Source organism: Opisthocomus hoazin, chromosome 22 (genome assembly GCF_030867145.1).
Source record: "Opisthocomus hoazin isolate bOpiHoa1 chromosome 22, bOpiHoa1.hap1, whole genome shotgun sequence".
NCBI classification, from domain to species: domain Eukaryota; kingdom Metazoa; phylum Chordata; class Aves; order Opisthocomiformes; family Opisthocomidae; genus Opisthocomus; species Opisthocomus hoazin.
In genome coordinates this window covers 7173426-7245514 of record NC_134435.1, presented here as the reverse complement: position 1 = coordinate 7245514, position 72089 = coordinate 7173426, and the positions used below count along the sequence as shown (strand labels likewise).

Here is a 72089-nt window from a genome sequence, read left to right as displayed (position 1 = left end):
TTGAAGGTAAAACCTTGTATTTGGGATCGGGGGTAGATAGAATAACATAGCTGTTGTGATTTAGCTAAAAATATATTGACTCAAAAGGTATAAGCTTGGTATTCCTCCTTCAAAAGTTACATATTCTTGTCCCAGAAAAAAAAAAAATTGAAAAAAATCTAAGAACATCTTGATTCCAAAGGTAGTTCTAATTTCTTTTGCAATTAAAGAGTCACATAATGGAAGTAAATTTCCGATGCTGGAAAGTTTCTATAAATGGAAACTTTAAATACGACTAAGTTTCCCATCACCTGACCTCAGGCAGTCCAGTCTTTCTTCTTGACAGTGTGGCTTATCCACTTATATCAGTCATGCCCGCTTCCACATTCAGTGCAGATCTCCCGCATCCGTCTCCTGATGGAGAAGTGAAACCAACTATCTACTGAATTTGCAGCTGCTTCTGACTGCTCTGTAAGCTCTACCTTCCACACCACCACTGATGATTGACAGGCAGAGTTTCATTTGGGTACACTGTGTTCAACTTAATGGGAGTAATCTTGCTCCCAAGTTTGAATAAGAGATGGGAGACTCCTTAATTTCCTGAGCTCTGCTGCTGTTCAGGGCTTCTGCACCACTTTGAGCCTTCATAGTTTCATGAATCTGCATTATAGGGCTGGACTATACACGTCTGAATAACACAGAAACCTGGCACAAAAAAGGCTTCAAAAACATCAGATCAAGCTGATTTAGTTGGGAGGCAAAGGGGGCACCACTGAGTGGAGAAAATTTAGGCACAGAAACTTACTGTGTTGCCAATCACTGAGCAAGGATAAAGCAAGCAGAGTGATTAATTGATGTTTCACAGAATTCAGGGAAAGTGCCATTATCTGGCAGATCATGCCCTGGGATAGCCCTTTCACAGCCCTGCTCTATGCCTACACGCTAAATCGCACAGACAAATTTAACTGTTCTAAGAGTTTTGGGATGTCCTGAAAAGGTTGCATGGTACCAAATGTCAGTAAAAGAACTACTCAGCACATCCACACATCACAGATTCGCACAGCAAAATGCCCAGCTGAACTACAGGCAAGCAAAGAAATCTTAGTATATTTTTGCATTGTCATGGGTGCATAAATATCATGCAAATTTACACGCAGACTTGGACATTGTCTATTCCAGTTAGATTTCTTCCATCCAAGTTTAGGAGAACTATCGCGTTGTCCATCTGTAGTTTGCTTGTAACTCAAGGTGTGTTTGTGATGTGCCTGTGATTGAAAAGCAGAAACAAAAATCCCCTCCACTGAGCAACTCAGCTGAGATGAAATCTGAACCAAGCCAAAATACAGGCACTCCACAGAGCACCACAAAGCTAAGGACAGTATTTACCTGTATACAAAGGATTAATGCTGAAGCAAATAAAGAAGTCTATTTTAGCTATGTAATGTTGAAATATTAATATTGTTGGTAGAGAGCGTACATGAACCTATAATTTTGCAAAATGTGGCTAAATATAGCGAAGGCAAACATTGAATAAGTAAGTAGAAAATCCAGTTCTTTAACTGAATTTTCTAATGCCTGTAGTCAGACACACAGATAGTTTATTCTGTTCTGCTTCTATAGCGGAACAGGTTTTGCATAAACAACCTGTTAGGCAGTTTTTAAGTGTAAGGAAAATGTATTTTTAAAACGTAGATAATTTGATTTACAACTATGAAGGCATATCTACTGAGCTGAGAACTGGAGGACACGACTGGTTTCATCAACAACAGATGTTTGACTCTAGGATCTACAGAGGGTAAAATATGGCATAATTCTTCTGAATTAACTTCTTACAACAGTAACGTCAAGAGAGTTTGACTAGAGACCCCCAACCTAAACTAGTATAAAACAGAGTAGCTCCACAAAGCTACTGCTACTGGTACTATTTCCTGGGTACATCTTCCTGCCTGTATTGCTTTCATATGAAGTCTAGCATGAAGGGATCTCTGCAGAGTATCCTAGAAATAAGATGTATTTGTCATTCCATTCCCACGTTTATTGTTATTCTAAATTCCTTTCGATAAGGGAAAATATCAATTGCAGAACAAGTAGAAAGTCAAATCTCATTATACAGTCAGTGAATAATGCCTTGATCAGTGCAATGGAGCCTTAATAATTGTATAGAGTTAAATACTTCTCCACATCTCAGCAAGTGCAAATACTAAATTCATTGAGCACGCCCTTGAATGTCAAAGGAATTCGTGAAAGATAAGAACTAACACAACAGTGGACACAGCCTATCAGATTATCAGTGATTCGAGCCATATGCTTTTGATAGGCATTAAAGACTGCATACATCAGACAATAAGATAACAGCACTGTTTTCTTTCATGTCCTAGACTGTAAGCAAAGGACTGGGATTCAGTTCCTTCTTCAACCAAATGGTATCCAAATTCACATTTCTCAATAACACGTCAAACCACCGAGCAAGCTACGAATTCCCCAGGGCTCTTGCTCACCAGATGTGGTATCTGGGCTGCCCAGAATATGCAGGACTGCCCCACACAGGGTAGAGACATGCTCTTTCCCTTGCTGAATATTCAAGTTTTTGCACATGAAGTACGACTACTGAAGCAGGAGTTGTCGCCTGCATTCACACACAGAAAAACCCTTCCTAGAACCTCAATGGTAGGGAAGTCTTCTGTGAAACAATTAAAGCAGGTTTGAACCCATTCAGCCAGAGGAAAGGATTGGACCAGAGACTTTCAAGCCACAGGCAGGGGGGCTGTAAGGAAAAACTGCTTTTTAAAGTGATCTTCCACAACCACGAAGATAAATTCTCAAGTAATTACATAATGACCAAAGATGCATTTAATTGTTTTCCTTTTTTTTTTCCCTTTTTCTTACAATTACAGTGAATAGGAGAGGATTTTGTCAAAAGTGGAATTTTGTAAATTTGCATAACCCTGTAAAAGTACACAGCTGTTTGGCCACAAGGATTTGGCATTTGATTCTACAGAACAGAAGAAAGCTCACTATGTATATATCCAGTTTCATACATACATTTATATTATTTATTTATTGTTGACTGTTGACCACAGACAATACTCAGTATGGATGGAAATTATGTTCTTATGTCAGCAGCAAACATTACAGGGTAAAAAATACCAGGGAATTAATATTCACTTCACCTGGAAGATGGAGCTCATAGACCATGATCCTGCAACATACTTGCAGGGTCATTTCTGCTGCTTACCCTTAATCAGGCTAGAAACCCTCAAAGCAATGTGGGCTAGTTTGAAGTCTCAGTAAGCAACGCAAAATGGCCATATGCAATTTTAAGAAGTACACAGAGGATCTGTGACTGCTGCCGCTTGAATGCAAGCCACCTACATTCCCCATTTGCCCTGTGACAGAGGGGTAAATGGAGTTCCTCCCTCCCTCTCATGGGGGAATATAAAGCAGAAGATTATAGTTATTACAATCACCTCTTGTTTGAAACAAAGTTCAAAGGCTTGTCTTCTTTAATCAATCTTCCAGCAGACTAACAGAGCTGTAAAATTCACTTTCATGGAAACAAAGCACTAGGGCTATATTAGAGTTTTTCCGTCTGTTCCCCATCTCAAAGCAAAGCACAAGTGAAGAAACTTAACTGAACTGATGATAGAAGCCACACTGCTTTCTCTGAGGAAAGCAAAAGGCAAGAGGTAATAAAACATCTTGACTCCAATACCATATGCTGGCAAAGCACTTTCAGTAGTCAGATATAATGAATATTCAGCAATCTCTGGGTATTGTGGTACAGCAAAGTGCCTCTGTCAGGGGAGTCATTTCTGTGGCTGAGGTGAGAAAATAATAGATGTCCACTTGGCAGAGGTAGCCACAGACATGTTAACTTAGAGCAAATAGATCTCCCTGGGTAGTGTCCGGACGGAGATTATTAATGAGTCCATTAACGAGTCTGCTTCCACTGCAATGGAGTGGGAAGGATCTTGCAAGTAACCCTCAGATTTAAAGGTTCAAGCAAAGAGAAAAAGGAAAAAATAAAAAACACAAGAATAAGAGCAGAAACTTGGCTAAATATATTGTGCTACTGAACAGCATCCACAAATATGCACAGAAATGCTTTTTGTTTTTTCCCCACAGAGAAAGTCACAGACAGCAAAGAGCTCAGAAATGCAAAAACAGAAAGATAATTTTAGAAGCATTGCTAGCTTGAAGTCATCTGAAAAGCCTAATTTATTTCACGTTCTTCATAATAGTCTAGACATAGTTTAGTCTGGATTTCTTACAGTCCAGATTCACTAATGATACCATGGGCTTTAAATGGCCCCTCGAACACCAAGATTAATGGATAGCACAAAACCTGGTCAAAGGGAACAGTCTGCAAACAATCTGGGGTTCGATGTCAAACTTCAAGGCATATTGTAACAATTTTGTGCATTCACTAAAGTTTATTTTAAAAGCACTGATCTCTACAAATTTTAAAAACTAAATTCATTCTATAGGTTGTCATGATTTAACTCTACACACCCATTTACCCTTACTTTTATTATGCACAGAAGTGTCCCCCTCCTGCAAAAACCCCTTCTCTAGTTGTTGAATTCCCAGAAGTACAAGGTAATGGCTCATATGTGGATGGAGACTGAAGAGATTCTGTGTTTATTAGTCTCTGATGGGCTGCAGTAGGAACTTGATTAGAAAATAACAACTGTCACACAGTATCTGGCAGAAGTTTCTAACTCAGGGTCCTGTCTCTGGCAGTCAATAAAGATGAGGTATGTCTGATCCTACAGAAAACCAAAACTTTCAGAACTCAACCACCTTCTCCCACTCTACGCTATCACATCATTACTATGCATTTCCCACTGTCCTCCTCCGTCCCTTACGATTCCTGTCATATGGTGGCTGCATGGCAACCTGGCTCTTTGCTGCAATAATCCAGGTGTTGGTTCACCCTCTCTCATTTCTGGCTTGCTGTTTTGGGCTGCAAAACCTGTGCTTTCCAGAGGGTGAACAAGCCTCTTGACTACTGTGACATGTCCTTTCTGGATGCTTGGCCCAGCAGATAAGAGAACAAAAATTACGGCTGCCTGGTAGACATTCAGCTCTACAGAAGTTTAGTACCAAATTTATTTTGTCCTCTACCCCACCAGTTTGTGAAACCATCTCATAACGTGAGATCTTTAGCCTTGTTCATACTGCACTGGCCTTTTCTTCTTCCTTTCTTTCTCTTTGTATAAATGAGGTCTTAACCCCGTTTTCCCTGAAGGAAATACAAGAAAGCACTGAGTCATGCTCTGCTTTCCTGAAGAAGAAAGACATTTTCTGCATTACTCTCCTGCCAATTTTAAAGCATTGCACAGGAACTGGACCAACATAAACCATCCTTCCATCAGCTCAGGCACATCCCCAGAGGTGGGGATATTTGTAGAGTTAAAGATAGCTATTATCAGTAGAAACTTGTTTCCCTTCCCCCTCACTGTTCTCTCAGAGCATCTCTGGAAACAGCTCACTGCTGCAGAGAGACATGACTTCGGAAAGCAAAACTGATCAGGAGTTGTGTGTTAAATCAAGGATAGAGATGAGGGACAGGGAGAGGCTAGACGCAGCTGCAGGATTCTCCTGGGACCACGCAAGGGGACATCTGAGCTAGTGCTGCACCCAGCCCCTGCAGCAGTGCCTCTGCAAAGGGCCAGGTGAGTTCCACAATGTAGCAATCCACCCTGCCAAACCTCCTGCCCAGCAGCTCCCTGCAGCACAGACACCTCTCCAAAAGGAAAGATGCATCCACAACCGCGTAAACTAGATGTCACCAAGCCCTCTTAACATTAAATGGTTGAGAGGCAGAGACAGAAAGCTTATCCTTGTTTATACATTTGCAGAGCTACAGGACATTCTGAGAAAAAAGAGGACTGAACTGCAAGCTCAAGGTGCTGGACTAATGCTAGCGTTAACCAATACACTAGAGAAGGGTTCCCAACTCTGAAGCCTGGAAGTACCAGGGATATTCAAAGTGAGAGACCTTCTCCACCCCAGCACCACCCGGTTAGCATAGAGACTGTTCCACAGAAGCATCCTGGAGAGTGACATACTTCATTGGCAACTGCCAGGCTGCAGGTACAACCTTTTCTGTCCTACACACCAGAGGATTAAACCCACCTGAGGACAGGGAAGGCACTGTTTCTGGCACACGCAGGGCCTCTCTGAAAGGACCCTGGTATACCTTTTCATGATGTATGAGAGGTCCTCATTGCTACCATTACCTGTAATAGCTATGTAGACCTGCAAGAATTCAGGTAACATCTGCACAGCTGTGTCACGCAGTCCTGCCTACCACAGGGCTTCTGCTCTGGCAGGCAGTGAGTCTGTGCTACAGCCCCATCGTCTGCCATAGGGCAGAGGCACTTCGAAAGGCACCAAAACACCCAAGCTTGCATGCAGCAGTCCTGTTAATGCAGCAGCATGGAGACCAGTGCCAAACTGCTGCAAAATATCTGACAGCTACAAAGATCCAAGCAAGTTAATTTAAAGCTCTCTATGCCGCAGCACAGACATATCCAGAGAAATAGCACCATAGGGAAATGTACGCAGCATTCACACCATCTAGGAGGACACTGAAGGGTGCAGTGGTTATCCCATTTCCGCGCAGGACTGATCCTCAAGTGCAGAATCACACGCTCAGCAAACAACTATAAAAAGGCAACAAAGCATCGGACTGCATGTTGCTGATTTATCTACAGCCTGAACATTAACAGCATCATCTTTAGGGCCTTTTTGACCTACGAGATGGTTCTGGCCTAAATACAACCTCCTCTTTCCTCCAAACAGACAAGGAGGGAGGAGTAAAAAGAAACATCTGTGGCCAAGCCAGGTTTTTACATGTGCAACTAAGACAGGGAAATAAGGCCAATGCTGGCGGTGTGTAAAAGGCAGCATCGAATCTGTGGTGCAGACTCTTTCACAGTGGACAAAAAGGGAACAAGCCAATGCAAAGCTGTCAAATCAACACCCTACATCCCTGTTCTAAAGTTATGAGGAATATTACGCGCCCCCAAGCCATACCAAGAACAAGCATCTAACAGGGTAACAGAAGTGAACAAGAGCTCTCAATTCACTCGCTAAGACTCTGTCACTTGTGAAATCAAACACTGTAGACCTAGGATGATGAAGAACAAAACGGTTTTGTGTGACAGGTTGCAGACAGTATCTCAGATGGTCTATAAAGGTGCCTGGGTACTCAGGTGCCATGAATATGCTTTTCAACTATGGTAGAAAAAGCATGCCTTCAAACATGGGAGTTCAGCAAGATTACACCGTGGGAAATTTCACTAAACATCTCTTCCATATGCACACTTCTATTCCTCTTTGAAACACGTCAGAGCCACTGAGGTTTCTGTGAACCACTTGCTTCTTACCAGTCCTGCTGAGAGGCCATATTCTGCAGCAGTTTCAGTTCACACTTGAGGTTGAACTGACAGAACCACTTCCTCCAAATCCACTTTCATGGAGACAGGGTGGTGTCTCCAAGCACAATACGCAATAGAAGCAGCAATGGGCTGTATATGCTGCCATACAGTCAGGTTCAGTGGATGTGACACCAGGAAGCCAGATTCACTAGAAAGAGTAATAAGGTTTATGAACCCTTTATTCCCATTACATATATTGCTTAATTAAGCAGGGTTTTTGTCAGCCAATTTGAAGCTGTGCTACTCTTCAGCAGAGTCTTGCTACAAATTCTAGCACTTATCAGCTAAGGAAATCTGGTATTTCTGTAGCACTGAGGGAGCCCAGCTGCATACCAACATCTCTGTTGAAGCTGACACCTGCCGCCATAGTGTTTCTTTATCGCTATGAGGAGCGCCTCCATCACATGGACCTGTCAAAGGCTGGTCTTTGGGAGGCTTGATGCTCCCGGAGAACTGAGGTAGAAGACAGTATGTCTTCTACACCATGAGCATATTCCCAACTCTGGAAAAATATTGTGTGAAAAAGATAACTTCTGCCAAACCCTGCTGCACCTCTAGTTGTACCAGCCACTCTTAGCCGCAGGCTCCAGGCCCCTGTGCGGCTCCTCTGACCGATGCGAGTAATGCAGGGGGCTGTGTCAGATGCTGCTGTGGGATACTGTGGAAAGCTTTCAGCTGTGACAGCAATGGGAGCTGTACAAGTAGAAGACATAGAGCCAACTGAGTAGACTCACAGATATTTATGTTATCCATAAAGGCCCTCAAGCCTTAGTGTCTGTATCAAATCAGGTCATCACAGTGCCAAGGAGAGCAGCATGAGAACTTTGCTCCTTTTCAGACATCTAACACTAGTGAGTGACTGAACAAGTCCATACCTGTGTCTGGCACTTCATGGGAAAATGAGCTTTAATGAGTTGGGAGAGAACTCTCTTTGTCCTGCTGAATGGAGGCATGCTCTTCCCTCCCCTCCATGCAGATCAGTGTGATATCTGGATGGAAATTATCTCTATTCCTTCCGACTACTCCATCAGGGCCGGTTACCGCCACACAGGCTCTCTGCAGCTCAGACAGCAGCTGCCTCCTGGTGAGGGGGCCCAAGAAGAAAAGGAAGCATAAGATAATTAAACTCCCAGCTAGCCTGTACAGAACTTTATACCCTGGCTCTGGTCAAGCGCTGTTTTCCAATCCACTTACTGCAACCTTACTAAGTCCCCTAAGCCTCTGCATAAGAAATACCTAAGCAGCCTAGCACTCCAGAGCAGAAAAGTGACAGCTGAGGAGGAGTATGGAATTTACAATATTGAACAACGTAAAGAAGGAAACTATTCACCATCTCTCCCAGCATACAAAGTGGCATCAAATGGACTAGTAACTGGCAGGCTCAAAAAAGACCAGAGGAGAAGCTTCGCATAGCACTTTGTTAAGCTATGAAACTTCTTGCCACAGAAGGTTCAGGGTGTCAAATGCTTACCAGGATTCAGAAGGCAGCTGGACAAGTTCAGGGGAAAAAAGCCCCATCAAGACAAAGATATTATGTCTGGTTTAAGCAGCTGCTGACCTGCAAACTGGAAACCCCTGCCCTGTTCTTCCAACTGTCCCACAAACTTCCTTTTCTGACACTGTTGGAGACCAACGTTTCATACCCAGACCTTTCTCTAGCTCAGATCAGCCAAGGAACAGAAAGCACCAGAGCTCTGCAGGGGACTTCAAACCAGTCTCAGGAGAGCTACTGATGTTCAAATGAGCCAGGAGAGCTCGCAAATCTTTCAAACTGCAGTACCCACGGCTGGCCGTTGGGCTGAGGCTCCACAGAGAATTAAACGTGAACGGGATGGTTAGAAATTTCCATGGAAGCACAGCGTGAGCTGAAGAATACAACTGAATACTGATGGGAGGCGAAGGAGAAGAGGAATGATACCAGCTTAAGTTTTATTACCTTATTTGCTTTAGATACATTTTAAACAGACACCGCTAAACTCAAGAAGACTTAAACTAAGCCGATTATACTGTGATCAATAACTTACATTAAAAAAAGTCACTTTAAAGCCAGCTTTTACTCTTCAGAGAGGTTTATACTCCTTTGACGAAAGCCGTTTAAATTTGCACTGCGGTTTCGAAGTCGCGGCCACATCCCGGCATAGATAAGCGTTAAATGGCTCTGATGTTTCCTCTCTGCTCAGGGAGTTTCAGATTGCCCAGCCTCTACAAACACGCTCCGCTCAGACTCCAAGCTGGCCACCTGCGGCTCAAACACACAGCTCCTGCCACTTGAAACACTCCAAAAAGCCGCTTTCAAAGAAAACCCTCCAGGCGGCTGTTTTTGAAGAGGCAGAGACAAAAGCCTTTGCAACTAGTGCAGTCTTCAGACACTCTCTTGGGCATGTGACTAAACGGTCGTTTTCCCTGAAGAACCTATTTTTTCTCCCTTTTTGCATCAGTTTCTGCAAAGGATGACTTTGTTGGCAGCTCAGCCAGGAGTCCTCCGCTCGGGCAAAGAAAGCCCAAAATCATGTTCCCTGCTCCGGGAGGTTCTGCTCCTCTCCTTGCTGCTCTGTTACCAGGGCACTGACCACAGGGCACCAGGCATTTGACTGAAATCCAACAGAGAAGAACCTCCCTGGAAAGCAATGTGATGTCCAAATAGTAGCTGCTACTCTGGCTTGGGATCACTTCCACACAAGGCTTTTTTTTTTTTTTTTTCCCACCGAGTAATTAATGTCCAACTCTGACCTCTGCCAGCCTGTAGACTGTTCCCAGAGCTAATGCTGCTGCCAGGTCTATGATTTGCTGCAGATATGTATGCACCTCACCAGTGTAGGTCCAGGTCAGGTGTCCTACCTCTCATCTGCCCTGCTCAAATCCCTTTAAACCTTCTCCCTCCTCTCCCCAGCATCTCAGTGTTTCTGACCTACAGACAGCCTGCAAGCAAAGCACAGGCTCTTTAGGTGAGGTAATAGCATTGCGATGTTATTCCCCCTTTGGTGCAAATGCCACTTCTCAACTTGAGTAATTAGGCTTTGAATAGACCACTTTTTCTCTCTCAACCCCTGCTTGTACCACACTCCATCCTATTTTGGCCCTAATTACAGAGAATAATAAATCCATCTAGACAGTGCTTTGCTTAAGAGCAATTTGGTTTGACTTTTCCCAGCACTAATGAGTTTGTTAACAGAGGGATTTTCCCTCTCCCTCCCCTCTTCTAATCTGTGTTTCCGTAAATAGCATCACACAGCCCGGTAGCTTTTGCCTGCCGCAGCAGGTGACACCTCTCCCTGACCCAGCTTCTACCCTCCTCTGAGGGAAAGAAGCAGGAGTACTGCACCTCCCAATCTTTTCCTTCTGTCAAAGGAGATGGAAAGCAAGCATGATTAATAACTCTTTGCTATCTAGCACCAGGAGGATCACTCATCAGTTCACAAGCGTGGCAGGCAGAAATACTGGGCTACTATTAGCCTGTCAGGTCAGAACCGGCACTGGGGCTTGGAAAGATCAGTGCTGCGGAACTAGTCTAGCTGATGGCCCAAACAGGAAAAAGACAACACAAGTCTTATCAAAACTTGGCTTTTCTGTTCACCAAAGCAAAACTTCAGAGCCTCTCATTTATCTGCCATATGAAATCTTTGAAGTGGCCTACAGCAAAATTGTTCCATCTCAGTCTCTCCTGAGAGCAGCAAAGTACTTGAAGGGGTTGATCTTCTGATGTTCTCAAAAGATCAACAGCTTCTGCCTGTTCCCTGTTCAACAAAAGCCCTGCCAGAAGAGGGGGAATGAAGATTCTTTTTTTTCCTTCTGCCCTCCATACAGAGAAATAAGAACTCTATCTTCACACCTAAGTGAAATTTTCTAACATTGAGGACTTTCTGAAAGTCTTCCCTCTATTTTTGTCCCCAGCAAAGTTAATCAGCATTTTTGTGGACAGATGTTAAAGTTGACAAGTTACTCTTAATTAGAGTCTAAGAAGAATCCCTTTTCAGGGACATAGAGGGAAATCGCTACATAGGTGACTTTGCCTGCACTCTCTGCGAAGTGGATGCCAGACACTGGAATTCCAGATTCCATTTTCTATATGAAAAAATAAGTATTTTGTATTTTTCAACTCATAGTTAGAAGTTTTGTCAGGTATAATTCCATAAATTCAACCCAAATTCATAGATGGTTTCAGTTCCCCACACTCAAAATATTCCTAGAATATTTTCATGCCTGTTCAGGATCTGGAGACTTGTCCACTGACACGAAAAGCATCCAGGGGATCCCTAGGTATTTCTCTTCTTGGATCATTTACAGCATAAATCTAACCTAAAGTAGCAAGTCTGAGACAAGGAGAGAAGGTCCTTGTGGTGATATGTGGGGTACAATAACAATGCTCCTGAAGATTTAAATTCTGACTTCAAGCTCTGCATTCCCCCCCCAGTCCCTTCTTTGACAAAACTATTTTCTCATATCCCTCTGCAGACCATTTATTATTCTTTTTTAATAAACTCTCCTTCCCTAATGAATCACTGCATTTTATCATTAAATTAGAAGATTAATTTAAAAAAAACACACAAGGATATTAACTACTATCAACAACGTATTTCTCCATTTTAAAACTCCATCTTCCTCACCAAATGCAGGAGTAGCATTGTTTAAAAGCACCTCTACGGCATCCAAGGTGGGAGGGACAATCAGAGAGGTGATATCCTGCTATATACATATATGGATCAATCTAAAAATGACTGTGAAAGAAACACACGGCATTATACCATGATTCACTCCTGAGTTTTCTAGTAGTACAATTTAAAAAAAGTTTAGCTTTTACAGAGATAAGGCTGCCAGGAACTGATATAACAAATCACAGTCTAGACAACAAAAAACATCTCTCCACGCGTACACCAGTGATTAATCTCACAAGAAAAACTCAGTCAGGAAAAACATTCAACTAAATACGAAGCAACTTTCTGCTGAAAACCCATGCCAGCCTCTCATATGCTTTGGTATCATACAGGTCCCAAGACCTGTCCCTTGTGAGACCACTGAAATTTAACACCAGCACAAGCATAAAACATATCTTCTGCTCCACTGTGTGCAGGCAAGCAGGATCCTTGCAGACTCCTCTGCATTATTTTATTCCCCTGGACGCCATCTCTCTGTGAAGTTAAAATTGCATTTACCACCATGGCTTGGATCTGAATAGCTCTGAGGGCAGTGGCAAAGCCTCAATGTTTCCTGGGGGTTGTTTATGCCCCAGAAATGCTGCCAATAAGAGGCAGATCAGAGTTTGAGGAGAGAGCCCTTGCACCCCTCCTGCTTCTCTCCACGAAACCACTTCACTGCAAGGACTACACTTGGCTGCTTGCCCTTCCTCCATTTCCAACCACCTTCACTGCAGAAGTCAGCCTTGGTAGGGTGTCACAGAAGAGTCAGCCCTAGGCACCACAGAAAACAAAAACCTCCAGGATCTTTCTTTACCAATCCCCAAAGCCAATCTCTACGCACACCTAGTTATTTGATTTTGATAACTGTGAATGTAACAAACATAACCTGTAGAGGATGTTATCACTTCAGGTAGTCAGGATCATTGCACAGCCAAAACAAGCCTCGGTTCTTTGTGAATAACTGGGATGCCCGTAAGATACGGGACTCCTGAATAATCCCTTTAGGCCTTGGGAGAACAAGTGTGCAAACTACAGAGATAAGGAGGCTGCAAGATGATCTCAAGACCCCCCAACTATGGAAGGACATTAACACCTACCAATGAGTTCTCCATTACTATGATAAACATTTCTTGGAAATGTAATTAATATCTATGTTAACATAGCATAAATACCTAGTAACCGTGTCTCTTCAGTGCACACCTCTGGAGGAGAGATCCCCCATGTGCCTGGTGCTGCAATAAAGAATACCTGCTTAATAGTCTGCCAACTATTGAGTCTTCAATTCCAGCTTTTCACAACATCGATTCCTATCTCCAGTATTTAAGAAGTTATTTTCTTTAATTCTTGGATACTAAGGAGATAGACTGTCTTCTGCTCCCACAGCTCTGCTGTACAGAGAGAAGAAATAATTAGGATTTTAAGCCACTGTTTTCGTTTGCCTGTGATGAACTTTCTTGTATAAGGAACATGAGCAAAATCAGGGCAAAAGCAACCCTACTAAGCACCCTTCCTACATGTCAGTGTACTCCTCTGCTCCAGATGTGATTTCTTCTAGAAAAACACATTCTGGCTTAGCTATTCACAGGCCTGTGTCAGATTACTTTTGGCAAAGGAATTAATTAATTTTAAGTAAGACTTACTCTCTAAAGAGCTGCAGATAAAATGGAACTGATAAAATGGAGGTAATTTGAAGGTCAGATGAAATCCAGCTCATGTTCATCCTGCTTATAATTGAACATCACCAAGATGCTTCATCAGTAAAGAGGCATTTATATGTATTTTTTTTAAGAAAAATTGCTTATCTGTAGCAGAGACTCTAAACATCTGATAGGAAGCCTTCTCACATTAATCTACCCAACAGCTGGTATTCAGCTGCCTGCCTGGGTGTCCCTTTCTGGAAATTAAATCTCATATCATCTCTTTATCGCACTTTAGAGAAAAGAAATGGGAACCAAATGTAGTGTTTACACGAGCAACAAGAGCAAGAGCTGAAACTGATAGGGCTGTAGTAATTCAAGCATGCGAGAGCTGAGCATGAGACAAGTTATTGTTACTCTCGGACACATTCCTCGCCCTTTGTTCTGTGCCTGTGATGCTCTTTGCCAGCCCAGTTCAGCTGCCCACGCTATCCCTTTTCTTGACATTGGGCCCACAAGCCACTTAGGTTGGCCTTGGAATCAAGCATCAGGTCTCTTTTACACTTGTGTTGTATTAGGTTACTAAATAAAAGAAAAAAAAATTCTTCTCCCTTTTTACAATGGGAGAAGCTATATCAAAGTAGAGCTATGTTTGCACTGCAGCAGAAACAAGCTTTTCGTGGTAGGCATGAGCGAATGCCACCAAGGGATCCAAGCTCAAAGAAGAAACTCCAGGGTATTGAATATGTTGGACTAGAGAGTTTTCTCCCCCTCAGTGCCCCATTTTCAGATCAGAACTCAACGAAGTGGCTGTTGGAAGGCAGCCACTTCCAGGGTGTTTGGCTACCATTATCAACTAGCCCATTGAAACCCTGAGGTAGCAATGTGCTGAAGAATGCTGTTTCCACTCAGAAAAATGTGGCAGCCTAAACTCCAGATGTACTGTTAAACCTAGTTTTGCTCCCACCATTTACACTTTTTTGAACATCTAGAGGCAGTCAGTGTGCGATGTCAGGTTCCCTGGGTGTTTGGTCATCTGGACAAGCCAGCTGATCCCCTTCCTTCCGCCTTTCCTTTTCTCATTTAGAGGTCAGTGAGGTTCTGTGCACTCATCTTGCCCCAGGGCACAGCAACGGAATGTCGCCTGTTGACCATAACCTAAGAAAATCCTCAACTGTCATGCAAAGGCTTGAATGGCTGACAGCAATTAAATGCACCTTGGTGTGTTTGTGTGGGAATTGGGCCTAAATGCAATTCAGATTCTTGGAAGCATTCAAACAGACAAAGCACTTTGACTCGGACAAAGAATAAACCACAAAGACAAGCAGTAGTAGCTGGAAATCAATTCCTCCCAATTCGGATCGTCCCAATGCAAACAAATGGCAGGGGGAAGCAGCACAACAAAAGGGGCAAGGGACAACAGCAGGTATCCCTCTGAGCACTGGGATAACTGGGACTTTTTCTGCCTTATGCCCTTTGGCTTGTCACACATGTTCCTCCTGAAATCCTGCAGGAGATTTCAGGCAGTACCTTTGTCACCGAAAATCCGGGAATAAAACCTCGTAACACCAATGTAGTGTTAAAAGGCAGGCATTCTTTATTGAGGCGCTGGATGCACGGGGGATAATTCCACCGAACGTGCATACACCATACCCTTTCCGTGCAGTTTATATAGATCAAAATATACATATTCATCTGATTACATAAACCCTTCCTTTCATAGCCAAATAAGCTCATTTTCATACACTCCTCCCACCCGCGCTTGTGCAGTGCCTCCTAGTGGTGGTCGTCGCGGGTCCCAAGATGAAGGCTTATCCTCTTCATCACAGTTTCTGCGCAAACTCAGTCCTCTTCTGGCTCTTGTCCCTGTGGCACAGGTCGTCTTGACCAGTTCTAGGCACCTGCTAGTTTTAATTAAAACTAACTTCTTTGGGGGGATATGTATGACTTTTTGCTTCAGTTAATTCACACAATAGATAGGTACCACAAATACAGCTGCAACCATTTGGTAACGCTATTTCTATTAAAAATCCCCCTTCACCATTATTGTTTAACATTAACGATTACCTAGGGACTAAACCCTCTGTTCGCAGACCTAATGTCCAGATGGGCAGGGCCGTAGAAGGGACATAGCAGCATTGTTCATGCTTTATGATTAACTAATTCCATCACCTTGGTTACACCTTGACTCGTTTGCCCTCTTCAAACTCCCCTGCCTTGGCATCCACTATTTGCACCTTTTTGAGACAGAATTCTAGGCTAAAGCTGGAGTTACTACAGGGCTTCCAATGTGCTGAGGTTGTCTGCGTTGAGATACTCTACAGCCTAAGTAAACAGGGATTTCCGTGCCATGAAACCCAATTCACATACTTCTCATCTTTTACATGCCCTACTGTTTGCTGGCTGAACTCAGCAACCTCTGACATCCCTGTTAGGAATGTACATAGAAACTTGGTCTGTCTGCAACACATGAAGCTTCTCAGTGGCCAGAATTCAACTGGTATGAGGTCCAGACAAACTTCCCCCTTCTGACTGAAGAGGCAGGGCTCATCTGGCTGCTCTGTTTCCTACTGCAGCAACAGACTGCTGCCATCAGATCTCTCCTCCAGACTGTCCTCTGCCTTCCATCCTTCACATGCCCCTCCCCAAATCCCTATAATTAATTAATATTAAATGTTACAGTTTTGTCCTATTAAACACAAATTACCCTTTCCAGAGGCAGATTAAAGAGTTTCCACTAGGGATTTCTCTCCTTTACAATTTTGCTTCTGTGATCAGTGCTGTCTGTGTCTCTCACTAGCTCCTAGGGGAAAGGAGTGGGAGGGAAAAAAGACAAACACTTATTAGCAACTCCTTTGAAAAGCTGTAGATTGCAAATTAAACTGATTAACTCCCATCTCACCAACAAGGCAGGTTCCCCTTTTCTCCCTCCTCCTGCTCCTCCTATGGGAGTGGTAATTGGGAATCACAAGAGTCACATGCATAAAGGTTCACCTAAGTAATTTACTGGGTAGCATAAATTAACATTCGTTCTTCCTCTACATTTCTTTTGGGTGGGTGTGGGGATGTTGTTGCTCAGTGAGAAATACATGCATGTAAAATACTAGAGCACATAGACATGCCAACACAGGGGAGCACATACATTCCCATTTGCATGACCTTTCCAGTTTTGTTCTTGGAACAGGGAAGAAATACACATGTCGGCCTTAAGGCAGCTCTAGTTCCCTTCCCTGCTAGGTCCTTTGTGATATTTTAGCCCTGAATTCGTAAGGGCACTTACGGACAGACCTGACACTTCAGACATGCTACCTGCATTCAGCATCACAAGGGCTGGCAGCAAGTACCCATATTACCATCACCAGCACCCATACCACCATTCAAAAGCCCATGCACCACCACAGCCAAACTCCAAGTCCTCACTCTGATGCCTCATTAATGGCAGTGTCCTAAGGTGCCACTAGTCCAAAGGACGAAGAAGTGCTGGTCCCTATTAAAAACCCCCCCTTCACCACCAAAACCTTTGGCCACCTAAAAATTTGGTAACCTGTCAAACACACTCCACACCCACATCACTTGTGCTTTCCCCAGAGAGAACTGTGAGACTGCTGAGATTCTCCTTCCAAAAAGCACCAGTCCCACGGGAGAGTCTGACCAGCTGGTGTCACTGAGGGCATTGGACAGAAACTAAAACAATTCTGAGCCTGTCAAGCCAAGTGAAAAGGAGCGTGTACATCATATGGTTTATTAAAACACTCCATAAGTAAATTACTATTTCTGGGGCTTTGATGGCAAATGGGTAACTGAATTTTGACACTCACAACATCGTCAAGAAAATCTAGCCAATGACAATTGACTGTAACATCTCATCATACTAATTAAAAAGCAGTATTATCACGAGATTTTTGAATCTATGAAGATACACATTTACAGTGAAGAAGCTATTTATAATCAACGTGCGTTGTTTAGTGTACAGCAAGCCTCTTATAAAATCTGTATTAAATGCAGGACTACACGTACACACATAGCATTTATTTAAAATTTTTCTGGATGCAGCAGCTTTTTCAGCAAAGAGAACTTAATCAGTCCCTTGAGCTTTTGCTTCTTCTGCTAGGACAAGGAAAGTGCAGCTGTATTGATTTCTAATATACATCTCTGCCATGTGAGCCTTTTTATTGGGCCAACAAGCCGTTTAACAGAAAAGGTCCCAGAGGTCTCAGGTTTTATACAGGAGCATAGGCACACCCTTTATAGATAACTAATGTAATGTTAACTGGGATTTACAAGACAATACATCCTGTTACCCAGTGCTAGGAGCAGAGGTGTACTTCAAACTGAGTCCATTGTACGATCCCATTTCGTTTGTTAAGTATTTTGTCTGCCTTCTGCTGTTAGGGTATTTTCTATAGATCTTTCCTTAGCATTCCACTAAAATAGTGCAGACTTTGAGGAAAATATGATGGTTTACCAATGCTAAAAAGCATCTCCCTGTATAATTTATATATGCACTAACCTTTTCCCAGCAATTCTGAATGAAGATCTAGATTCAGTGGAGCTGGAGGATGTGCCTCTTACACTTCCCAGGGAGACCTCTCCAATTTCAGCCAAGTTATGAGCCTTTGAAAGCCTTGGTTCCCATAGCCTCATATAAGTTGTCCCAAATTTCTGCTCAATTCTTATTAGACAACGGCTTAGGCACATTCTTAGGACAGCAAAGACACACCCAGATGCAGTCATTCCTGCACAGTCTTCAAGTTATCAAGTCCAAGATCTCTAGGGCTTTCGGGAAGGCTGAGACCTGCAAGAGACTTTTCTGGAATTCTCTGGATTTGCCAGGAACATCAGTTAAATAAGAAGCAGCCTATCTGCAGGACCTGAAGACTATCTGCATGTGGGATAAAGTACTGTGACAGCTCACCTTTAGAAGCCGTCAAGTAGTTCAAATCCAAAAATCAGTTCTTTATCCCAGCAGCTGCCCAGAGGAATTTGGCAGTAGGACATCTGCGATCTAACAGCCACAGACTTTAGAACAGGAGTGTTTTCTAGTTTAAAAGCCCAGAAGTGATAAAGGTCTTCTGAAGAGATGGATGGCACTTATGTGGGAGAAAGAGGCCTGGGAAGTTCTTGAATATCTCTGGGAATGAATATGCATATCTTTGAGATGGGACACATGACACAGCCAGACTTGCAAGCACTTTCCCTGCGAGTGACTCCAACTTTGAGGTACAACATAACACCTTTCCAGAAAGAAAGAAATGTCCTCCCATTTTTGGTGGATGGTTAGAGGCAGAAACTTCTACCAAACCTGTAGGAATGTTCCTACATATGTAATTGTTCTCTGGGTTACATATAACACTACATGTAGTGTTACATGTAGTGCGATGATATATAGGGATTACATACCATGCTACCAAGGGTTTGGGAGCTATGACATTATGTCAGGTTTCCACAACACATGTCAAAGACAAAAGAAGTTATGGTTTCAGCTTATATTTTCTATCCAGAAAGCCCATGCAGGTGTTATTGGTTATTATATACATATATACACACACAGTCTCAAATATATTATGTTCTTATATTAGGTTATTTGTGTGTGTGTATATATAGATACACACATTACAATATTTTGGTTATTCCTTCACAGACAATTCAGCCAATTCTCAAATACAAAGAAAAGTGCATTAGAATAGTTCGTGTCCATACAATAGAGCTCTCAAAAAATTAATTCAGTACCGTAGTTCTGGCCCTTTGACAGAGTTCTTCCACTTAAATAATATGAATACAAGGAGTATGACATCAGAAACATCTCCAATGTTTTTGTCCAGACAGGAGTCAGGTGATAGTCACCACAGTTGTTTCTTCATAACAGTGAATTAGGCTGCTTCAAACCAGCACTACTCCTAACTTTACCATCCCTATCACAGCCCAAGAGGGTTTAAGCAATTGGGGAGGGGGAGGAAAACAAAAACAAAAAAAAGATGCTGTCAAGTAAAATTGCCCACCAGCTGAAGAGGTTGATTTTCCCATGGATAAGTTACCTGGAAACAGGGCAGAAATTTCTTTTCATGGAGAGGATTCTCTCCTAGACCATGACACGTTACAGGAAGAGTTAAAAAGTTGAGTTATATCTGCACTTCCATGTGCAAGCAGAAGCATGCATGGACACGTTTTAGTGTCTGCTACATTCAGACAATGAGCCAAAGGAGAATACAACATCACAAGCTTCTTAGGCTCCCATTGAAAGATGCTCATTGATTTGATTTACTGCCTTTTGTTTCCAGACGACAGCTTCATAGATTCGTTAATCAAGCAGCAAATGCAAAGCGAGGCCATGCCTGGTCACAGGCATGGAGATTTAATGAGCGGATTGTGATTCCCCATGTCTCAGCCAAGCTGTTTCTCACCCTCAGTGTTCCATGTCTTCCCTAAAATCTAACAAAGCCTTTTCTCTTTGCACAGCCTACATAAATCACTTCTGTCCAGTTCAATTGCCTTGGTAGAGAACTGTTTTCATGGGGAGAGAAAGCTATATAAAAGAAAAATGCTGGCATGGTCGAACATCATGAATGGACTGCAATTTCTTTTTTCTGACTTGTCCAAAGGAAACGCATGATAACACTCCAATTTTTTTCCATAATGAATTGTATTGATATTTGGAAAAAAAAAATCAGAGCTAGCATATTTTTACAAAAAAAATCCATTCTGTTTACATCCTCAGTTTTGTGCTTCCATTCCTTTTAATAAATACAGGTCACTGATGCTTAGCAGGAATTTGCAAAGGCTTCGCAACTTTCGTCTTTGCCAGGCATGCAGCAGACAACAGCAGCAACAGAATACTGTAAAACTTGTAACCAGTAGCATTTTAGTGTCTTTATACTAGGTGAACTGTAGACATATAAGCTATTTGCCTTGAGAGCCATTAGAACCCACCATTATTTAAACATTTTAAAGAGGTAAGAGAATTTTGGTTCTGGTAGAAAAAGCAATCTCTCAGTTAAGGCAAAAAGAATTGTGATTTAGGAGATTCAGCGTCCTTCCCCGACATATACCTTTAGGAGTACTCACTGTGCAACAGAAAAGCCATTAATCATTAGTATCTTAGGAAAATCAAGATATTCTGTTCATTAATGGTGGCAGTCATTTAGATAAGGAGCCTCATCAAATGCTACGATCAAATAGAACATGTATAAGCTTGCATCAAAGGAGCATTTCCTCCATTCAGATTTGGCAGAGGACAAGTCAGCAAAGATGACTATACCAAATTCCTTTTGCCAAATCCAATGAGCAGTCTAATATCCTTCTCCAACCAGTGAGTCAATAGTATCACACAAAATATGGAAAATAGAGCACACTGAACAAGCTTCACAGCCTGTGGGGGAAATTTTGCCCAAGCCCTGGGTAAACAAGAGGCTGAGGGATGGCATGAAAGAGGACTTGTACCCATCACAGGGTTTAACACAGCAAGCTGCAAAGAAATATATAGCCTGAGGCAAGAACAAGCTACTTAGCAAATGTGTCAAAATCCCTGTTCCTCTGTTGTTCACCCGAGGCATGAGATACTGCACCTGAGGCAAGGATTTTAGGTGAAGCACGCATCTCTACTTGCACACAACCCAGCTGAGATTTTTTCAAATGGCACCTTTTGCCTCCTCTAGAATTTCCAGAAACAGTTATCAGTAAACCTACTGCAGAAACACCCTTAGTAATCCAACCCTACATCAGCTATCCTCCTGAAACAGAGGGGTAAAAGCAAGATGTTTTTATGAAGACCAAACAAGTAACTCAAGTCAGTGGCGTTCCAGTAAATACCTGCAAGTCCACAGGGCTACAGTTTCCAACAATAAAGTAAAATACAGCTAGGTAATAAGTCTTTTGCCTAATGACCTCTCAAAATCATTGCTTACCCCACTAAGGAATGACTGCTTTGGATGGCTGCCACTCCTCATGAGTAAAATAACCTCATATTGCATCCAGCTTGGACAACTCAAGAGGTCTGTGATACCGAAGCAAGAAACACCTTCTAGCAGAGGGAGGCCCCTACTGATATATTACTTCTCAGCAGTGCTATCAAACAGAATCACAGAATGGTAGGGGTTGGAAGGGATCTCTGTGGGTCATCTAGTCCAACCCTCCTGCCGAAGCAGGGTCACCTACAGCAGGCTGCACAGGACCTTGTCCAGGCTGGTCTTGAATATCTCGTGAGAAGGAGACTCCACAACCTCCCTGGGCAGCCTGTTCCAGTGCTCCGTCACCCTCAGAGGGAAGAAATTCCTCCTCATGTTCAGCTGGAACTTCCTGAAGGCATCTCAGCTGGGTGAAAAGCCCTTTCTTCTGCTAATGCAATGTGAAAACCTACCCTATTATCAGCACTTTCTGGTGCATTGGAAACAGAGATCATTAACAAGAGCAGTTCCATACCTCCCTTCAGAGTCAAAAAGCTTCATTAATGTGGATAGAGGATCAGAACCTTTTTATTCATTGAAAGAGGAGGGATCCTATAGGGCTTCTTTTTATCCTTTACATGTTTGACATGCAAATCTTTCCATTGCTCCAAGCTTAAGAAAAAAAAAGCTGCATCTTATTTCTTTCACTCCAGAAGATAAATTATGCTACTTGGTCCTATGTGTGAATTGGAGCATGTAAGAGGATGTTTCAGTATCTAAATACTTGGACACTGAGGGGCCACTTCAGCATCACCGGCTGTCATCCCCTGATTTCCTTTCCAATTCTGCTCTTTGCACTCCAAACTTTCTTCTGAAGAGTTCCACTTCTTGGTGTCTCCCACGCACACTCTATTGAATTCACAAGATAAATGAAGCAGGGAAAGTATGCAACATATTTGTCTCCCTCTCTCATCTTTTTTTTTTTTGAAATCCATGTCAACAGGAATGAAGAGGGTGATGTGTGTAGCTCTAGGTCTGCCCTGTATGCTTCTACTTCTGTGTAAGCATCTCTCAAAAACTGGTGCCTGGTCAACTCAAAATAAATAGATGGTTTCTTCCATCTAGAAGCAAGGTACAGGGTAAAAAGGTTCCACTTCCCACAGCACTTCAGTGCTCTTAAGCCAGGTGCAGTATTCTTCACAAAACTAAAAGCTAAAATAATATTTCCAACAACTGCACAATATTCAGTACCTGACAAGTTCTGGCAAGACTGGCTGTAAAAGCACCCTTGACTTACTTTTCATTCACACAGTAATGTAACCAAATAAGTTTTATTGGCCAAGATCTTTGAAAGAATAAGTATTTCTGGGTTCTCTGGGATTGCCTGGTAATTATTCTGTACAGGTCACAAAATAATTAACTTACGACCAGCAAATCAAGCTTCTAATGGAAGTAGCAGTGGTTTGGGGTTTTTTTTTTAGGGCTACAAGGTCCATGCTGCTTTCTTACTACATAACACTACATAAATTATAACAGTGACAAGCCTATGATGTGCAGCAAGACTACTCACAGCTCAAGTGTCATTACATGACATATGACACATCAAGATTTATTAATAAATCAGTTCTTCTAGGGGAAAAACAATCATCCATTCTTCTTCATTTCCTCTTCTTCAGGTATTACTGCTTTAACACAATTCATGCACCTGACACAGGAGGCAAACACATATTCAGGTCAGGAAGACCCAAATGTTGCACTCGGCAAGCACTTCACTTGGCGTTCTGCAAACATAGTCTGTCATGAAGTCACCCTAGCACAGGGCTTCACACCACTTCCAAAAAGTCTATGATCAGAGATTGGATATCACTAGACTCATGGGGGCTGTGTGTGCAGTGATGAGAAATCAATATGGTCCCTAATCTACTTGTCAAGAAATATATTGCCCAGGAGTGCGAAGGTCAAGGACAATCTATATAACTGCTCTTTTTGCAGCGAACAATGTAGGGCAGGAACTTTCATATTTAAGACATTCAGCATACAGTGTATATACACCTTTACATGGAAGGAAAGTTTGTGTGTGCTGGTGGAAATATGACAATAAACGTAGATACACCATGTGGGCACTTCAGATGCGTACCTGCACAGCCTGCAGGGAAGAAGGATGATATGGAGGCCTCAGCAGTTCTGTACAGGACGCTTCTACTTGACTATTATACACATTTATGAGAACATAAATATTGTACATAGCAGTAACACAGCTTGTGTGGATGTATGTGAGTGTGCATGGCTGTAAAAACCTTCCCTGGTGCACCTAAATATCAAGGTAAGTTTTCCTCCATCTTAAAAAAAAAAGTTAAAAAGTCATTACTAGATTGTTGTCTGGCCCCTGGTTCCTGCAAGTTGCTGTTCATCTGCTCTGTATCTTCAGTTTTGAGTCATCCCATCAAGAGCTCAGACTGCCAGTAACATACCTAGGACTTACGCCTGTCAGCATTTCTCATCCTGGGTGCAGCTCCTAAGGAAAGGTCATTATGAAACCAGGACACAGTTCTATAAGGAAAAGCCATGCATGATGGAGTACTTCATAACCAATAAGCTCCAGCAAATTGACCAAATTCAGTTTTGTTACTTTGTCACAGGCAAGCTCTATTTCTATAGTTAGACATATGATTTCTTAAACAGATAGGTCAAAAGACTGTTAGCTGTGATACTTGATCTGAATTTCATCCAAAAATAGCAATCACCTACACCACAAATCCCTAAGCTCCATCCCTTGTGGCCTTCTAACAACCGTCTGCAAGTTCTATTGAATTTCCTATACAAAACTCTCCAGTAGTTGTTTTCCACAGATCCACTGCATATTAAATGAGAATTCAAACTTTTCACCACAGTTCAATTTTAAACACATTTTTTGAAATATGGATAAAAAGAACCTTTGCATTAGTTCCGATGAATACTTTCACCTTGCATAACTTTTCAGCCAAAAATCTTGACTAAATGCTTAACTTTACAAAACATTACAGGAACATTTTATGGTGTTATTTTACCAGCAATTATTAAAAATAAAGAAATAGCGTCCCAGGTTCTCAGGTTCCCAAGAAAGGTGTATTTAGTTGAGCTATCTTGCACAGAAATAGCTTACTACACATTGAAATTAACAAAATAGGATTTTGCTTTATAGAATCCTTTGTAAAAATCCCTGAACTTTAAATTAAAATTTGTTTTTCATTTGTTCAGTGTCAAAAGGCAAGTAGTGCTGCTGTAGCAATTTGAATCTCTGTCTTGGGAATCACAACCCAAGTTCTGGGGGCACTGTTCCCTCATTAGCCATTCTCCAAAGAACAAACTGACAATAATGGATTTAGTATTCCCAAGATACACTGAGTGTACTTTACTGCTATATTAGTGAGTTCTTCACTGTAGTTTATTTGGAGAAGGAAGGCCGTGTGTGCGCATTTTCAGCTTGAAGGAGTTTATCCCCATATTTTATTATGAGAATTTTAATTTTAAAAAAGGCAAGCAAAAGAAACTAAAACCTGCTCTACCTACCATAAAATCTAGAAATGAAAAACAGATCAAGAATGAAATCAGCTTGTGGTTGTGAATGAGCCTTTAGGTTAATTCTCAGCACAGGGTGCATGTTCATCTCGCCACAGAGCGATTTCCAAGGCCTTCTGGGTTCTCCTTGTCTTTAAGTGATACTATCAGCTATCAAGCAGAAAATGAACCCACAGACTACCAGGAACATTGAAAGATTCCTGTTCTTCACAGAGAAGAAATTCACTTGTGTTCTTCAAGGGGAAAGGATCAGGGAGCAACCACGTGAAGGAAACTAGGGTAGCAGAATTTCCCTGACTTTCATAGCTAGAAAGAGAATGAAGAAAGAATAAGTCATAGTTAGAAAGTATATTTTTTCAGCCACAAAAGACTTGTACCTACTGACGAACATGTCATCCGAGTATATATTATTTCTAACACACACCCTTGTCTGCTGGTGTCCCCAAATCTCAGTTGAATGCTGAAGAGAAATTAAAAGCATTATGCTTTTTCTTCTAAGCATTACTTTTCTCATGGGTCCTGTTGTATTCTGAGAAGTCTGATTTGATCCTTCCTACCAAAAGGCCTGATCTGTTCCTGCTGGACAAGGAATCAAGCGAAGACATACTGAAACAGACATGGTTATAGGTGCATTTCAGTAACTCCGCTCTGGATCAGTCCCATCCTTTCACTGGTAATTAATAAGTAAACATCACTAAATTATTCTTTGTTATGTATTACCTGGCACTCCAGGAAGAATGCAATTTGGAAAGCCTCAGACACGGTAAGCTTTTAGGGGTGGAGATAGGCCAGGAGATGATATCTTGTAAAATCACCTTATAAAATTAACCATGGCTTCAGCTCACCCCTTTGTTCAGTCTACGTGTCTTTGTCTTCCAGGGGATCTTGTGGCAGTTCCATGTTTCAGCACTGGGGGTACAATGTCCACCCAACAATGTATAAGCAACATATAACAGCAGGTCCTTCTTCTTGACCAGTCATAGCTTGCAGGTACCCTTCAAAGTTGTAATTCTCACTGTCTTAGCAAGACTCACTTCTAACTTTACTTTGTCGGGCTCTCTGGGCAAGGGCTAAGACAAGAGTGTTATTTCACAAATTCTTTGTCATATCCCTGACTTCATCTCCCTCCGTAGCTGCATCTCATCCCACCAGCCATCTAATGGCCCATTCTTGATTACAGTCATATCCTATTTCTGGTAATCAGCGTTTGTAGAATAGCAAACCATGACATCACTGAAGATTAAGATCTCATAGAAAGCCAGTGATGTCTGAAACAAAATGAAAACTAGTTGTCCAACCTAAAACACAAAAGAACCAGTGGAGGGAAACAGAAAAGCCACCAGCTGCACTAGCTGGACTGAGTCACTACAGAGTCCTCAGCCATCAATACTGACTGACAGGTTTGAAACACCATAAAGAAGGATAAAAAAAAAATAATTCAAATTCACCTGCGGTACAGATAGCAATAAGATTATTATGATATGGCAGAGTCAAGATCTAGCCCTCTGCCATGGAACAAGCATCTTCAGCCCAAATCCTGCAACACCAGCAACTTCCTTTCCAACAAGGTAAGCCCAGAATTGCACAGAATTCTGTCCCCTCTGTTGGACAGTGATGCCAGTGATGTTTCACTGTCAGCTGCAACTTTTAAAACATTGACCCACCCCTGAAAGTTTAGATGTAAATATTGACCTCTTAAATGAGAAGACGTTTTATCCTACTCTGATAGTTACCTTGCAGCAACCATCTTTGCAGTGTCTTATGTTGAACAGAATCCATCACTCACAGCCCAGAAGGATGACACAGAAGCTTCCCAGACAACTCAACCTACAGTGAGTTTTACAAGGCTCATCCACTTTGAAACAAATAAAAACAACAACTATGTGAACACACAGCAGGTAATTCTAATTTTAAGAGCCTCATTTGACATCATGATAAGTTATCTTCAGCTGTCTCATTTGTACAAGTGCCACCAGCGAAAGGCAAAAGCCTTTCAAAACCACTCTGGACTCTGCTTGAAAAATTAGAGATCTGGCAAGTAAACTCTCCAAAAAAAAAAATTAAAAAAAAATCACAACACACTGCAGCAAAACCAAACAGAGCACCAGAACCCAATCTAAGAGCAAGTCAGGACAGATCCAGGGAGAGGAGTCTGGCCAACCAGTACCTGACGACGAGGGTTACTCACAGTAACAGTGATAAAATTGACTTCCAGCCCTTATTAGATCTCCAGACCTGATTTCCAGTTTATCTACTCTTAGCTTCTTGGAGACCAAAGTGATACTAAAAATTAGGCATTGCACAGAACCAATGTGCGTATCTTCATCATAGGCATTCCTATAGCTGGGTTTCACTGGCAGCTAGCTGGCTGTTTCTTGAATCATCCAGGTTAAAAGTCAGAGAATGGGGACTCCAAGGATCTGGAACCACTTCAACCAAGGTCTGACACATACAGGCAATACCCACTGTACCAAGGCAAGCAAGCAACAACTGCCTTGGCACCACGAGCGAATACAAGAGCATACAGTCTAGAGGCAAATATTCCTAGACAAAAAAAAGGAATAAACAAGGAAAATTGTCCAGATTGTGTTCCTCTTCCAATCACATGGAAAACTCACATCTCTTAAATTTACATTTCCTCTGATTTGCTCCCTGATCTAAATTGTCTTGATGCCTAGACCTGCTCCAAACATCTATTGCAACCTGGTTTCGCCTCAGTTTCCTCAAATGCCAAACCAAATAATACTCCTATTTCTCTCCAGTAAGAAGAAATGCCAGCAGAAGAGCCCCTTGGCCCACACAAATCACTCAGTCACCATCATCACCAGGACAGATGACAGCAAAGCAGAAAAGTTCTTTCCCTGGGAAAAGCAGTTTTGAGACCCTTCTGTGGGAATAACTATGAAGCTTCTTTGTGTTATATGCGCAGAGATTCATCTGCTTTCCCGATCTTACACACAGCCACCCTGCCCCCTAACCCAAGGCAGTGCAAGGAGAGCAAACGGGGACAAAAGGAGGTAAGTCTGGATTCCTTTGGTATAAAGAAGATCAAACTTATAACCAAGGGAGAAATCACAGGAGACAGACATATCTCTTACAGAGCCTATTTTTAAGGGAATAAGAAGGCTGACTAGCCTCTAGATTTAACCCTCAGATGTCAAATGAGATTCTGCCTCCTGCTCTTTGTCCTGCTTCCCCGTAAAAATGCAGGGAAATACCATTTCTCCCCTGCTGTGCAGGTCCTGTTAACACTCCCAGCTTGGAGCTCCTCCTCTGGTCTGTCAGCACGCTGAGGGCTGGAAAAGCACAGTGACCAAGGCTCATCCATGTGCTGATAAATATCAAGAAAAAGTACAGTGAGGAGCCAGCAAGCAGCAGGCAGGAAATGCTGCACAGAATCACATCCCCAGGAATCTCCACGAGTTGAAATCAGAGCCTGTTATCAATCTAGCTAGACACTGAGACCCAGGAGCTGGAGTAAATCAGATTAAACTCCTTCTGTATCAATGGCTAGAAATGAAGTAGGTCTTTCTTCTCTTTTCTTTTGAATGATAACCCAAAGGATATTTCTGACTGCTTAGCAAAGTAAACATACTGCTTTAAAACAAATAAAAACAGAAGATCAAAAATATCGAGTGAATTTTAGTATTGCAGCAAGGTCCTTTGAGATACAGCCCAAAGTGAGAAGAAAAACTTGGTTATTTCCTAGCCTGGGGGGTTAGAGTAGCGGTGGAGTCAGCAGTCAATTCCACCTCTACACTCCGAACACGGGATGGGATGAGTCTCTGAATAGATGAAGAACAGCTAAAAAGGGGTTAAAAGCGACTCTTTCTTTGCCATGACAAGTTTTGCAAGGCACAGTACAAGTAAACAAAATAGAAATTAATGAAGGAAAATCCCATTAAACGGGGACAAAAGAAAAAAATCCAAATTATTTAGGAGAGCCAAGTTTTAACTTCAGTTCTCAGAAGTTGATGAGAAGCTGAGCAGAGTGACACACTGATAAAGTGAATAAGGCGCCCATTCCCCCCCCCCCCCCCCCCCCGACCCGACCACCCCACTCTGCACCCTGCAAGTACAGCAGAAGCCCAGGGTGCTGGAGCTGCAATAAGAAACTGCTAAATGCTCCTTACCTGCCCTGGCCTTGATGGCTCTGGTGTTTGCCAAACCTCTTTGCAAAACCAAATGCAAAAGGGAACAAAGAGAAGGGGGGGGGGGGGGGGGGGGAGAGAAAAAAAAAAAAACCCAAAACTACAAACCAACGACACAGAGCTGTTCCTTAAAAGCCAACAGCAACACATAGCAACTGCTAGTCAAACAGATCTTCCACGAGATGGAGACTTAAGGCACGTTACGCTTGCCCTGTCAAGGGAGACTATTTCAGAGACTTCCTAAAAAGACACGGATTTGGGTTAAAAAAATTGAAACAAACCAAAACGTACCAGCGCTTTAGAGGTTAACAGCTTCTGCTGAACAACATGCGTTTATCCAACCACGTCCTAGAGTAGTTTTTTCAGCCCTGAGACCAATGAGCACAGCTAAGAGGAGGGCCTTAGGATGGTGAAGAGGCTGAGTTACCCCCTCCCCTTTGCCTTCCCTCTTTACCACCTCCCACCGCCTCCCCCCCCCCCCCTTTTTTTTTTTTTTTAGTTTAGTAAATTAATGCAGCAAGAAACTCCCAAGATCTGGCGAGTCCTAGCAGAGGAGAGAGGGCAGAGGGGAAATGAGATGTATTAGGAGGACACTGAGCCACTTTCTGAGCACAATGGGAGTGCTTCCCAAGAAACTTCCCCCTCTCTCCCCTCCGCTCTAGCCCTGAGCAATGGGACACCTTCCCTACAGCAGCAATAACTTATTCGGGAGGAAAATAGCCCAGGAAGCAGCAGCCAACAGCAGCCAAACGGCGGGCAGGAAAGCGACACAACCGGGACTGCAGCACGGCTCCACACTGACAAATTCCTGTGGATGTAATTAGGAAGACACCCCGGCCAGCAGCGGAGATTAAAGCCCTGGGTTGTTGTTGAGGGTCGTGTCCCCCCCTCCCATCTTACTCCCACCATCCTGATGGCAAACCTACACCCCCTGCGTCTCCCCCTCTCGCCAGCCTGATGTCCGGAGCGAGATCCCGCTGAAGGGAGATTTCGGTGCTGGAAGCCTGGTCCTCCGGCCCCCAGCACCACTGCAGTGGCGGTGGCGGGGGCACAGGCGGAGCGGAGGGACGAGCCAAGGCAGCGCCGGAGCGAAGCCGCCGGCCGCTGGGCAGGCGCCCGCGGAGCGCCGCGCACCGCCGCTGTCCAGGGTGCTGATCGCGGCCCCCGCCAGACGCTGTCCAGGGTGCTGACGGGGACACCCTTCCTGCCGCTGTCCAGGGTGCTGAGAGCCCCCCCCGGGCCTTCCCCCTGCCCAGCCTGCCTCGGGAGGGGTGGCTCGTTTCCCCTACCAATTCTCCCCAGGCGCCGGGTTACTTTATTGGCCAACCGCACCGGCCCACCCCTCACGGAATACAAAAAAAAAAGCCAAAACAAAACAACAAAACCAAACACCACAGCGAGAGCTGGAAAAATGTGCAACGTCAACGCGCTCGGAGTCTACGTGTGGGAGACGATCGTTTTCTTCAGGTAAGGCTCGGCTTTACGGGAGGAGCGTGCGCGCATCGGGCTGGACTGCCGTGCCCACCCGGAGCTCGGGGCACGGCCCCTAGGCACAGCCTCAGCCTTAGGACAGCGGCGTTCCCGCCTTTCTCGAGATGCCTTTTCCGCCTTCTCTCGGTTCCCCGAGACCGGTTATCGCACAGCCCCGGGCTCGGGACTTTCCGCGGCTCTGGGAGTTACTCCGTTTAATTAGCACCGCAATCTCGCTAACCGCAGTGCTGAAAACACCGACCCCGGCTGGTTGCAAAGTGACAACTAGTGGCGGCTGGGAACGCTGCACTTGAGTTTGCCCGGGGAAATATTCCCACCTCACTCCCTCCCCATCCTCAGATTGCAGGTCAAAGTGAGTGCCGTGGGATGCTTTCACTGCTTAGCTACGTGATCTTGAGAAATCCTGGGACTCCTTTTCAAGGGGGGCTCACCCTATCTCCTCTACTTGCTGTGTCTGAAAGTCACTGAAAGCAAAGAAATAATCACCTTCCTTCACAACTTTATTTCTTTCATGTCGTTTTCAACATCCTTCCTTGTAAAATGTAAATAAAACCCAAAGGAGATGTGAAGAGTTTTTTGCTATTATATCCATTATCGAGAGGATGTATTTTGACTTTCAGATATGTTCAGTTACTCATTAAGGCTAAGGTAGAAAAGAAACAGTTTTAGTCTTAAATAATTGTTTCTGGTCCATATCTTTCCAGTGATTTTATTAAACAAACACAAAATATATTGCAAGGTAGAAGCTCTTCTGCATTTACATGAATAATGCAGCCTGCAGTAGCAAGTGACAGATGCCAGATATATGCAATCAAAAAAAGCCTTTCACAGCCTGAACTTGCTCATCAGTCAGTCTTAGACTTTATCTCAGTTGCACGGCTCTTACTTCTGCATTTCTATATCTTACCAAAGTCTCATCTTACAGTTTAATATAAAAGAACAGACATTATTTATGTATACTTCACTGGTGTAATATGTATTATTTTATGAATCCCAGTAGCAAACCTGCTGATACTGGCCAGACTTTTCCAGCTAGCAGTCTCTTTCCTTCTGAACATCAAAGTCTTTCCAGACACAAAAAATGTGATATCCCCACTTTTTCTGCAGTTCCACAAAAAATATATATATATATATAACCAAGAGAAAAAGATTATAGCATGAACTCAAAGCATTTAATGCTTATCTGTTAGGTAAACAAAGAAAAAAGTACTAGAAATAGTTAAAATCCCCAATATCTGAAAAACTGTGCACAACACTCAATACTTCAGAGCCACCCTTTCTCACCTTATTGAGTCACAAGTGTACAGCAGTACTGCACAATATAGTGGGGTGGACTAAAAGGAAGCATATGTATGTACAATAAACTCTTAGTTAAATAATGTTGAAGCATAGAGATTAAAAAAACCCGAGATTGAACACATAAATGCTGTGGAATGCTGTCCGTAAATAAGCTAGAAGGCAAAATTAAAATAAAAAAGAGCATTTCCAGGCTTGAGTTTCCTATGGCCCTGGCATTAAAGCATCTGACCAGCTCTCCTCTGAGCTGCCAGAACAACCAAAATTGATACATACTTGTCTTCACACTTATGCATCACACAACACCTGTGAGCATTTACAGATTCTCAGCATATCAATTAAAGTCTTGGGCATTCAAAACCTTGGTAAACCAGTCCCTTCAGTTTCTGATATAGATGTTTATACTGTTATAAATCATATCCATACGCATATACAGATGTGCTATATATGATTATGTCATACTGCATACAAAAGATATTTCTGGGAGCCTATTTTTCTCCAAATTAAATGTTTAAGATTTGAAAATGCTTTAATTCTATTACAGAGAGATGCTGAAACCAAATTGGTTTATGTACTGCAGTAATTTTCCAAACAAGAAAAAAATGCAGTAACTCCAGCTCAGAACTGACTCTAAACAATGTTTTTCCTACCCACCCCCACACACACACTTTGTGCTATGTGTTCAGTTTATTACAGGCCAAAAATCTACTAGCCTTACTGGTCCAGGAATAGCTTTGCTATTTCGGTTTCAGTAAATGAAGTTTATTCATTAACAGTCATTCATAAATTAAGTATGCCAACTACTCCAGCACTCACTCATATATAATGTTTCACAAACCCAACAAGCTGATGATCCAGTAATCTGCAATACAAGTATGCATCGCTTTAAATTACAGGGTGTGTACCACACTTTGTTAGCCTACCAAAAATATTCTCGAAAGTGAACCTGTTATATGTTAGCACATACGTCACAACAATAAAGAAAAATCCAAAGTTCCAAATAAAAATTAGATATAGCCAGTATAGGAAAGAAGACTAGATCTGTTTAACAAAAAAATCCTTCACCAGCCTTTTAAAAAACAAGGCCCTGTGGGGAAGAGTAACAGCTGGTGTGTGAACGCAAACATTATGGTATTGGCAATAAGATATTTGTTTCTGTTACAGTTGGGGTGTTTTAGAAGGAATTTGCAAGACGTGGCTTATTCTGACATGCCTTTCTTTATGGAAGAGCATTTCCCATTTTGCTACCTGCCTTCTCGGACTGCAGTCCCTTAGCTGTGACTAAGACATTTGCTGAGAACCCGGGTAGAGACAGATGGAAACTGTTTTGGGGTGGGAGATGAAGAGGGTCTTCTGACAGACAGGCTGCTTGACCAACGTTTCCTTACACATATCTAAGGAAAAATGCTATTTCTTGGAGATAAAAATAGGTTGGACAGTATTCACACAGGGACTTCCTGATGTTCTGCTTATATCTGTGGAGACATTCTCCCAAAGTCTAACTAACTAACACTGTATGCTCGTATCCTGGTTCAGTGGTGAATTACTTCATGCAGAACAAAAAGCTGCCCCTACCCTGTGATGATCTTGCCTGGACTTTGTCATACCATTGCATTTTAGTAACTGTATGGTCCAGAAAAATCACTGCATAACCCTGGGGGTAAGAATGCACCTTGTAACAAGTTAGGAGACAAAAGATAGCCTAGAACCGGCACCTTACTCAACTGGAGTCTCCTTCTCTGGAGATATTCAAGACCCGCCTGGTCAAGGTCCTGTGCAGCCTGCTGTAGGCGACCCTGCTTCGGCAGGGGGGTTGGACTAGATGACCCACAGAGGTCCCTTCCAACACCTACCATTCTGTGATTCTGTGGACACTGTCCTGTGTTGCTTTGAAATTATTTGGGCCTGATCGTTGTCCTAATTGCACTTCTGCACATCAGGAATCAGCAGCATGACCTTCACTGAATCAAGATCAGTTGGCTCCTTCTGAACAGCAATCTGTCAGATAGCAGGAGCGATTTAAGGCTACTGTTCCAAGTGATTCACAGACCAAAAGTTACTGCCAGCCTCAGACCCTATTGTATTGCTCGAACTGGCGTTTTTGTATTCCCTCCTGTCAGTAACAGAGCTCTTCGATTCTAGTTTTTGAAACAATGAGATGATGCCATTGTGAATATGATGACTCTTAACATTTAAGATAAAGCATCTTTCTCTCCACAAACAGAATTGACAAGTAAAGTAGGTGATTGGAAAGGTGCTGATTTCAGCCCCTTGTAAATACAACAAAAGAAAAGGCAGGGGAAGGAAAAGGAGTAATGTACACATTATCTCCAAACCTTCTGCTATAGCTCTGCAGAGCTAGACAGCATTATAGAGGTGCCTGAGAATGAAGCATTAACCAGACACTTCCAGAGCCACAAGCTAAGCAATGTAGCAGATGTTCTCAGTAGTTCAAGGGAATTTTCCTCATGCTAACCAAAATCTACTAGAAGTTGTGCCTGATGACCTGTTGTACCTCTATTGAGTCTGTCAGCTCCTTCATGAAATAAAAGTGATTTAGCAAAGGCTTGGGCTAGATGGCTCCAAGGACACTCTTTAGCTTCTTTGGTCTGCAACCTATAATAGCCCCATTAGAGACCCTGCTAAAATGGTTACATATTAAAGGTTTGAAAATGTGATGAAGTAGACAATTCTACCTAAAAACCCTTATAAATCAGTCCACAAAGAAAGATTAATTTGGTGTCATCCAAGAAGTAGCACAAAGTGTTCGGGATCCTGCCTTCTGCAGGGACTTTATACACACTTCCATCCATCCATCACAATTCACTTGCATTTTAGGCAATTAAGACAAATCAAAGTATGCAAAACATTTTCTAACACTGTCTAATCTTCACCTTCCTCTCTAAACAGCTTCCTTAAACAACTTCAGACCTGCTTTCTGGATAGCTCATAACAAAAGAAAGGCTTCACAAACATCTAGGGAAAAGCCATTTCCTCCCACTCGTGTTGGATGTAAGAAGCAGGAAAATTATTGATAATCACCTTGCTTAATAAAAACATTACAGAAAAATACTGTTGTTTCTCACATGCACTAATAAAATATCCTTTGTTTCCAAGGCACCGGTGCTGTGCAGATTTTAGGTGATACAGACTGGCTGCCCACCCTGACTCCCACTGATCGTTACCCTATACTGCAGCAAGTCCCACTGACAGGACATATTTACTATTCAAATACTTGAAGCAAGCTGCTCCTGGAAAGATATGAATGTGGAGGGAATGGTAGGATCTTGCCCTTACGTACAAGACCCTTACATCATATGAATTGTCTCCAGAGACTTCCTTCAAGCACAAGAATTTAGGCATGGGAATTTGGTCCTCTCTTATTCATCATCTTCTATGAAAGAGGTGTTGGAGACCCTTACGCATGAAACAAGTCAGCAGCAAAGGGCCCTCTGACGCTATTTCAAATATCTCAAATTTAATAGCACAGACTAAAGTCTAAGAAGTTCATTCTACTACTGACCAAGTGATTCAAGTCAGGAAGGAAAGCACTTCTAAGCAACAGCACACTGCAATTCCCCTGTTCTTGGCCAAACACTTTTCTTGTTGGCTCATGAAATTCATCCCACCAAATCCTCATGAGCTGGCCTGGATAGAAAAGGATCCTAGCATCTGAATCATCTGAATTAAGTTGTTAATCAATGTCCAAAATTAAATTACTTTATTATCCCAGCACTGACCAGTTATCATTCATCTGTGACAGAACACCAGCAGAGAAGTCTGTTCTTGTTTCATCCTAGCATGTAGGTTAAAAGGGCTCTCCAAATTTCAGTATTGAGAACAAGACGTCAGACCACCTAATTAACATAACTGCTATTTAGGTACTGATGAAAGACAGGGGGGTTAAATAAATCATGCTTTAAAATCACAACATCCAAATCAAAACTACAACATTTAAATATGTCACATCATCTAAATCTATTCACCTAGTTTCACTTGCTCGTTTTCTATAACCTGGAGCTTGAGAATCCCAAAGTGACTAGTATTAAGATGACAGATAGGCTGATAACGCTTTTTGACTTTTATCTGGTTTATTTGCCTGTATCAGCTCTCACTGTTGTGGCAAATTAAATCAGGGTTTCACTATTTCCAGTAAATTACCCTTTTGATTTGCTTTCGTTACCTTGCATACTTTCTGTTGACCTTTGTCTATCAGCAAGAGCGCAATGATTTCTATTATTATGAAGTACGGTTCCAATTGTGCACCTCACACCTTTCAAGAAAAAAGGCTCATCATATTCTTTCACATGCTAAAGATGTCATTCCAGCATAACCCCCCCCGATTTGATTCAATTTTTTGATTGACAAAAAAATACTTCCAGGCATTTTTTAATAATTTCAATTTCAATTTGTGAAAAGGGATAAATGAAGCAAGAAGGAAGGAGCAAGAAAAGCACGAATTCCTCCTGCTGCTCCAAGAGCAAGGCACCAGAAGGATTGTTAGCAGCCATGACCAGACAACTCAACACCAGGCTGTCTGGCTGCCGGCTTCTAAACCTACTTGCACAGCCCAGAAAAGAGCAACTTTTGCATTGCACTCAGCATAATAAAGTATTGCTAGTTCAGCAGGTCAGTTTCCCTTAAAGAATTAAAAAAAAAAAAATCACCTCTTCTTTGTTTCTCTCACCCTTCCCCTAAATTACCCAAACAATTTACTTCTGTGTTTACAAAGCCAGACAACAGAAACCACTTCCCCTCGAGGGAAATGGTTTACATTGGTATTTCTTGACCAAGATAATTGGCTGGTGCAAAATGGTGTAGTCCCCTCAACCTCTTGGGAAACTGCTGATCTGGTCCTGGAGGTCCGCATGCTTTGATCGCACTGATACTACAGATCAGATACACACCTCCAAGCTGCACCTAAATATCTACCGATACTTCAAGAGGCATAGAAACTGAAAAAAACCCAGAAATACCTCTTTTGTCCCCTCAGTAAGGCCAAAGCACAGAGAAGGCCTGCAGAGAACAGAAACAGGGACAAATGCACCCGTCATTTACAAGCACTGAGCACTCCCCATTATGCAAACAATTATTTCATCCATATAATGCACCATGGTAAGTTGCTGATTTGGGGACTGCACCACATCTGGCTGGTACATAGACACAGTTGGCATCCTGTAAATACATCTCTGCTGGATCTGAGTGCCAGCTGAGAAAAGCAGGAGAAATCTTAATTTACCAAACCACACAAAATTTGGATTTTGAGAGGGACAGGGAAACAAAAGACCACACTTTTGCACCTGCTTTCATTTTGATTTCTCCCTCTTCATCTTCCCACTGTGACTCTCAGCCCTTCAGGAAACAAAGACCAAAAAAAAAAGACAAAACACCCAAATGCCTTAGCAGACAGCCAGGGAACTCTCTTGTTTTTATCAGTGCCTCATTGCAGGGTGGGCAAAGAGGGAAAAAACCACCAAGGGGTTGCCGAGACAAGGAGTGTTGCATGCATGGAACAGCAGGGCTTGCAGTGCAATCAATCATCGCGCACGCTGCCTTCAGACGAAAGCCGCCGACAGCAGCTCCCCCCGCACGCCTGCCCTGTGAGCGATTCCTGCCCTACCACCACTCACCCAGAATGCAGATCCGGTCCCCAGCAGGGCTGGAGCAAACACACAAATCAATAAATACCAACAGAGGTGGGATCAAGGGTGGATCGGACCACTATCGCATGCGTCTGGTTCAGCAGCAAAACACAGCTGAACTAGGAAACATGCAGAAAACCCAACAGAATTCATCATTTCTCACCTTTACCCTCTTTCCTTTAAATTTTTTTCTTCTTTATTTCAGATGATGCAAGTAAAAAGCTGCTTTGCACAAAGCCCAAACCACAGGCCCCTCCTCCCCCCTCTCTTATTGTGGAGGTATAAAACCTGAAAGTATACAAGGGGCAGCTATTACCAGCATCCTTTAAAAAAATCCCAAGCTCCAAATGTCCTTGTTGGTACCAAGAGTCCCTGCGCAAGATGAGCTGAGTCCCCCACTACAGCAGGATCTGTGCATCACATGTATTGCTACAGCTGGGAGTAGGGAAGCTAGATGCTCCAAATTCCTGGGTGACACAGACTTTTCTTATCTTGCAAGAACTGCAGAGACAGGCTGTGGACAAAAAAAAAAAGGAATTTTTCGTGGGGTATCTTCACAATCTTGTTTCTTTGTTCACTCCCAGCGCTTTTACCCTCTGGAAGCGCTGCTGAGCATGGCAGCGGTTCCTGGCATATTCACACACACAAAGATATTTTTCCTGCACCAGAGGTCAAAGTATCCAATTTAAAAACAAAAATGTGTGCGTTCCACCTCTTCTGCCACCCTACGTGCCTGAGAATCGCAAGCATCCAACTTCCAGCCCCATCCATCACACCCTGACACAGAGCTATGGGCTTAGAAATCATCTGCCAGTAGCATGGCTGACAAAGTACAAGCCCCATCAAACACAACCTGCTTTCCTGCACCAGCGCAGGCCCTGCAGCACTGCCAGGGCTGAAAAGATGTGGGGCTTTTTTCTTTGTCAGGGAGCTGAAGATACCAAAGGCAGAGAGCAGCCGGGGTGGGGAGGAGAAGACCCCTCCTGGGCAGGGGACCCAGGCTCAGCCATTCATCCCAGAAGTTACATTTCATTATAGTTCATGAATCAAGTGATAAATTACACCAGGAATCACAGGCAGCACAGAGGGAGCATTCGTCTCCAGCAGAGTATTTACATTGCAATGACAACAACTAATTGTATCAGAAAATGTCAAAATGAGCTCTCTTATCATGCAACTCCTTTCACACAGTACAAAATCCACACATCAGAGCGCCCCAGTTTTACTAAGGGACCCACAATTTTGTAGGTAGGTTATGCGTGTTAGCTCCTTAGGCCTTTTCAAAGGATCAGAAGATGAAACCCACCACCACCCTGCACTGCATGTTGTATCTCTTAAAAGAATTCTATTCATACCACCCCTGATTTATCATAAAAGAAAAAAGCAGTTACAATATTCTTAGCCAATCTTAACAAGCAGCATAAATCCTTAAACTAAAACCAATTTTTAAAAACTGCCATAGCAAAGTATTTGAACTGATGAAAACGCGACTGGTAGTGTGACTGCAGAACTATAGATAGAAGAGCATCCACGATTTTTCGTAATTCTGTGACACTTGTCTGGTCTGTGATCTAAAACCTTCTGACGTCAATTGAGGTTCCCACCACAGCTCTCCATCCAAACACTAAATCAAGAGCACATCAGGGAATAGAAGATTATTAACTAGAATATGAAGCCTCGTCTTGTAAAGACATTTTCCCCCTTTATTTACTGCATTCAGGAAGACGGTTTATACATAATTTTAAATATCTGACTCTCCCCCCCAACTTTAAAGGGAATATTCAGTATATGTGAAGCTTTTGTCTTTGCAGGGATTTTTTTTTCCTTTGTTTTTTTTCATGAAAAATACAGTAACAACTTTTTTCTAAAACCCTTCAGTATATGCATATGTAAGAGTCAAATGTTGGTGTTTGCTGGATTTGTTTCACAAGTGATTAAAACCCAAGCATTAATTTCTGCTTCTCCATTGTCGGAGTTATGTTTTCAAATCTGTCTCAGTGGCTTAGGCTCATGCATCCAGAAAGTGACCACTTGTGCTCCACAAGCTGTAGATGCTTCTAGAAGAGGAATTAGCTGAGAATTTCACTAGAGAGAATGGCTGTGGCTTCAAAACTGAATTTAACACACATTTTCTTTTTTACATATGTGATAAGCAAGAGTGACCACGCAACATATGAGAATTTGAACAATAGTCCATGTAAGAGCAGGGATTTTGCATGCAACTGAGCACTATTCCCATGCAATTTGTTGGTCTCCCTGTGCTATTCCCATCTCAGCTAAACACCATGGGCAGATTTCTCCCCCTGCAGCTGACTCTCTAGTCATTTATTATTTTCTTATTGCTCTGTCCAGGCAGCGTCAGCAATTGTTCCAAGTGCTGGTGTCTTTCCATAGAGTTAATCAGTGTAATTGGAATGTTTTATAGTTCTAGACAGGGTGTTTTGCCGTATGGGGTAGGAGCCATGGGCTGCAGGAACGTGGCGGTGGAACACAGAGACATCCAAATGCTGCAGACTGGAGATTTTTTTTTTTTTTTTTTATTCCAGCAAAGTTATTGCCGCTTTCCCTGGATGGGAATGATGACAGAGGGTTAATTCCCTGAGGCCCATGGAGAAGTGCCTCCCAGCTCCTGTCCTGCTGTACGGCCACAGGGACCAGCAGTAACATGTGTTGTGCAGGATATTTGAGATTATTTTGGGATCCTTTGGGTTAAAGTTTTAACTGATTACATCCTGCGACTACTGCAATGCAGTTACTTCTGGTGCAAAAGCTGGAATTGGTTAGAACAGGTCACAGCAACAGAGCACAACCATCCAGGACAGAGACAGCAACATTCTACAAGCCTACTTTTTCTTTTCTGTCCCCCTTCTCCCACCGTTAGTATGGATAAATAATAGCTTATTGCCCATTTTTTTCTCGGAGTGAAATCTCCTTCTCGCAGGTTCTCAAATTCCATATTTCACCAGTCTTGCTGTACAGGATTATTTTCCTATCCTGTCCCAACATCCAGCTCTGCTCCATGCTTTTGTTGCATAAGCTCTCACCTGAAATAAGAAAACAACCAAGCCCAAAATTTCCTCCACAGCTCTGAACTGGCTTTGCAACTTGTCCCCTGTAGCACATTCCACACCCATACTGCATGGACTGTAATCTCCAGCAGCTGAGCACGACCACATGGATTGCAACCAGCACATCTGTAGCACTCAGAGCTCCTTCTACTCCACACCATGCTGGGCCAAAGTCACAGTATCAGGGCTCTCTTCTCCCCCCACACCTCCACTCTTCTTTTATCCTGTCCACCTCTACTGTTGTAGGCCAGGAATTGAGACAATGTGGCAGAGAAAAACATGCAGACAATGAGTTTCGTCCTTTTTAATTGAATTGCATATCAATATTGATTGTGCTATTCATTTTGATAGTAAATCTAATTATGAAAAAGCCTGCTTGCAGTCTCTGCCAAGCCTTCCCAGGACAGCATCTGGCAACATTTCCCTCAAGATAACATGTTGATGTGCAGTCAGAACTAGCAGTCTGGGTACAGAGTTCAGGGCCGCCCCATTTCCTTTGCACTGGGAAAACCTCTCATGTGTCCATCTTTCCTCCCTCTGTCTGCTGAGGACAAGACAGAGATAGGCAGTCCCAGCATCAGCAGAGGCTGAATACAGGCTGGGCTCTGCTCAGCTCCAGTCTCTGCCCCAGGGCCTCTGCGCACAAGAGGCACCATTTCAGGAACCAGGGAGATGGACTGGAAAGCCCAGGTGAGCAGAACAGGGGGAGAGCTACCATGGGTAACTCCAGTTAACCAGGGACAACACGATGTGTTTCTGCACCCCTACCAGCGTATGTTATCTTTGTGACTACGCCTCTTGGAGCCTCCTGAAGTCAATAAAACCAAGCTGATGAGTTCTCTCCTGTGTCCCCAAGACCCCATGCTGCTCTAGAAGAGCTTGGATTTGAAGGTAATGGAGGAAACAGTTATACTGGTCACCTTGTCCTGCCTAAAAGACCTGATGGCTATTCCTCTCCCCCTGGATACCTGTTTACAGCAAACATCACTTTGAAGAACAAGCATGTGAACCAGCCCACCTGAACACTACACCAAATGCATCCCTGCCAAGCTTTCTGGCTTGTGTTGCATTTCAAAAATAAACAAACCACTTCAGAAACCTTTGCTCAGCAGCACTGAACTGGGGTAAGTGATCAGGTGTCTTCCATTTCCCCAGTCTGCAAAGAGTCCAACCAGAGGAATAAACCCAGTGCTGTTCTCTTGAGCCACTGGTGTTGCACCAGTTTACCTTCACAGGGACCTGAGCCTTCCACATTTTGCAGAGATATGTATCCTCTGCACACGCTTGTTTTGCAACAGTTTATGCTTCTGCTGCCAGACATTATTTTTCTACCCTCAGAATTAATGACTAACTATTAAATTATTTGACAGGGGAATAGAGGCCCAGTGCTAATTAAATTCCTTCATCTCTCCTCTTTGCCCAGAAAAAAAAATTGATATTTCTCAGTATCAGCATTCAACCAGAATAGGGCAGTTTGTGATGTTGGACTTAATTAGATGGACAACCACAGGTACAGCCAAAAACCCATGAAAATGTTGCACAAGGGCCATAGCAACAGGGAGGAGGAAGAGGGAACAGCCAACTGGGGAGCTAGGAACTGAACAAACTGGCACGTCCAGGCTGCAGAAGAGCCACTTTCTAAACAAAAGTAATTTTTTTACAAGAATATAGAATCTGTTTAGCTGAAACAAAATAATGCAGTCAGGGAAAACAATGCTTGTATAGGCTGGGAGAAAACAGTAATAGGTGCCCTGCAAAGCACAGTTGCTCCATTTTAAGGAATGCATTTCTTGGGTATTCTGAGCAGTTTGTCTGTTGTTCTCCACCAGCTTTCACCTTCACATGCCTGCTGGTGGGCCAGACCTCCCAGAGGCTTGGTGGTGTCTGCCTACACGTCAGCATTAATATCACAAAAGATTATGCTAGTTCATCGACCCTTTGAAGAGATCCTTTCCATTGTTGTTGCTGTGATGATTGTCTGATGGTACTCTCAGCCAGATCCCACTAGGGATTACACCAGCATAAACAAGATAAGCTGCTGTCTGGCTGCTATTAAAATGCACCAAGACACTCGGCTCAGACAACACTCTTGCACCAATGCAAACAACATCCTCGGTGTTTTTATTGCATGTATTGCCTCTTTTTGCTCATTTGTAGAATAAATTTTCTCTCCGAATAATACAATGACCTACCCTAAATTTCCAACTCTCTTCTACCATCAATAATTTTCAAATCACTTGGCAATTTCCCTCTCTGTCTCTGCTGGGCCAGGAGACACACAGTCCTACAGGGGTTTCAAGGGTGCTTCTGCAAAAACTAAAGAATGGAAAAAATCCCAGAAAGCTCCTAATGTAGCACACAGCATTCACCAAGACCAGCCTGGAAGAGAGCAGACTCCAATAGCTTTTTCAGGTGCTGTCTGAACTAAACTGCCATAACAAATCTAAATTGTCACAATCAGAGTGAATATTTCAGGACCACATTAGCTGCAGTCCATCCTTCCAAAGGATGGTGGAGTGGGCCAGCCTCTCTAGCTCCCAGTGCTGTTTTTTACTAATGCTTCTGAGCTAGAGAGCAGACACATCTGTCTGCTGCTGGAAAGGCTTTGCTGTTCCCTCATCCCCTACTTTCTTGCCTGTTCTTGTTAAATCTTGAGGGGAAGGAGTTGTTACCAGCTAGTTTTAAGAAAACATCTAGTAAACAAGCAGAAACTGGAAGAAACTCGGAATTCAGCATTCCTAGGTCACCTGGGTAACAACACATAGCAGACAGAGCTTCTGAAACATACACAACAAGGCATGAAACCGTGTTTGACCATTTCAGCACATCCCCACAGGAACTGCTTTTAGGGATGGGTATGAAGCTGCAGAAAGCAGTGGGGGTGTGAGAGGGTGGTCCTCTCCCAGACGCTTGTGGGAATCATTTGTCTTGGATATATCGTTCCATGTAGGATCTGAGCCCATGGAATTCATTTACTTGCAACTTTAAAGCAAAAAGAATCAAAAAATGGTACCCAACAAACACCAGACTCGCTCACTGGAAGCAGAGTGAACATACTCATCACGGCCTTTCGCACTGAATTTACAGGAAAGCTGAACACTGCTTTCTGTACTTTTTCACCTCATTTTTAAAATAAATGCCAGGGGAATTGCATTTTTAATTATCTTTTTGCACTTAAAGCTTATTAGATTTGTATTGCCTCTTTCCCTCAACCACCCACTTTTCCACTTCCATATATTTCCTCCAGTCTACAGTTAGTGAGAAGAAATCAGTGTATTGCACTATCTGGCATCTTGCTGCTGAAGTGGCAGGAGTCTTTGGTTACCAAGTCATTTGCTGCTTAATTGAAATCTTTTCTCTAGACTCATTGCCATACAGACACTCTATTGGAATGCAGTATTGATTGTCCTCCCACTCCCAGCTTTCTTCCTCTGAGTTTGCAAATCAATTGCACCCTGTTGTTTTTTTTTTCTTTTTTAGAAGGAAAACGTCTCCCATTCCACAACCCCATTTACCCTGAAACACACTGGTTTGGCTTTGCATAGTTTCTTAAAGCAGAGATGGGGACAAAACAAGAAATGTCACCAGCAAAAGCTAGATCCATACCTTGTCAGACCATCTCCAAGCACGAGTGTGCATTGGCCAGTTCAGATAAGATCCAGTGTGGGACTGGATTGTGAAAATACAAGGAGCAAATGAAATCCTAGTTTTAGACTCTCACTGGAACAGATCTGGAATTTATCTTCTCTCTTTATTGCAGAGATTAAAAAATTTTTAACAGTTAAAAGTCTAGCAGTCAGAGAACCCTAATACAGCTGCAGCTTGCAAAAGCTGCCAGACTGCAGTTGTGAGTTTGCAGGATTGAAAACCAAGGCTTGGCACACCACCACTGCTAACACTAGAGAAGAGAGTCAGTGCAGTACAGGTTACTACAGACTCCTGATTTTGAAGTTATGGCCCCCAAGCCCTTCTGAATCCAACCTGTTTTTAAAGTCACAGAGAACTTGGTGGCTCAAAATGCTCTTGTCAAGGCCTTGTGTAGATAACATTTGTGTCTTTAGGAGCCTCAGCTCAAACTTGCATTGTATGAACAGGTCTTTGAAGGCAGGGTCACACCAATGCCAGGCATAGTAACTGTCCTTAAATTCTTCCAGATAGATCTTGTGTCGGTACTTACTTAGCTCTACTCTTCTGGAAGACAGCAGGTTTGACTACTGCAGACTCTCTTGATATGAGATGCAAAACTTCCTAAGGTGAGGTCCTCATGCTGCAAGAGGACTCCATGGTGTCATTTGTGAAGACATACATAGCAAAATATCTTGTGCCTGTTGTAAACATGCTTAGGCCTCTCAGCTGCTCAGCCACAGTGGTTTAATCACAGTTCCCACACAGGATTTGTACTTTAAAAAATTCAACGTTTTTGCAAAGGGTGAAGCAATGAGCCTCACTTCCTCCTGAGCAGCTTTCTTTGGCTTATTATACATTTGCATTGCAACACTGCCTGTAGTCTTCAACCAGCATCAGGCCTCTGAACCCACAGGCAGAGACAGCTTTTGCCCTGAGCACATTGCATGTCACCTGTGGGGTTTTTGGGTTGGGGTTTTTTTTTTGCTAATCTAGGCAAGTTTACACCAAATTTTCAGCCTCGGAACATATCTATGTTCAAGTAGACACCATATACCCATAGGGAAGCAATTCAATGGTGTCTTTTTCCATCTTGGAAATCAAACCTTCCTGCAAGGTTGAGGATGAGCACCTAGCACCAGGGGTCACTTGTTCCTGTGTAAATGGCAACAACAGAGACTTCCTAAGCCAAAATCATCACTCTGCAGATCTTGTGGACTCCCATAGGGTCAGAAGACACATTGCCAGCCTCACATTTTCATCTTCTGCAGATAAATTGCTCATTTCCCTCTTTCTACCCCAGAAGCCACAAAGGTCCCTAAAATATTCAATTTCCTTTCATCCTCAACACAACATGAGTATCATTTCAGGATGATGCTCCGGACACCTCCCAGCCCAGAGACCATATTGCTGTATTGAAGTCAGGCCCCCATATTGCAGGTACCAATAGCAAAGGCTGGAATGACCAGCAATCGGGAAACAAATACATCTATCCCCTACACACCCAAAGGCTCTGCAGGAGTTATGTGATCACATGACGCTCATTTAAGCCTCAAATTCCAGACTGCTCTAATTCTACCTGCCTTTCGGTAAAATTACACTGTCAGAGTACCAAATATGCTCCTTGCTATTTGCCATGTAATTAAGCAGTAATTGCTGCCCAAGGCTAATCTTAGAGTGTATTTTTCCTGCGGAGCTCAGTGCCAGAGTTCACATTTGTAATTTAGTGGCATGCCAAGGAGCTATACCTAAACTCACAAAAGGATTTTCTCCACTCGTCATCTCTCTTCTACTTTGGTGGCAACTGGGATTCTGTATTCAGAGATGTTTGGGCTGGGCAAACAAATTAGCAGAGACCAGCCTTATTAGGAATTCACATGGGTACTAGTCCTGCCTCACAGCGGGAATGAGATGCTGACTACTCCATTTCTGGACGCCAAACCCTCCCCTCTACACTAAAACCCTCCCCAACACACTAAAACCTTCTCTTTCTACTCACACAGCCTGGCAGCCTCCAAAGAAGCTGAAGCAGCAGCACGATCTGCCCCCAAACCCATGTCTCCTTCCGATTTCTTGGATAAGTTGATGGGGCGAACTTCAGGATACGATGCCAGAATCAGGCCAAATTTTAAAGGTATGCAAAACCCCTGCTTTTTCAGCTTTGTTTCAGTTTGGTACTGAAAACCACATGCAATCCCCATGAATGCTCCGCTAACTATTTAGAATACGAACAACCTTTATGTTCATATGAAATACGTACAGTAATGAGAGATTTGGCACTTAGGTCCCTTATAGTTGTCTGGAAAGACATCCCATTTCCACTCAGAAAGGGAACAATCTTGTGACATCTTTACATACAGGAAACACTTCAATATAGGGATCCTGTCAAACCAAATGCTGACCAGCAGGAAGCTGAACCTTTTATAATTAGGAAAAAAACTTCAACTTTTCACCCGGGTCACTGCCCAGGGCACCTTCTAGTAGTGGGCAATGCTCCCCCCTTACACCCACTCAAGCCAATAGAAGTGTCCCCCAGCAGCTCCAGAGGAATTCAGCAAGATGCCAGAGACAGGTCTGGCCCATCACTGCCGCCATAGCAGAGGGGCTCTCAAGCTAGTGCCCAAAACAGCTCCATTTCACACCTGATTTCCCCAGCTCACCCTGCACTCACTGCCAGCTGAGCAGCATTGAAGCAGGCCCTAGAAGAGGTAACAGAAATGCTCTTACTGCTTCTTGAAACACCTCTTCTAAAAAGGGTAGGTTTTGTGGGGTTCTTTTGTTTTCTTTTCAACTGAGCTCCTGTTCCCAGAGCTATTTGCCTTTAACTCACTGCCAGAAATAAAGTCGAACCTTCCCCCTCTCAGCCACTGTCCAGCCCTCTTCAATGCTCATTTCATTCACTTAGTTTGTTTCCTACCACCAATTCCTCCTCACTCTGATAGTCACTGGCAGTGCTAACATAAGGCTCCCAGGACCTATTAATCATGGTGACAGCACCTGCCATCCAGCTTCAAGCAATGAGCCTTATTCCTGGGCTTTTATGTCCAAATATAGGTGAGAAGCTGCTGTCCTAGTAATCAACCAGGCAAGAGAAAACACTGCTGTTTTCATCCATATCACAAAGTTAGAAAAAAAACACACCTATAAACCTGCTACCACTAAATTATGCACACACAAAAGAAATTAAACTTTAATATTTAATGAAATGTATACATTATCTTCCTGCTGAAGGCAGCTGTATTGCATTTTTATTTGAGATAATTTAATTTCAGTTTTATTTCAATGAACTACACCTTCCCCACAGGGCAGTTTTGCTGGCTTAGCCTCCCACACATAAATCAGGCTCCAATTTATATGGGGAGGCATAGGAGGTGTTTTACAGAGCTTGGGGTTGTAGCTCTCAAAGCATGTCATTTAAATTAACTGCAGTAACTCATAAGGGCATTTTAATGGCTTAGATCTAAATGAAAATAATACCAAAGATCCGTCTCAGATTGATTTTTGGGGAGGGGAAGATTAACAAAAAGAAGATTGCAGCTTTTCCATAAATGATGCAAAGTCTGGACTTAGCTGGGAACTCACATTCTGAGAACAACGAAGAAGCATTTGGGTTTTGCTTTAAGTCAGTAACCCAGGCAGGGACAGAGCTGGACCCAGCAGGTATGGGAACAAGGGACCTCTCACCCAGGCTGTACCCTTAACCCTGCTGCTGGAAAACTATTCCTTCAGAGCTGCGTCCCACTGCAGAGGTGGCACTTTTCAGTGGCAGGGAGGGAATTTTCTAGAACCTCACACAAGCTAAAACAACAACAACAAAATACCCGCAAAGCACTCGCAGTTGCCCTTGGACACTGTGGGAAGAGCACAGTCCCTCAACAAGAGCTGGGCTGTGCTAGGGACACAGTCTTCATGTGCACTGGGTCAAGCTCATCCCATAGCCAGCTTCACTAGAGCACATCAATAAGCACAGGATCAGGAAGAGCAGGGCCAAAAATCTTCCACGCGTGTCAGAGGCACGAGCACTTGCCATCAGCCAGGAGGCCAGCTCAGTGCTTTTCTTATGCAGTGCCCTCTGGGAGGTGAAATCATGTACACATGGACCATCAATATGGTTCATGAGATGGATCCAGAGAAGAAAACTATTACTCCTGAACTCAGTACAAGCACTACAGAAGGTATATAACAAGCGCTATAGCCGGATCACATGTATGCTTTCAGCTGCTTGATAAACTTCAGAAGCTTTCGGATAAGAGGGGTTGGTGAACGAGGAAAAAAAAAGACACCATTTTGTACCTGGTGTTTTAGCCCATGCCTACGTTTAACAGTCTGGAGAAAGAGCCGCACAGATTGAACAGTACGTGAGCTGCTGCTGCTGCCCTGGCAAAGGGCTGTCTGGGAGCTGGTTAGACAGCAGCCTACTGGGATTGCCTGGGACTCACACCAACAAAGTCCCAGCTATAGACAGCATCACTGTTAAGTGGCTGCAATCCTACTCCTGCAGAGGACAGGCACAAAGTTTCAGAAGAGACCAAAGTAGAAGAGAAGAGAGAAATAGAAAGGATCAAACCAGCTCCAATTGTTACTTAGTAATCAGGAAATCCCATTAATTTCCACAGAGGAGGAAGTTTGCACTGATTAGAGTCACAATCCTCTCATTAAAGCCATTCCCCACCCCCCAAGTATTTCATCCTGCAGCAGCTGCCAGCCTGCAGACTTGGCCTCAACAGGCAAGAGTCACTCCCCCGGCAGGCTGAGCCATCAGGCAGTGTTTGAGATGCAGACACCATCCTCGTCTCCGTAAAGGAGAGGGGAACAATCTAAAAATCCACACTCGCCTCTTCCACAGATCTGGTCTTCGCAGAAGCACCTGTCATGGGGACAATATGAGACTATTTCCCTCGGTGTTAAACAGGCACCTTGGCTCCTGGGGAGGTTCCTCTGCTCTCTGCCTGGGCTGCCTTTCCCCACCACACACTGGGCAGCACTAGTAAAAGGTCCTTTGGGAGTCCCCAGCGTGGAGGCCCCTTTTGCTTCTCCTCTCTCCTTGCTAAAGCTCTGCAGAAATCCTCTCATTTTATGTGGGCAAGCCACTGGTTTGCCAGGCATCAGATACCACTCTGGTTCCAAAAATGTTCTCCAGCTTTTCGTATTGTGCTGAACTGCAGCTCTTGGCACCTCCCTAGGCGCGAAGGCAACATTTCCACCTCAGATTTGCCAGGCAATATCCTGATCCACTTCCAGTCATACTGATACTTTTGGGCACCAGCACCACACAGACTGACACCCAAGCCCTCTAACCACAATCTTTTCACCCCTTCATCCTCACTCCTTCAGTGACCCTTTAACTTTACTAATACAAGCAGGATAAGCAAAGCTTCAGTCTGAAAGAAAATAAAGCCCACAGAGACACAGCCCAAAGTCTGGAAGCACTGTCTCCCAAGACTGGCCAGCCAGAGAATTTCTGCTGGCAGAGCCCTGAAGCTTTCTATCCAGCTGTGAGCCTTCGCAGACACCACCGTTATCACATGGGGTACCTGCTCCTTTACCCAGCCTGATCCCTACAGCACACTTCGCTGCACTGGCTCTATAGGGAGCATATGGTCCCAGTTCAGAAACATTTAGATGCTTTGAATGAGTATTTTAAAAGCATAGAGCTCTAAACAAGAGGGCCTGTCAATAGGCTTGCAGCTCTTTTCTGGGATACATTGCTATCATGTTCAAGGTGAGCTTGCCACACATACAGCAATGTCGAGATATCTAGAAAGCTGTCCTTCCTGACTGTGACCTATCCCTTTTCATCAAAATGGTTCACAGAAGTATATAAACACTCTCCCAAACAGGAGAACAGAGGCAAAGCAAGAGCATCATCTGATGTCAAACTGGCATCAGACACAAGACTAGACTAAGTTGGGTCACCCAGATCTTATTCCCATACTGACCCCTCAGTCGCCCTATTCCCACAATAGGTTTTAATACCATGGAGTGGAAATACTTTCTCATATAAGCACACAGTGAACTGCTGTTCCAATCTGTATTTGTCATGCAGGCCCACCAGTGAACGTCAGCTGCAACATTTTCATCAACAGCTTTGGTTCGATTGCAGAAACAACTATGGTAAGTAAAAAAAAAAAAAAGTAAAAATCACAGCCCAGCTGCTCAGCCCCATTGCACTCCCAGCAAATGCAACATTACCCTCCCCTTTAGTGTGACCAGATGAAAATATTATCTCCTTGTTCCCAAGTTTACCTAACATTTGAGTAAATTAATGGTCAACACACAAGACTCACACTGCATGTAGCTGAAGGTCACACAGCCTCTATCTGTATCTCCGTGAAAACACCATACAAAGGGTCGAAAAAGGAGACAAATAGTCTTTTCTGAAGACTTGCCTAAGGCTCCAAGCTCAGAGGTAGTTGCAGCTACTTTGTATTTAAGTGCATATACATCCAGAATTTTGAAACAACACTTTAACTGAAAGGAAATCAGCCGAATTCAAATTCAGTCTGCACCAGATTTCAGATTCCCAAAGACTAAGACTATCACTAGACGCTTATTTTCTTGGAGACATATTTCTGTTAGACAAAGATTTTTAATAAAAAAAAAAATCAAACCTAATATTTGCAAGCTAAGGCTCTCTTCAGACGAAACTAGTGAACATGGCTAAAGGCTGTATTTAATTGGCAAGATACTAAAATCACGAGGAGATAATTGCTCCATCTGAAAACTATTAACGATTAGTTGTGACATAATCAGTGAACCGCAAAGGAACACTCAAGAGGTACAGTGCCTTACCTCTGTGCTAATTAAAGCTAATCCAGAAATATGGTGTTTAATTACTCTTTGGTAATTCTTTTTCTAGAAAGATGTTGAATAAAGAATGCAAGACTCCAGCTTCAGGAGTTTTGTACAATCAGACAGAATGTTACAGACTTTACATACAGATCCCAATCATTGGCTTTAACAAGTTACTTGTAATGCACACCACTACCAGAGGAGATCAACAGCTATACACCTGGTGTTACAAGTCTCTTCTGACACTACTATGTACTCCATTATTTTGAAAATGTTTGGGGTTGGGGGCAGTTCCAGTAGTAGGAAAAATAAGCTGTTACTCTGTCCAAGCACAAACAAATACATTTCAGTTGAATTGCAGAATTTGTCAGAGTTCTTAGATGAGACACATATTCATGGATTCATCTGTACAGAAAGCAAAAATAGAAGGAACTAGAACCAAAATACACATCTGTTCCTAATATACTATTTTACTGGATACCTCCATTGGTGTTACAGGCAACACTGTGTTCCTAGGCAGTCCGGCAGAGACAAACCACAGAGCGCAAGCGAGAGGGGCAGGCCCACAAGGGATCCCTGTGCAATGTACAGGGTACATTACAATGACATGTTTTTCAATATATCTGTCCTACATTGCGAGATGCATCAGAGCAGTCATACCAAGACACCACAGGATCCCTGTAAGCAGGACACTCTGTAAAATTAGCATAGACCAGCATGAGAGAGAGATGCAGTTCACCTCCAAGACATGCTGCAGGGACTTGCTATCCTCTCCAGATGCCGCTCATTTCATACTCTATCTTCCATAGAAAAAATTCCCATGGGAACCCAAGAACACCCTCTGGGCATGTTGCTTTGTCTAGAAATACCCAAGCCAGCTCTGACAAGCTAGTTCAGATGTCAGGCAGACACAGAATTGCACACAACCTAATATAATGCACTTCTTCGGGGACAGCTATTTTGCTTGTAAACACTGACGACAACACAAGAAACACAGGTACTGAAGCATCTAAAAATGAGAGCCCAGCAAGTTAGCAAATCCCAAAGACTGCTCTAACTTGATATTCACTCTGCAGAGAAGCCAATGTCTCCTCACTCTTTGAGGATGCAGCAGGTCAAACAGGCAGCGTCAGCTCCCCGCCACAGTTTCCAGGCAGGACAGAAGGTCCTATCATGCAGGGATTTGGAGACAGACCTGACTACTTTGAATTCAAACAAGTGATCAAATATCTGTGGGGGGAAAAGCTTGCAGGGGGCAGAGCAGGCAATTCAACACTTTATCATAAAGAAAGCAGTAGTCTATCATTAACCCCTGGGACTGATCATGGTCACAGTTCCCCAGCTGCTTCACTGGCCAAAAAAGAAAGAAAAACATTATGGTTTAAACCTCAATTATCAGGCACCTTAAGCCTGGCCACATTGAGGTTCTGAATACTACATCACCTTATATTTGGTTACTATCACACTACTACCCGCAGGAGAAGAGTAATAGGTTTTTATGGCTACCACACATGCAATTAAAGAAGGCTTTAAAATATCTCCATAGTGGGGCTGTTAGTTCCTACAGAAAAAAAAACCCAAACCACCGCTACCATTTAAGCTTACACTGATTTGTGAGATCTAGGCAGTGTAAATCATGAGGTCACCATACAGAGGACTAGAGAAATTGGAGATGAACACTCACTTAGAGCTTGAGGCATCATGGAAGGCAGAGAAAGAGGAGAAAATACAGGAAAACAGAACAAAACAGGCATTTGATGCAGCCACTTGGGTCTACAAACCTCAGAAGGTAGAACAAGTTGGGGCCAAGAGAAGACACATACTTCCCAGAGTGGACAGAGAAGTGATAACTGCCCCACAAAGGTTCAAAATGAACAAGGCAAGAAATGGAGACCTGAAAACAGCTGCAAGGTTTGGGGGGGAAGACAAAGTCACTCATCAAACTGAATTCCCAAAAGCAGAGCTGAGTTAGAACAGGGGAGGTAAACTCCTTTAAGCATCCTGCAGAACTGGAGACTCAACATAAAAGCCTCTAGTTGTGTACATAATTGATTGGACATTTATGTTAGATTTGAGCTCATAGCTTATATCCATCAACCTCACTTGCAACCAGCTCTAATGACAAGGGAACCTGCAATTGGGAACACATCCCTGTGAACCCAACAAGTGCTTCAAGGGGAAAGACACTACCAACTACAACTGCCGGACAAGTCCAGACAGCCTCCTTCTGTCCCAAAGCATTACTACAATAGTGCATCCAACAGCAAGGGATTCTAGAGGACAAACGCAAGATGCACTTGCTCTCTCCATCCACTTACTTGTCTTAAAAAAAACAGAAAACCCTTACCCCCAACCACAAGCTGTTAAACCTCTTTTTGCTCTTCAACAGCGTAAACACCTTCCCCCAACCACACCAGAGTAGGAAACCTGTCACAAAGGTACAAATTCTTCATTCAGCAGAAGTCAAGCACCTAGGGAACAGGGGCTTGATTTTAGGTCAATAAACTGCATCAGCTTTGGCTTTTCTTTGTAGCATGAGACAACTGCTAGGATTATCCAAGCATTTCATCTAACAAATTTGCTGCTATAATAGCAAACTTGGAATTAAGCAATGTTTTTGATCTCTCTTCCAATGGAAGGTGCTGTCTTATGGATCTCTCACTGGCTTAGTTGGAGGAATTGAGTATGCAGTGAAGGTGCATGGAGAAAGAGGATTTTTTTGGTTTTTTTTATATCATCACCTAGAGCTGCTAGGAGCTGGACTCAATGCTCAAGATGACTGCTCCTAGTCCCACATTTTAAAGAGGGACCACATGCAGCCAACAAGAGTCTAAAAGAAAGAAAACCACAAAACAGCCAGAACAGGCTCCCCTAACACAGTGTACATATGCAAATTTATTTCTGCTGATTTTATGCCATTTGAAAAGAGCAAACCAAATATAACCTTCCAGTCAGTCACAACACAGCCACAATTAGTCTCCCAGCATCTCCTAAGGACAGGAGAAGCTGGAGGCTGCACGTGTCCAAATGTTAAGCACTTGTTTAGAGACATCTGTACATGAGCTTTCCAAGGAGATGACAAACCTTCCTGCAAAACAGACCAAGCAATTCACTCCAGCCTCGCAAGCCACAGTGCAGCAGATAGCAAATACAACTGATTAAGTGCATGGGTCACATTTAATACTGGGCCCACTCACCCCAAGGCCAGCAAAAGACTGAGGTGTCAATGCACAAAGCTTCTAGCAAAGGCAAGGTTTTGAGCTCAATTTTCTGCAGTCAGTCATTCTTAAAACCAATCATCAGTCCCACAGAGATGATAAGCGTGTAACAAGTCACGCAACACAAAATGAAAAGGTTTTCACAGCATCTCACAGCCTGCTGCAGTTTCAATATTAGACCTGCAGCATTTTGGCCATCTCTATTGCTGCAGTTTATTTTCACACTGATTAAAGGAGGGAATAATAAAAAAAAAACCAAAACAAAAGCCCACATGAAGTGGGACTGTGCAACTTTAACACAAAGACACAAAAAAACGAGCTGAAGAACAAGACCCCACTGCTAAATTCCTAAGCTTGAAATTCAGGATAGCAACTACAGCCCAACCCCCACCAGCAGCAGCCCCATCCTTAGCCCAGAGGGATATGCTTTCCCCTCCTTTTGTAAAAGGCCCCAGAAAAACTTTCTGCTTTGAGCTCCAGAACAAAACCTCATACAAATTAAGCACCAGAGTACTGCTCCTACCCCTTCCACAGACCTACCTTCCTCAAGCAACAGACTCCCTCCTCAGCAGCACCTCCAACAAAACTACTCTTCACAGCACCTCTTCCCCTTGGCCCAGCTGTGGCTTTCACACCAGGCTTCAAATTGGCTACTAGGCTACAGCTGTGGCAAGGTAACGAGGTCACTTATTAACCCTTCCAAGGGCTGCTCTCAGTGTGTTTATTTTATTGTAAACAGTCTCTTCCAGTTCTGCTTTGCAGGGCAAGTAGCCTTAAAAATGATTATTCATTCCCTTTCTAGAGAATGAACCAAATGTCAATAAAGCCACTTGTGCTCCACTGTCCATGTGGGATTACAGATCCCCTCCTGAGGGACTTCAGTCTCTACCCTGTCTTTTTCCATCAGCAAAACGTAAATTTACCAAAGTGAAGTCTCTGGTCAAAACTTTTCAGTGCAGAGACTGGTCTGACAAAACCCCCTACTGAGTTTCCTAACAGCCTCCATCTCTTCTTCACATCACTACCTCTAGCTGCCACTGCTGTCATCAGCTCACTCATCATCAGATGCCGAGACTGCGGTATCTTGGGAAGGAACAGTCTGAAATGATCTTCTGTTTCCTTGGCTCCTTGCGAGGCCACTAAGCAGAATTTCATTTCAGCATTATCAAATTGAACTACTTTGATCACTTTAGTTATTTTCTTCCTGCCCTGTGTCATTTCCCCCTTGGGAGCAAAATGCCTTTGTGCCAAATTGCAAAGGCCCCGAACGACTTCACCCGAACGACTTCACCACAGCGAGCTGCTGCCCTGCACTCCCAAGCCAGCCAGAGAAGCAGGCTGCACAAGATAATCAACGCCTGGATGTGATTGGCACACAAATGAGGAACTCAAGCGATAAGAAGGATATGGAGAAAGAAGGGGGTTTTTGCTGAGTTTGCAGCTCTAGTAAAACCTTTTTTTTTTTTTATGAAAGTTCACATCAGAAATTGGTCTGTTCTGTCCATCATTTAGGAATAACTGTGGACTTCTTGGTGGTGCTAAATCAGATCTCATACAACATCATCCAGGAGAAACACTGTATATCTCCAGGTAGCCAGTGAATGAGTGTTGTTTGGCTCCTCACCTCTCAGCTTGACTGCAATGCCTTGGCACGAAGCTTTCAACACACAGGATCCTTTAGCTGGTGCAGAATACTGTAGCCCTTATTTTAGGCTATGTCACAGCCACAGACATACCCCATTTGCTCTCCATGCCTTCTGCTGGCTCCTCAGGCAGTGTCATGTCCAGTTTGCAGTCACAGTGCTTGTTTTCACATTTATGCTCAAATAAGCCTGGACAGAAGAAATCTAAAAGGCTGCTTAGCACCTTCAATATTACAATGCAGTGCAGGTGTCTGTCATTAGGGAAAAGGCATCTGGGAGGAAATAACCGCTCCCAGTGGCCAGGCCAGGACTGTGGAATAAACCCACCGAGAAGAAAGATCTTCATAAACACATACACATCCCCATATAGATAAAATATTGATGCCCTAAAATGGCAAAGCCAGAGAATTACATGCAGTGCGGGTATTATATTTCTTTGTCCTTGCCTTTTTTATATCACTACATAAATTCCCAGGTGTCTATATTCCAAAACAGAAAAACATCCACTACAAACACTTGTTTCCAAAGGAGGAGCACAAGAATAGTGTGCACCAGAGTTACTCACCACACTGCTGAACATCCCCCAGACAGAGGTAGTGCAGTGTCTCACACCACACATCCACGACTTGCCCTTGGAATCTTCCTATGTAGGACATGAGTAGAGGACCCTTGATCTCCAGAGGTGAGTTAGGAGGGGCCTTCTCACAGCCATCTACTGTGAAAAGCTAATTTTCATTTGGCCCACAAGCACGAAATTAAGATCCTTCATCATGGTGACAAAGATCATGGCAGTCATTCTGTCTATGGCCTCTTATGTTTGCTGTGGTGGCAACGTAAAGCACATTACTCTTCTCACTCTTTCATTTTGGCAAGTTTTGCAGCTGAAGCAGTGAATTTACTCCAGCAGCAAAGCTTATCCACAGCAACACAGGCTGTTGCAGAGAGATTGGCTCCATTTCACCCTCTTCCAACACTCCATCAGGCTGAGAACACTTCTGGGCAGCTACCACTGAAGTTTCTTCCAAACACGAGTTTAATTTGTGTTGTACACGACTTAAGCCCCCAACTGGAGCTGACCTGCTAGCATTCAGCTTATTTGTAGCTGAATAAGCAAAACAACCTTTTGCTTTCTACCTATTAGGTCAGTGACATTGATTTCCCCTGACTGCAACGCTTGCAGATCTTTACACACAAAAAAGGGACAATCAAAAGTATACAAGCTGTTCGGGGAGCTGCTGCTTGTCATGGGAAGTGGAGATTCAGGGCTGCTTTCCTATTCCAGGTTTGCATGATTGGCTAGTCGTGTGCTGAGACCCTGGTTCCCAGCTGTCCACAGCTATTCATATTTTCACAAGACACATTATTCAGGATGGACAGAGATGAAAAAGTAAGTCAGAGGGACCCACTAGGACTTGTGAAGGTGACATTCACAATATCAGCAGAAGGAGAGAGTGTTTGAAACTCTTTTTCATGTTCAGAAGTCTGCTCCTTTTAGCATCAAGTCCTTGGAACACTTGCTGTTGTCACAATCATTAATGTCATTAGCACCTTCTGTGCTACTAGGATGCAGATGGCACTAAGTGGCCTGAAACAGATTCCAGACCATGGACTCGGCTATGAACATAGCCATCCAAAAACACAAAGCATCCAAGACACAATCCTCTCCAAAGCCTCCAGTGCGGCTGGACTCCACAAGAGTCATGCCCTCCCAGCCAAGAGGCTGTAGGTTTGTAGTCAAGCAAGCATTTGAGGCAGCAACATCAGAAAGGCTCTCCTCCTTCAGCTCTAGAGCTTTGTATTCTCCAGATGGAAAAAAGATCTGATGACAGAGTCAGGGAGGAGCCCTCAGCGGTGCCAAATAGTGTCACTGAAAGAAAGTTCCTAGTGCCTGCAGCAATTATTTAATACCGGCAAGCACGTCAGACACCCTCCATTAACTATCTCTTAATAAAAGTCTTCAAAGTACATTAGTATTAGAAAGGCACCGAAGAAACCCTTAATCATGACAGCAACTATTAGTTTGGGCCAGGGCAGTGAAATTGGTTTATTATATGCTGCTCTTCAGACGCAGTCTGCCTCTATACTTAGAAAATGTCAATTAATTTATGGACATGGAGCTTTTATCCCTCTCCTGATAGCTGGCACATCCTCTCCCCATTTCAATTTGTTGGCTCACTTTCTTACATGAAATTCAGCAGAACAGGGGCATGCAGATCACCCTGGGAAGCTATTGGTCAGACAGGGAGACCAGGAACTGCCTTTAATTGTCTAGGAGAGTGTCTGAGCTTGACCTCAGCAGCCAGCCTTGGCCTGGGGAACTCAGGGGAGCTGTAAGACACACGGTTACAAGGCAGATACCATTTTGCACAGTGCTGGGGCATTAGCTTCAATTAAAGAAGACGGCCATCCTACAAAATCTGTAGCATTTATGGCATTTTGACATTACAAAGGGGAACCCAGAATTCTCACTTCGGATTAGGAGAGCAGACTTCATGCACATCCCTCCCATGTTCACATACTCTCACCAAGGGCAGTTGCTTACGTCAGTTCGTCTGAGTTACTCTTATACTAGTGAGCGCACAGGCAATATCCCTTCCACGGACTGCCTCTCTCACTGTGCCTTTTCTTTTCACAAGTCTGGAGGAACCACATATAGTCACAATAAGGGATTGGCTTCGATGTCCTTTCCCCCTTAATCCTCTGCAACAGTCATCTTGCTGACACCAGCCCTTACGACCCCTGCAACTGAACATCGCTTCTCCAGCCCCCGGGTTCAGACTAGAGGTCTTGACACTTCACACACAGCTGATGATTGCTGTGGTGGAGGGATGCAAGGATAGGCAGCTGCTCATGCTATGAGATAGCTGTAAGCTACAGAGCTAAAAACAACAACAGCTTCTTGAGAAATTATGCCGAGAAGGCTTGCCATAGCTTGGGAACATTGGTCAAGACATAGTTTGTTTTTGAGAATTATTTTAGTACATGTTCCCCAGTTCTCAGGACTTTCACTCTGAGCGCTAACTGCTTTTATCTGCTCCCTGCTTACACCGTGCAGGATTACAGGGTGAACATCTTCCTGCGACAGCAGTGGAATGACCCACGGCTGGCATACAACGAATACCCTGATGACTCTCTAGACCTGGACCCCTCTATGCTGGACTCCATCTGGAAGCCTGACTTGTTCTTTGCTAATGAGAAAGGGGCCCATTTCCATGAGATTACCACGGACAACAAGCTCCTGAGGATCTCCAGAAATGGCAATGTCCTCTACAGCATCAGGTGAGGTGACTCAATGGGAAGAGCTCCACCAAGGTGGGGGAGGGCAGAGCTAAACTCCCACTGTTCAAGCTTGAAAAGAGAAAGTGGAGACTTCGAGCATGTCATTGGATAAAAGAAATTGAGGGGTTTTAAGTGGGAAAGCATCCAGTTAACAGTGCCATAGCCACATGTTGGAAAGAGACCTCTGGAGGTCTCCAATGCAACCATCTCATGACAACTGACAACAACAGCTCAGGTTTGCTGTGGCTTTGTCTGGCCAAATTGAAATGCCCCATGGATGAAGATCCCACAACCTCTGTGCCAGTGTTTCATCCTCCTTTTGCAGATTCCTTCGCACAGATATCACTGGAAAGTGAAACACATCCTTATTTCTCCAACCAATGTAATTTCAATTTTTCTTTGAGTTCAATACAGCTACACAAGATAAAAGAAAGAAAAAGGTCATTAACCAGCTCCCTCATCTGGACCTTTACATCCAGCCTTAACCTGTGCTTAAGAGCAGTGAGGCATACAGTTCACCATTTGCATGTCTAAGCACGCCTTTGTGGGAGCAGAGTAATGTGCTATAAGTGAAGATGTTTTTCTCCAGCCACCCCAAGAAGAAGAGTTTGGAAAAAGTGTGGAATATTTCTGAGAAAGTGCCACCAGCTACCTGAGCCTCAAGTCCTAATTTTGCATTAGTAGTTTCCCTTTAGAAGAAAGCATGCAAAACACCATTATATTTCTTCATGGTTAAATAAGAAGATGCCCATCAACAACTGGGCAGCCTGGCAGTGCTCTGTCACACCCCAATGAAGAGCCTGAGACAGAGATAATTTTTCCTGTGCCTCATGTGCCCTTCCTGAAGTTAGGATCTTGGAGAAGGATGGTGCTTTCAAAAGGCATGGAGACTGTACACCTTGCCTCTGGGACAGTAGCGACCATTGCATAACTGGGGTTACTTCCACACACCTAGGCAGCTCTGTCCTCATGACCTGCTAAGACAGAACTATGCCTGGGAGATTTATTTTCAGAAACAGTTTTCTTCACAGAAGGGAAAGAAAAAAATTGAGTGAAAAAGGGAAGATGGAAAATGCCTCCTTACATCAGCTGTTGAATCCACGTTGGAGCAGAAGGATGTCGGTACTTCATCCAGACAGTCACCACTTGCTGCTGCTTCTACAACAGGCAGAAAAGTGATAACCCGGAAGGTGTTAGTCAAGGCATATTGAGATCAGGGGTTGGTCTGGGAAGGAATCTAGCTCATCTCTACCTTTCTCAGTCCAAGGACTTCTGCTCCTCACGAGTAGATTCCTTAAGATCCCTAATGTAAAATTACTGGAGGTATTCTACTAGCAGAAGCCTAAAACCAGCTGTACTACATGAAAACTGGTAGAAGCCCATGAAAACCTATGTTTTGAAAGCTGCAGCATTTCCTGACAAAAAATAAGGGAAACAGCAAGTAGAGCTCTGTGGCTTTGTCTCAGTGTAACTCTTCCCATTTATCCTTTTGTCACTAGATGTGAGAATCCATCAGTGAAGCTGAAGAAATTGCACTGAAATTCTCACACGAAATCAGTCCAATCCCCCACCTTCACTTCACTTCCAACCCCATCCACTCTTTGTTTTAAACCAATTAAATTCAAAACTTCATCAGCTTTAAGAGGGAAAGTTTAACTCTGTCTTGAAGGCTTTTTCATCTCGCGTATAATGTAAATTTGCCTCAGGTACACACACCCCATCTCACACTGCAGCTCCCAGTGGCAGCCATGGGGAAGAAAAAACAGCGTGGATCTGTAAAATGGAAAATAAACAGCTTAATTCTGCAATGTAGACAGCCTCCATCAAACATCAAGGTCGTTTCAGTCTAAAGACCAGATCCCTGATGGCCAAAACAGTAAGAGAATTGCCACACATGTTGGCTGAATGTGGAAACCTCACATCTCTTAATTTCTGAAAATAGGTAGGTAGTAAAACTGCCACTAGCAACTTGCCAAGGAGCTTGGCACAGAGTCTTGTTCCAGATGGGTTTGCAGGAGCACAGAGGGAGAATAATGGGTCACCCCAGCCCTGGGGTTGCTCTGCAAAACAGAGCAACGACTCAGCAGGGGACATGCAGCAATGTGGCTGAGGTGATCACCGCTTTCAAGGCAAAAACTTGAATATCTCAGTTTTTGTTTGAAAAAAAAACAACTTTCTTATCTCCCTCATCTCTAAATGAAAAAGCAGGTTTCTTTTTACAGACATTTTCCTGCGAAAACAAAAAAAAGAGGGTATTCATGATGAAAGAGCACAATGTAAACGTAAAGTTTCCAAAAGAAGAAATAGGCTTCCCCTTTTAAAAAAAGTTTTCTGTCTAAAGTACTCTGCCGTTTTCTAACTGGCTGTTTGCTATTACTATTTGCAATAGTAAAACCCTACTCAAAACACTCACGGGATGGTGGACTTTTTCCTATGGACCCAAAGCTCAGCATGTTCAGCACTGTGTTCACCCAAAATCACCCATGAGGATTTCACTCTCTGACCCCTTCTCAGCATTCACTTGTCCAGCATGTGCTCAGCATCTCACAACCTAGCCGCAGCCACAGTCACCCCTGTTTCACATCGGGCAGATATTTATGGTAAATTCTTCTCAATGAGCTTGTCTGAAGATGTAATTGAAGGCTTATCTCTCTGATTGATCAGAGATGGAGTCCCCTGCCAGAGATGCGATGAGAAAATTAAAGTGGGCAGAGTGGTGACTCTCTTTTACTAAGGTGTTTGTTTAAATACAGAAAATGCAGTTGTTTTCATGAAAAGGAGACTTGAACAGGTCAATTCCTTCTATTGTCACATCTTCTGTCCCAACATGCCTCTAAGCTCAAGTAGAGAATTTCTTCCAACGTAAGCACTTAAGTTAAAATATCTTTCCCTCCAACAAAGTTTCTTGTAGGTCTGATGATAGAAGAATTCAGTTCCTGTCCCCCAGGAAATTCCACTACGTCTACATCAAGGCAAAAAGCTGAAAAATCTCAATACTTCAGGGAACAGCATTTTCAGCATTATCAAACCAAATAGCACAAGTCTGTCTCTCTGAATCAAATCATTTCATATCAGCTTGTTGAACCAAACAAACATTTTGAGCATGGATCACGGTATAGGGCAGAACAGCAAACTAGCGCAGAAAATGCAGCCAGCACCTAGAAGAAAATAGAATTTGAGATACAAAAGCAGAGATCTCAGGAGGCACAGCAGGAATTGTGGAAGATACAGAGATTCATATTGACTTACCACAGGGCATTTTCCCTGCAGAAAATCCCACCTAAGTCTCTCTTTTGCCCCACAGCAATGTGTGATCTTCACCAAATTTCATTTTGTTTTCTGACACAGAAATGTTCTGTTCAAAGATTTCCAAACAGTCCCAGTCTCTAGAAATGTATCTGCGGGGTCTGGAGGATGGGTCTAGGCTTGCTGCTAATCCAGACTGTTGTGAACCTGAGGCAAGAAATAAAGACAGAAGCAGCAAAGCTGTTTGGTGTGGAAACTCTCTGTTCCAGTCCAAAACAACATTTCAACGAAACGCCACCTGCAGCAGGAGACTGCCGGGAATTATATCACAGACCCAAATGTTCGGCATTTCTGATGTTTTCCAACACCACATGTGAAAACACAGACAGGGAAAAGGTGAATGATCCGTCATTCCCCCCAGCCCACCAGTGCATCTCGGGCAAGGTACCAGCCCGTTTGCAACATTGGATGTCCGAAAGGGTTCACCCACTCACCAGTACTGCAAAGTGTTTGGCATTCCCCTGTGCTGTCTTCTCTCCTCAGGATCACGCTGACTCTGGCTTGCCCCATGGACCTGAAGAACTTCCCCATGGATGTACAGACGTGCATCATGCAGTTGGAAAGCTGTGAGTCCTGCACAATTCTCCATTTTGCAGAGGAGACATGTTTTCCCTCCCCCTCTCCCCCACCATCTCCATCTCCAGCTGCAACCCATTCCCCAGTGCAGTCTTCACTGGAGGCTTGCTCAAGAACCACCTCCTCAGGATTTTCCATTCATTCAGCACGTGACATTTCCTAGAGGAGCCCTGCCTTGCTTGTCTTTACTTTGGCCTTTCACTTTGGAGGAGAAAGGTGAAAGTGCTTTCAGCTGCAAATACGGTTTTTTCTCTCTGGATGAACACTTGCCCCTTGCACATGTTGCTTATCCCAAATGAGGGGAAGACGATGAACAACTTCATTCAGAGAAAGAGGTCAAGTCTGAAAAAATAGCAAACAGCTAAATAAGCCAAAATTCAATAGCAAACATGATTTATTGCAGACAATTCATTGCACACCATCACAGCTCCAGTGCAGGTCATTACCCTAGCTTTTACCATATGCATAAGCCTCAACCCAAATCCCATTCATTACAGCATTGCCAAGGAAAGTCAGGACAAACCTGTGCCTCCAAGCAGACCTCTCCTACAAATCTGTCTCTTTCCAGATCAGTATTTAATGTTTTACATGGTATTTGTCCTCTCCTCTCAACAGTTGGCTACACAATGAATGATCTCATATTTGAATGGCAAGAAAAAGGAGCTGTGCAAGTTGCTGATGGGCTGACATTGCCTCAGTTTATCCTCAAAGAAGAAAAAGACTTGAGATACTGCACAAAGCACTACAACACAGGTCAATGCTGTTTACGCTCGGCTGCTGGGTTCATTAGAGAGGAATTTAGGACTGTGCATGTGCCGGAGTCTCTAGCTATGTCTGATAGCACTCTGGTGATACAAGCCTTGTCCTACACAGCTAGGAACAACATATATATAAATAAATGTAGGAATGTTGCCAGTAAATATGCACGCGTAGCCAACATAAAAGAAATCTTCTTGCCTCCAGTAACATCTGCATCTGCTCAAGGGTGTTTGGCCTGTACCTTCTCTCCCATCATCTTCTTTTATCTTTGATGCAAGGGAGCAGGTTAAATTTGAATGACAAAGGACATACTGCCAAGAGCTTTCTTTGTTACATTGATGTTGTACATACATATTTCAGAACTGGGCAACAGCTGTTAACTTCCACCTTTAACAAGACCCTGGTTCTAGGCAATGCAAGGAAAGTCCCCAGACAATAGCTGAAAACAGGAGACTCACCGTGCCTTATCAGTAATCTTCTAGGTTTCTCCTGTCATTCTCAGGCAAGTTCACCTGTATAGAGGCTCGTTTCCACCTGGAGCGGCAGATGGGTTATTACTTGATCCAGATGTACATTCCCAGCCTCCTTATTGTCATTCTGTCCTGGATCTCCTTCTGGATCAATATGGATGCTGCACCTGCTCGTGTTGGCCTGGGGATCACCACAGTGCTCACTATGACCACGCAGAGCTCTGGTTCCCGAGCATCACTGCCCAAGGTAGGGGACAGACTTATCTTCACAGAGGGGGAAAACGTGCACTCTCTGGTGACAGCACATAAGTAAGTCATCACACAGATCCTTTTGCTCAACATAAGGGACATTCTGGTGCTATTGTGCTAATCCTGTTTATGGGCAAGCGGAATATATTCCAGACCCCTCCTGCAAAAATTGTAGCAGAGTTTTTAAGACTAGCAGCAAAACTTCCCCTAAGATTCAGCATTCACCACAAGATCCACCACAGATCCCAGCAGCCAGGGGCTCTGTACCTTATAAACCCCTACAACAACCACACATGTATAGACACTCCACATTCTAGCTTATTACTTTTATAATAGTACTGAATTTCCCTGTTATGAAGGGCTTCTAGTACGATCAGATTGGATTACTATTTTCTTTGCCTAAAAACTATCACAATTAAGACCTAGCTAAACTAAAAAATGTGGAATTATTGCCATTGAAGATCCCAGGAGCAGTTTCAGTGGCCTGATAACACATTTTGTGTTAAATCAGCTAGATTTTGGTATCCAAGGGCAGATGTCAACCATATCATGGTTTGATCAACTCCTTCCAAAGACCTTGGGAATAACATGTAAAACGGCAAGCAAAAACTCATTGTGGTCCAGAAGCCATCTCATCTCAGTCTCTCTCTCTCTGACTCCTAGGTGTCCTATGTGAAGGCCATAGACATCTGGATGGCCGTGTGCTTGCTGTTTGTGTTCTCCGCACTTCTAGAGTACGCTGCCGTCAACTTCGTGTCTCGGCAGCACAAAGAGCTGCTCAGGTTCAGAAGGAAGAGGAGGCATCATAAGGTAATACATAAAGCATGAAGGACATGACTGAAATCTGTCCCAGCAGAACATCACTACACAGTCAACTGAACCAAACCACTAGCTCCCAGAGAGGTCCTCATTATACGGTCAGATGTTAAGAAGGGTCACACATCAAAAAGCAGGGCTACCTCAATGAATTGTGTCTCTTCTAACAGTCTGCTGACTCTAGGAGTCTAGCAAGCTGGCTTTTGTTAGCTGGCCAAGTGGTCTAAGCCAAACGGGTTGTTCTCAGCAGAACAATTTCCACGCAGCACTGTTGTGGTCTGAGTTCTTTTCATAAGACACAGCGAGAGCTGGGGGATGCAGGCTGAGAGGTGTGAGGGATGTCTGTCAGAGAACAGCATCCCCCAACACAACAGCCTACATTAACCCAGAGGTAAGTGACATCTCTTTTGTCTCTGTCATCTCCGTGTTTAAAAGCATCTGCTGCTCAAACTAACTGCAGATTCCTCCTGGAAGGAAAGAGCATTCTTCTCAGCCTTAGCCTTAATCCATGCTTATTTGCCATGACTGACGCCAGCCTGAGCATGCACCCATCACATAGATACGCATAGCCAGCAGCCTGGACACTACTAGCTTTTAGGCTCTGAGGTACCACAGCAAAGATTTCACCTCACAGGATGCATTAGAAAGAAATGTAAAGGTGACTGTGATCACAAGACCAAAGGCACTTACATATTGCCCTTCATTAACTAGTAGAATCAGGTAGGCGGTATCAAATTTTCAGCACCAGGCCTGAGAGACTACCCTCAAGCTAGCATTAAAAAAACAGTAATTTGCTACGGAAAAAAATACATAGAAAATTTTGCTGATGGGAATCTCAAGAGAGCCCTCAGGAGACCACCAAGTTCTGCCTAAAATATTCCTCACAGGTATTTTCCTACCCTCTATTTTAAAGAGCACCCCATGACCCATCCCATCTAGGACCCCCATTTCTTTGCTTCACTGTCCCAGCCATTAAAAGTCTTTCCCAGGGTCTAACCTGGCCTACAGCTGTTCACAGTGTGTGCCTGGAGAACTGCCACCATTCCAGGAGGCAGCAGGGTCTAACGAGCAGGAACCCCTGTCTCTTTGAAACTTTGCTTCTCTCTGCTTCAGTTGTCCTATTTGCAAAACAGGAGATAATTGTTCACTTGTCCCCAGCCCAGTCAGGGCCAGGAATGAAGACTGCTGGACAAATGCAAGGGAAAAGAAGTGCCAGATGAGACTGTCAGCATCCACTGACTTTGTCAGGCCAGAGTGAGACCCTGTCATCTGAAAACCAACTGGGGCTGTTTTGGTTCAGAAGGTGTAGCCTGCTTGATAGAGCCAAAGCTAAAACCACCCAACGCGGGTGCCTCACAGTACTTTTATCTCTTCATCCAGATTCAAGCATCCTGTCTGTGGAATTATGCTGTTGTATGCAGATCAGTCTGTTGATAAAACAATAAGAAGAAAAAAGCCACTAATATACAAAGGAGTTTAAAAGATATTTGCCAGAGATGTTCCATTGAACACTAGGCTGCTGTTACAATCCCTGCCCAATCTCACAGCAATTTAATTGGAACAAAGCATAAACAAAAACACTTGCAAAAGCAAAATGAACAAGGTTTGCAGGCTCATCAGAAAACTAGGAGCTGACTGCAAAGATGCAAATGGCTTAGTGCAGCTGCCAAAGAATCTAATTACTCTGTCCCAATGTCCTGACTTGTCTGGGTAGCTCTGCTTATTCTCCACACTTATTAGGTCTGTCCAAATCAAAATCTACTAGCCATTCTTCAGAGCTTGGGCCAGTGTCTGGCATTAATATAAGTGAATCCAGACAAATCTGTTTCTTACCTTCCTCAGAGTTAGATGCGAGGTACTAGCTTATTGGCATCATTAAGAGTCTTTCTTCCTCTCTAAAAAATGAAAGTCAAATCAATAAATATCCGTTACCAATACTCAGCTGGCCCTTTCAATTTCTGAGCCACCTCCTACCTCCATTCCTCTGGAAGGAGGGGAAGGACTAGACTAGAAAGATCAACTAGACAGCTCTCACTGAACCTATTACTCTGTATTTACTGGGGCAGACAGATCCTGGCATGAAGAGATGTAGGGACTGTGATGGCTAGGGAAAGTTGCTGTCCCTTTGAGTCTGGTTAATATGACACTGTCACCAGACCCACTTGGAGTGTGTCTGGAGACCCAGCCCAAGGAGGCCAGCCCAGCATGGCTGGTGATGTCTTTGTCCTTCTCCTTTGATATGGCTCCATGAAAAAGGCACCTTTAGCTCCTTTATTCAGGGTACACCACTCACACAAATCAGCCACAGTAAGTGGTCCATCAGCAATGAGAAGAGAAAAAAAATACAGTAAAATAGGGAAATAAGTGAGCTAGGTTAAACTAGATGTGTCAGTGCACGTGTGTTTCTGCAACCAGAGAAGAGCAGAGGCAGTTTTACCTGAACCCCCATAATAACCAATGATCTTAAAGGTCTTTTCCAACCTAAATGATTCTAATACAGACATGATGAGAAGGTCTATAAGCTCTGAGCATCTCAGAAAGCCAGGCCTTTGCAGCCCATGCACACATTATTATCTACATGGAGCCCAGTTAAAGCAAGGGGGATGAGTTAGGGATGAGAAGGACCTTTGCAAAACTCTCTGTGATGCCACAGAGCCAGTGGATGCCGGTCTCCACTGCGCCCCAGGCACAGCCCCTGGCACAGCCCAGGGCTCTGGCATTGCCCCGTGCCACTTGTCATGTGCTGGCAGGCACAGGGAGGAGCTGGCAGCACAGTGGGAGGTCAGAGGTGTCCCCTGCTGCCTGTGTCCCTCCAGGTCCCTATCCAACCTCACTGCAAGTGCCTCTTCCGCAGTGCAGGTTCTGGACATCTAAAAAGTAGAATGCCTGCATCACCACTCATGAGAAAATCAGACTTTTAACTGAAAAATTATCTCCAAAAAAGCCAAGAGAAGAATTTCTGTGAACTTTGAGTCCCAGCTCACAAAGCATCTGAGATGTCCAGCATCTGGACTCACCCAGCCCTGAGAGCAGCTGGATCCCAATTTTTGGTGCCTTCGTTTCCCCAAGCAGAGCACTGCCTCCTTGCAGAGGCATTGTTGGCAGGCAAAGATATTTAAGGATTGTCAAGTCTCAGATGCCAGGGACAAGAGCTGCACCAAGGGGACACAACCAGAGCAGGGAAGAATTATCCAAAGGCCTCCAAATTTGTCGCAGCCAAGACTCTGCAACAAATAAGCCTGCTGGTAGGTCACACAACACAGCCACTTGCCACCCTCTAGAAGAAAAACCCAAACAAAGGTGGCTTGATTTTGTTTGGGTTGTTTTGCTTTGCTCAGATCTGCCAGTGTGCTCTTCCTTCTGCTCCTCCACCCCAGAGTCCCAGCACAGTGCCTCCATCCCACGCAGCTACCCGCTCTATACGGGGCCATCCAGGAAAGACACTCTGCAAAGAAGAGAGGAAGGGGCAGCAGGGCACATTGGGCAGGCGGGCTACGAGGGAGGGGTCCGGTAGGTCACAGTCGGGGGACACAGTGTGGATCAGCCTCCGTGACAAATAATTAGTGCCATGGGTCTAGGAATTAGCCTCGGTGACCTGTAGTCAAGAGACTTGGGTTTCTGACCCTGCCTCTACAATTCCTTGGTTGTATTATTTTGGCCAAAATTAGGTTTTCCTGTGATTATATCCACACGCTCAATAAAATAGGGCTAAATTGTTCCGAGAAGCCTGCAAAGCCTCCACCAAAAAATTGCAATAGCATTTGCCTTTAGGCTGGAAAATGAATTCTTTTCCTTGCTCAATAATTGGAATCAGCACAAGCAGTCGTGTCTTACTGTTGACCTGCAGAAGGGCACTTCTGTTCCTCACCTAAAAGACGGCTTGTGGGGAGGGGCCGTGGGGCCTGGGGGGTCCCATGGGTCGGTGGGCGGAGGGCTGGCTCCACGCTGGCTGCAGAGGTCTTTTCCTGGACAGGTCTCGACGCCTGCGCATCCATGTAACTCCGTAGGAAGTCTTGTGCTGCAGCTTCAACTACCTGAGTTACATGGAGCCCACTCCTTCTGGGCAAGCTGATACAGCACAGGCAAAGCAAAGAAGGTGCCGATAGGACCGGGGGGGAGGGAGAGGCAGAAGCAAAACAGGGGATGCAGCTGGAAAAATGAACACAGTATCACAAACCGTTCCAATAGGTCAAAGACACCAGTGGGGTGGAAGTCAGTCCTGTTCTCCACGGGGTGCCTGGATCCCCTGATTTGCATCTGTGCATCACACAGCTGGCACCCCTCTATAAGGCTGATCTCCCAGGGGCAGAGGGTTTGTCCTAGGGCGCTGAGGTCGGGGCACGACAGAGGTGTCTTTCCCTTGCAGAGCAGGAAGCTGTCAATGGAGAGCCTTATAGTGAGGGTGCACTGTCTATATCTTATTTTAAGTAGAGTCCCATGCTGAATCTGTTTCAGGAGGACGAAGCTGGTGAAGGCAGGTTCAACTTCACTGCCTACGGGATGGGACCAGCTTGCCTACAAGCCAAGGATGGCATCTCCGTCAAGGGTGCCAACAACAACAACACGGCCAACCCGGTCCCCCAGCCGTCCCGCTCCCCCGAGGAGATGCGAAAGCTCTTCATTCAGCGAGCCAAGAAGATTGACAAGATCTCCCGCATCGGCTTCCCTATGGCTTTCCTCATCTTCAACATCTTCTACTGGATCATCTACAAGATCGTCCGCAGAGAGGATGTGCACAACCAGTGAGGGAAGGGGAACAGCTGGGAGGGAGCGAGCAATCCTTTATATATGTGCAATAGCAATGCAGCAATGCATGAATTTAAGAATGTGGCAATATCTACTAAAAAAAAAGGGGGAGGGGGGCAGGGAGGGACTTTTAATCATGTAAACTGAGGATAACAGGAACTGGGAGGAGAAAAAAAAGCTCTTGATCTGGGGAGCGCAGGGTGGGGTTAGTTTTACAGCATAGGAAGGTTTGGATTGCTCCAGCTACAATCCAAGCAGTGTAATATATTAATATATATTCATGCTTAATTATAATGCAAAAAGAAAACAACTAGAAAAAAAAGAAAAACAAAAAAATCTTTTTTTTAGCCTATTAACAGCTTAGATTCTCAAATCACTGGAATGATTCATAATTCCATGTGCAGAAATGACTGCAATTATGCTTTATCTGACTTTTGCTATAGAAAGGCCATACCAGTCAAGCACTTGGGGAAAAAAGCCCTAACAAAAGGAAAAAAATAACCAAGAAAATAATTTTATGCTTCTCTAGGTTTCGCATTTTTAAAACTGGATAGATGGGGAAACTTAAGAAAGAGGCTGCAGATTGTTGTTTATTTTAGATATTTACTTTTTTAGTCACGGGTTTGCCAGTCACACACTTTGTGACCTTTGGATAGAGGAACGCAAACACATGCTCTCTCTCTCATCCCCATCAGAGAGCATCCAATGTGAAACCTGAGAAGGACATCAGGGCCTTCATCAGAAATCGCAGGTACCTTCTGTCCTTTTAAAGGACCTGACAGGACTTGAGTCCCAGGAGTCAGATACACTGTTCAGAACACTAGAAATGATGAAGGATTTTTTTTTTTTTTCCCAAACCTCTTTCTGCCATGTTTGTTTACAATGGGGAGATGGAAGTGTTGGATGAGTTAAAGAAGAAATTATATTTAAGATATAGAGAAAAGAGGCATATTCATGCCTTGTTGTGACAGGACCGGGCGAACGGCAATACTGTTGGGGGGGGGGGGGGGGGGGAAGGTGTGTACAGAGAGAGCAGCTCTTATTTTCAGACATTTCATAGCAGTTATATTAATAGCAAAGCTGGGCCGATGGACCCAAAACTCTATTTTTGTATCTATTTTGGTGCTGCATTTAGCTTTAACACAGATGGGAAGGTGGAGCAGACTGCTTTGCCCCAGGGGAGGCTGGCACAGCTTGGTGGGGCTGGGGAGGGGGGAGGGAGGTGGGAGTGAGTGAGCAAAGGGGTTTCCCTTTGGCCAAGTGTAGCACAGGTTGGCGTTGGAGTGGGGGGGACACACCAAATGCCTCCAGGGTGTTCTTTGAAAGCCTGGCTCAGAGCTGGCATGGGCCAGTCCAGGGTTTGACGTCCCCCTTGCCTCCCTGGGACCCTGGGGGAGAGCCGGGCTGCAGCTCCCGGGGTGATTCAGTCATATTCGTTTGCACTTTAGCGAGGTGGGTGAAAGAGAGCGTGAAGGAAGAGACAATCAGTCTGCACTGAAGCACTTGGGGTCGGGTCTGGATTAGGCACTAAGTGAAGGTAGAGAGACAAGTGGCACCCAAGGGGTGCTTCCACTCTCCCTCCTCTCCCCTCACCCCCATCTCCTGCTCAGGACCGGACCACAGATGACCTGGGCTGCAGAGCTGCTGCTTGCTCTGGGAACAGACAGGGTCCTCTTCCCCCGCAGCAGCTGGGGCAGCTCACTACAAAGTGTCCTCCAGCACCGTCGAGTCCAGTCTCACCCAGGTCAGCAGCATCCAGGCCTGAGATGGGAGGTGGGAGCCAATGCTCAGCCATGGGTATCTCAACTAGTGCAGGAAGAGGCAGCT

At 43.8% G+C, this 72089-nt stretch overlaps 1 protein-coding gene across 1 annotated transcript; it reads left to right on the top strand.

Annotated features, from left to right (window-relative positions):
* Window positions 1–30574: 30574 nt before the first annotated feature.
* Window positions 30575–70319, top strand: GLRA1 (glycine receptor alpha 1). The gene is made up of 9 exons (XM_075441506.1): window positions 30575–30754; window positions 46412–46542; window positions 50455–50522; window positions 59117–59340; window positions 63130–63212; window positions 63838–63975; window positions 64484–64698; window positions 65364–65510; window positions 69948–70319. The coding sequence occupies exons 1-9, from the start codon at window positions 30699–30701 to the stop codon at window positions 70260–70262; spliced, it is 1377 nt and encodes a 458-aa protein (XP_075297621.1). The 5' UTR covers window positions 30575–30698; the 3' UTR covers window positions 70263–70319.
* Window positions 70320–72089: the final 1770 nt, after the last annotated feature.

Excerpts from the sequence above, each read along its gene's own strand:
- GLRA1 (XM_075441506.1), top strand. The coding sequence starts at position 30,699 with ATGTGCAACGTCAACGCGCTCGGAGTCTACGTGTGGGAGACGATCGTT. Across the intron at positions 30,755-46,411 it reads GAGACGATCGTTTTCTTCAG|CCTGGCAGCCTCCAAAGAAG; the intron begins GTAAGGCTCGGC and ends CTACTCACACAG. Across the intron at positions 59,341-63,129 it reads AATGTCCTCTACAGCATCAG|GATCACGCTGACTCTGGCTT; the intron begins GTGAGGTGACTC and ends TTCTCTCCTCAG.